The sequence below is a fragment of the Pecten maximus genome, chromosome 14 (assembly GCF_902652985.1).
Source record: "Pecten maximus chromosome 14, xPecMax1.1, whole genome shotgun sequence".
Lineage (NCBI taxonomy): Eukaryota > Metazoa > Mollusca > Bivalvia > Pectinida > Pectinidae > Pecten > Pecten maximus.
The window spans coordinates 25,805,947-25,878,035 of record NC_047028.1 but is presented as its reverse complement, the minus strand read 5'-3'; the positions used below and the strand labels follow the sequence as shown (position 1 = coordinate 25,878,035).

The 72,089-nt window shown below is 35.1% G+C and overlaps 4 protein-coding genes across 6 annotated transcripts in view; 1 reads left to right on the top strand and 3 right to left on the bottom strand.

Annotated features, from left to right (window-relative positions):
- Positions 1–2,001, bottom strand: part of LOC117343023 — a 73,376-nt gene extending 71,375 nt beyond the window's left edge. For both annotated transcript variants that reach the window (XM_033905347.1, XM_033905348.1), the window contains exon 1: positions 1,859–2,001. The gene's annotated coding sequence lies outside the window, so the exon portion shown is untranslated. The remainder of the gene's footprint in view (positions 1–1,858) is intronic.
- A 3,137-nt stretch (positions 2,002–5,138) lies between these two features.
- LOC117342983 (sodium-dependent multivitamin transporter-like) lies at positions 5,139–12,852 on the bottom strand. The gene is made up of 6 exons (XM_033905313.1): positions 12,787–12,852; positions 10,261–10,347; positions 9,413–9,642; positions 9,066–9,166; positions 7,810–7,928; positions 5,139–7,475 (listed from the first exon to the last, which is right to left on the bottom strand). Exons 1-6 carry the CDS (start codon positions 12,826–12,828, stop codon positions 7,350–7,352), a joined length of 705 nt encoding a protein of 234 aa, XP_033761204.1. The 5' UTR covers positions 12,829–12,852; the 3' UTR covers positions 5,139–7,349.
- Positions 12,853–12,880: 28 nt separating this feature from the next.
- LOC117341824 (sodium-coupled monocarboxylate transporter 2-like) lies at positions 12,881–17,265 on the bottom strand. Its single transcript, XM_033903685.1, has 9 exons — positions 17,177–17,265; positions 16,403–16,470; positions 15,938–16,018; positions 15,460–15,533; positions 15,067–15,204; positions 14,437–14,572; positions 13,802–13,890; positions 13,215–13,327; positions 12,881–12,885 (listed from the first exon to the last, which is right to left on the bottom strand). The coding sequence occupies exons 1-9, from the start codon at positions 17,232–17,234 to the stop codon at positions 12,881–12,883; spliced, it is 762 nt and encodes a 253-aa protein (XP_033759576.1). The 5' UTR covers positions 17,235–17,265.
- Positions 17,266–39,594: 22,329 nt separating this feature from the next.
- LOC117342372 lies at positions 39,595–65,395 on the top strand. Of its 2 annotated transcripts, none has more exons than XM_033904523.1 (9): positions 39,595–39,937; positions 50,603–50,808; positions 55,454–55,653; positions 56,097–56,170; positions 57,164–57,206; positions 60,412–60,477; positions 61,301–61,437; positions 61,946–62,212; positions 63,965–65,395. In XM_033904523.1, exons 1-9 carry the CDS (start codon positions 39,805–39,807, stop codon positions 64,657–64,659), a joined length of 1,821 nt encoding a protein of 606 aa, XP_033760414.1. In that variant the 5' UTR covers positions 39,595–39,804; the 3' UTR covers positions 64,660–65,395. The 2 variants fall into 2 exon arrangements, with proteins under 2 accessions (XP_033760414.1, XP_033760415.1); XM_033904524.1 differs by having other exon boundaries at positions 39,596–39,937; positions 61,946–62,125.
- The last annotated feature ends 6,694 nt before the right edge of the window (positions 65,396–72,089 follow it).

Sequence of the window (72,089 nt, the reverse complement as noted above, 5' to 3'; positions counted from 1 at the left end):
TTCAAAACTCAGAGAGTTGAATACCTATAGGTCTTCAGGTAAATTAGAATAAAAGATTTATTTGTTTTGAAAATGAAAAAAATAGTTATACAATAAAATAGTTCTGGCAAGGGACGAGAACTTTACAATGAAATTTTACCATGTATCATTTTATCATATTCATAGAATGAATAATTTTTGATATTTCACTGGTAAAAATGTAATAAATAAGAATATTTAGAAAACTTAAAATAAGACTAAAACAATATGAATTTGTAGTACCAAGAGACAAGATTAATTGTTATCATCCTCTTACAGTACTTTTGAAATGGTCTTCATGCATGGCTATATTTTTGTTTATTTTATTGCCCTTGGTTTATTGATTTTAATTCGGAATTACATTTTAATAATTATGTTATTTTTCGTTATTTCAATTTTACATTATATAACATGTACGTTTGACATAAAGCTTTTTAATGTTAAAAACTGAAAATGGAAAGTTTATATAAAATAAATAGAAGTTCCGCATTATTCAGTAAACCCATTAGCCATCATTCACAGGTGCTTAGATAATTCGTTACACATGCAGTAAAAGAATGTACGATTTATTTAGAGTCAATAGTGTAACCCCCTCTATATCTAGGGATCTTTTTGTGAATATGCCAATCATTTCTTGTCAAAATGTCTTTTGTACAGCTGTATGCGCATCATAGATTTCCACTGGTTGGAAATCTGACTTTGAATAACGTTAATGATATATCTCTAGACATACTATTATCTGGTATTCCGGATCTATCTATGCAATTCTGCGATGATATTTGTTGAATTGTACAAAAAATGATAAAGACTAGCACTAGGTATTTCAAGTAATGTATCAGATAATATATTACTTTTGTGAAACTGTTAACGGCATGCTCATTTCGTTTTTCTGTTTGTAATGTTAGAATTACATTAGTCGTCACCATTTTATGCCGTTTTGTCAATTTGATATATAAATTGTAGGAAACGGCGTTGATCTGTTGCGCCCAATCCTCACGTCTCTTGTCAAATAAGTATGTTTCAAAATGAAGAGTACACAGACGGTTTTTTATACGAAAAAAAAAAAAAAAAAAAAAAAAAAAAAAAAAACAAAAAACAAAACAAAACAAAAAACAACCGGATCGTAGCTTAGTCTACACGAACTATATATAGATGATAGAGCGCAGAACTGAGTTTCACTATCAATAATTCTTATGAAACATTAATGAATGACTATCTTAAAACTAATTATACCGTAGATGTAATTGTTCGTCTCTTGTTTTGATTTTTCAATTAATTTGATTCGCAAAAAATATACCTTTATTTCCAATGCATATATTTAAATGTCTCAAATTGATTATTCATATAGCTCATACAGAGCTTTTCTTAACGCAAGACAAGCATACGTACTTCATGAAGCCATTTAATGTAATTAAGCAAATATAAATTGATATGAAAGATGTTTGCAAAATTTAGAAAAACACCTGAGTATCACCTGCTTTTGTTAAGTAATGATATATATCCATATCATGTAGTTGATATCAACATGGACGAAAGGTTATATTTAATTTATGATACAATATAACTGTAGTGGATTATGTGCAAGTTACTCCTGAATTTCTGTATAAAAATTCATCTGAAAAATGTTTTCACAATTTATTACATAAAACATGAACATCACTTGTAATTGTTGAATATATCCATAGAGAAAGGGACACCACTTAGAAAACTATTACGTCATAGATTCCCTTCTACACCTTATATGTAACGAGTTAGTTACGCATGGCAACTTATAAACTTTTAAGCTTAACATGGTAAGTTTTGATAAATTGCAAGTGAATATAACAAATCTAGCACTTACCTCTACCGACTCTGTGTTTGGAGGACTATCCCGATAAAACTATTCATCACATAACTTGCAAAAATGTAGCACAGGATGATATTGTAGAAGGTCCACGAAGAACCCCCACCTAAACTACAATTTCTTCGAAATGAAAAAAGAGCCAACGTCACATCCGGGTAATGTATCATATCTATTTTGAGAAACATGCTGTCATTTAGAAAATCATATCAGTAAAATTGTTTACATAACTGAATCATAAGTATATTCTCAGATTAAAAATAATGAATATATGCTACAAAAGTATCGCTTAATCCTGTACATACTTTTTGTATTCAATAAAGATAGAATAATGTTTATATTCTAAGGAACAAAACATTCAGTCGAGCCCAACTATAAATAGTAAGGCATATTCAAAGGTGGATATCATTGGTTCGTGCCATGTACCAATGATACACGATTTATTTATACATTATCTATTTTTGACTTATTATGTGATTTTGGATAAACCTATTTATTTTTTAATGAATTGACATTACACATATGAATATGAGTGTTCAATAAAACGCAAAGTATGCAAACTATAATCAAACGGGCTATATGTTTCAAACAACAGTTTGTCACAATGACACACAGGTCATACTATGAAGCAACACTGTGGGTTGTAGCGATTAGGCTCAAATCAACACCACGGAGGGATTTTTATTAGATACTGTCAAGGAAAGGGCAGACTATTGAAATTAACTAGGAGCGACAATCCATCGTCACTTTCCCCAGGTGTTTGTAGTATGTCCATGCCATTATTTCATCAATCAATTATATATCTTTATTATTCATATAACAATCATTACGGATTTTAATTTTTTTTATATTGCCAATTGATGTATAAAGGATATTCATATTCATTGATAAAATTTATATACGTTTTGTTTTAACAAGTACCACATCAATATATTTGATTGTTTACAGTTTAATAATGGCAATTATTTTGATAAATTTGTTTTTTTTGCAAAATGAAATACTTGATATTTTAACTGCTAAAGTTCTTTATTTCGTATTAAGTTTTGAATCTCATGTCTTCTTATATCTAAGGAATTTCATTTTCTTTGTTACCGAATACCAGTATTGCATCCAGGATAAGTATATAAATTGCATATGCCGATATTTCCCTTGTTGTGATTTGATAAGATATGGTCATATGTAGGTATATATATGAATCCTATGTTTCTAAATTTAGATCACCTGGATCATATGAACCCCAGAGTACAACACACACTGTACTTCTTAACCCCAAAACGTCAATATACGATGCTATATTTGTCTAGGAGGTTATTTTGTTATATTCTAATTATGTTATACGGTTTCGATATATTTGTTCATGTTAAAACAATAAACACATCTATTGATTAAAAAGCATTTTATATGGATATTCAATTTTGATATAATATAAATTCCTATAAGGCAATTATGGAATATTTGGTAAATATGTAGAGATGAAGTATAAAAGAATAAGGACCTTTGATTTTGGCTTATACATTGTCATATCGACCTGGTTGAAATATAGCTTATCATTATTGACCTCGTCAATGGACCATGGTTTGATTAGTATATATCATGTTGAAGTGTCTCAGATAATCTGAAAATACTCCTCAATTGTCATGTTTATTGTCATTTCATCTGTGTTTACACTGATATTTTTTACTGTTTTTATTATTCGCTCAGTCAGTTAAATATTGACGCGAAGTAATTTACCACAATGTTTTTCTTTTTAAGTGCTCCACACAATACTTCTAAGGTGTAGATTTACCCGTTTTGTTCAAATTTTTGCGTCATTACACCAGCTTAAATAGTGAAAAAGATCAGGTCAAATATAATTGGTTACTAAAGACAGAGTTTTCTATGCTATTGTACCATGGATACGGTTATACGGAAAATCATGATATCTTAAAACAGGCTTATCTGATCAATGATAACCTTCAAACGAAGACTAGATTGACCTTCTGAACGCCGTCTTTATGCTTTGCAACAGTGCACACAACAAAATACTTGAGGGAGGAGAACACTTTTAAAGGTATTTGGTAATCTGCGTGAGTGTCCGATGTGACGGAAAAGGCCATGTGGTTTAATAATGACATATTAGTTTACATGGATCACCGCCAGTAGCACTTAGCTTGTAAGTGATTGACATCCACGCAATAACCAGTGGCAATTGACAAACAAAATAAAAGACATTATCAGAAATAAATATATAGCAGTAAAGACAAGATAAAAAAGATAAAGAATTTATCAATTCAATATCTTTGTAAAGTGGATATTAATTAACTGCCCCCCCCCAAAAAAAAAAGAAAGAAAAAACAACAACAACAACAACAACAAAACAAACAAACGAACGAACAAACAAGACCATGTTTATTCATACATATGTATATATATAACATATGTTGACTACATTATACAATTTGTGACTATGTTTTTACCTTTCATGGTTCTATTTGCTATGCTATATTAGTCTGACCATCCGAAGGGAGATAACTTGTAATGGTCTATGCTGACTTTACTAACCGCCGATAGAAAATATTCAGTCCTGACCAATGCTGACATTTTACTAGAATTCATTGGCTTACTGTGCCAAATATGCAGAGGCGAACAATTATATGACAAACCTGTGTTTTTGTACTAAACCATACACTCTAAATATTTATAATACTTAATAAATTAAACAAAACGGAAAATCAAACCCCTAAAATTCCTTGGATGCACAGCCCATAACCCCGATTACGTGTAAATGTCCAGTTGTAACATTTACTAATGCCTATTTCGATTTCAATGAATTTTCCTTTTGCGAATAGCCTGCTGAAAGGACTGCCCAAATAGTTGACCCCCTTTCAATATTCAGCTTGATGGTATATGTGTGTCGACCCTGAACTCTATAGTTATCTCTTCCCCACTTTCCAACTGTGTTACCTTCCCTCATAAGAGACTTAAAATTATAATACTTTCTGAATGAAAGCGTTTTCTTGATATATTTTCTTAAACGCCATTCAATAAGCATGTACCGTTATGAATACCTTTTCTTACTTCACCATATTACATTATGGCATTTCCCTTATACAGGAAGAACGATAATAAACAGAAATTATCAGAAATAAATATATAGCAGTAAAGACAAGATAAAAAAGATAAAGAATTTATCAATTCAATATCTTTGTAAAGTGGATATTAATTAACTGCCCCCCCCCCCCCCAAAAAAAAGAAAGAAAAAACAACAACAACAACAACAAAACAAACAAACGAACGAACAAACAAGACCATGTTTATTCATACATATGTATATATATAACATATGTTGACTACATTATACAATTTGTGACTATGTTTTTACCTTTCATGGTTCTATTTGCTATGCTATATTAGTCTGACCATCCGAAGGGAGATAACTTGTAATGGTCTATGCTGACTTTACTAACCGCCGATAGAAAATATTCAGTCCTGACCAATGCTGACATTTTACTAGAATTCATTGGCTTACTGTGCCAAATATGCAGAGGCGAACACTTATATGACAAACCTGTGTTTTTGTACTAAACCATACACTCTAAATATTTATAATACTTAATAAATTAAACAAAACGGAAAATCATGTTCAGATACTTTACATACAATACTTATATTTCGCGTTTGTCCTTGGTGAAACTGATTCCTGTGTATTCAATTTCGGTCAACACAAGATAACCTAGTCAAAAGTCACCTTGACGCCTAGATACATGGACACCCAAGATCAAACACCTTGTATGTTTTAAACCAGTACACGTTTGTTTCCATAGCAACCATGAAAACAAACAACGATATTCTATACACAACGATAGTTTCAAGTTTACAGTAAAGTGATACTTCCTTAGATGATTTATACAAGGAGCACACCTGTGCGGGTCGGGTGGTGGATAAGAGGGACATTTTTGCAATGAATGTCCAGGATTGGACAGTTTCATTAACAATTGCCATTCAAAATGAGAGCTTGACCAGACCTTAGTTGCAAATAACATTACTCCTTCACGATATATTCAAAGAAGAATTCTGTATTAGCAACTTAACCAAAACTTACTCAAATTCACATCTTATTCTAATGCTGTAATGAAAAAGTTCATATTCAAATCTAAATAGAATTTTGATGGTCAAACATTGTCTTTTTTTTTATTACAGTCACATTATTCACGAGTTATCTAACCCCTAAAATTCCTTGGATGCACAGCCCATAACCCCGATTACGTGTAAATGTCCAGTTGTAACATTTACTAATGCCTATTTCGATTTCAATGAATTTTCCTTTTGCGAATAGCCTGCTGAAAGGACTGCCCAAATAGTTGACCCCCTTTCAATATTCAGCTTGATGGTATATGTGTGTCGACCCTGAACTCTATAGTCATCTCTTCCCCACTTTCCAACTATGTTACCTCCCTCATAAGAGACTTAAAATTATAATACTTTCTGAATGAAAGCGTTTTCTTGATATATTTTCTTAAACGCCATTCAATAAGCATGTACCGTTATGAATACCTTTTCTTACTTCACCATATTACATTATGGCATTTCCTTTATACAGGAAGAACGATAATAAACAGCAAATGTAATAAGTTTAAATCAAGGAATATTGTAATCTATTGTACGCTAGGTTTCATCATTATCCTCTCCGTTGAATCTCCAGGGACATTGCCACTTTGTTTATTACGCATGAACTTACATCTGTGGCAGTTCTGATAAACTATAGACGTTATTTAGCGATCTTGAAAACAACGTCTTTGTTTCCTTTGAACTTAGATATTACAGTCTAGTATATCTTTTATTTTTTGTATTATTCACTCGATTCTAAGCCATACAAATTGTTACATAATAATGTTTTTCTCCCATACTGCTATCCATTTTGCCAGAGAACGTTCTATGGTTGATATTTCATTTTCAATTCTTTTTGTAGAAAAAGTCTTTTTTTTCTGAATTCCTGATTTGTTACGTTTAAAGATGACATCATTTGAATAGGCTTTGCCTTTGATTGTATGGCCGACATCAAGAGGTAATTCGAAAATATCCTGATTACTTGTACGATATGAAGCCAGAATCGTTCGGTGATTGTTGATATGGCAAGTCGTACCATTGTCACCACCCTAATTCTCATTTCGGATTGTGAGTAACCCGGATTTGACCTAGATCTGTATGGCGGTGTCATTGATGAAATAGAAGATGCTTACTATTCCGGAGCACCTGGTCTTTTTATTATACCTTTTTTCTGGAGTGCCCATAGACTTCCTATAGATTATGTCGGTATTTTGTGTTTTTCTTGTTTCTTTTATATGACTTGACAAGTAAAGTAAGACAAGTAACAGTAAATGCCAATTGTTCAAATTGTATAACTCAACTTGTATAACATTATTGCTTAAAAGACTTGCGGTTAAAAACAGGACGTTTTCTACAAGAATGCAAACTTGCTCGAACCTATCATTTTGCCGTTTACATGGCTTTGTTAAATTAGCTTTGTTTCCGGACTTTGAACAATGTTTTTCTCTTTATAAGCACCACCATCTTCCAATTGGAGGGCAAGCTTTTCATTTTCATTTCCAGAATCTGAGTTCACCACAATATCTTCTCTCTGAAATAATACAAATTCTTATTATACTCAAATACTTAATTCATATGCTATATACATACATGTGAGTATATCTGATTATATTTATCAATATCAAGCCGGCAATATTTGGGGAATGCTTCTTTTAGCGCATGAGAGCTTATATTCCAAAGGTATTGCGTTTTATATACTTGATACAGATTTATACTGCTGTGCCAACATTTCATTGATTCTTACCTTGTTAATCTATTTCCTTAACACATTTCTCCAAACATGATAAGCATATCTGCAACGTATATGTCACATTTACTTATCCTGAATATTTTCAGGAAATGAGATATTCAAATTGATTACACACCTTTTTGAAAACAGCTCCACAGTGTAATATTTTCCTCAATCTCTCAGGTAAACATGGAACATAATAGTCAAAGAAAGGCAGCATGTATTTCACGTCTACCTCTGATGGGTCTGGCCTGCCTAAAATGGAAAACCATATCTTAAAACTTTAATTCATCATTTTGACTACTGTAAAATTACATATCTTAGCGGTAATATTATTTTAGCGATGTTCCCGTTTGAAGTGTTCTAATTATTATTGCGCTGATTGAAGTTTCTAACACTTGTTTCTCATGGCTCTGGTATTTTCCAATGTGCGCCCCTTTTTAAATCGTGTTGTCAAACAGTTAGCAACTACCATTTCCTCGTTTAAAATCTGGTACTTTGGAATATATATAATATCATTCCTCACATTTCGCTTCAATATGTCCTACTCACTTAGACGGTCGATATTTAAGGTTAACCGAGAAATACTTGGCCTACTTAAGCCCTCTGTTTACACGTTATTTGGCACAATGACGACGTAACCCAACTATCAACCAGGTTGTTGATATGGAGAGCAGTTGTCGTCTTTTCTTTGATATCATTCAAATATCTGAACGTCAGACATCACTTTCCATTTTAATGGAAGAATCCATTATTATTACTTAGAATAACACTGGCAAAATCTGGTATTATTTTTCTTAAACACATGCTCGTTTGATTATGTTGTAAACATCCATACATATTTCTAAATAATGGAGCCTCATTTGCATGTTAAGCTGTCAGCCGGATAAGATAAGTGAAGTATTTCCAGAAATATTTGCGATTTGTTTTCTTAAATCCAGCAAAACATGAAATTTACTTCAAGATAAAGTCAATGTTTGAAATATACTATGTTAAAAAATCATCAGAATAATGACATGAGCTATTCGTAATTGTGTCCGTCTCCTCCTTAGCGAACACTAAGCATACGAAAAGTTTCAATTGATCGCGCTTCATGTTGAATTTGCCTCTGTCCAGTTGGCATTCATATTCACTATGAATGCCAACTGAAAGCCGTTCAATGCTTGTATTTACCATCTGCGATTTTTTATTTGTCGTGCGATTTTTTTTTTGAAATTTTCAAATTCAAATTTCAGTTGGCAGTTCATAAACTGGTGAACTCGCAACTGAATTGGTAGGGTTATATAGTGGCAGTGCCATACAATGGTAAATATATATATATATAAACGACAAATCAAGATTCGATAGAGATTAACGTTTCGGTATTGAGTCTATATGATCGGAGATAGTTACCTGTCAGGATCGACACTATAGATCCGACGAGGATGGTGGTCAGTATGCTTAGAGGGGTCAGCCATAAATAGGAAATCGAATATAGCTTGTCGAGTCCATGGCTATCGATAAAAATGATATCATGCTTACGGAAAGAATTATTAGAAACATTATCTCAACAATCACATCGTTAATCAACAAATAATAGCATGCTTTCCATATTTAGAACCGCTTGGTTTCAGATATTGGTATTGATGTACAATATAACAGTACGTCTTGTATTCAATGACTCACCTTACAAGTCCATATTATCGATAAAAACATGCTTTAAAACAGAATAATACATAAATATGTGACTATGTACATACTTTCCTGAATGTAGTGTTGGTGATAGTGTTGCGCCATGTGGATAATTGGTGACGTTATACGCAAATTCTAATGACGTCAAAATCGTGATGTTTGTGGATATATCATTCTGGCACATATCAGTTGGAGCTGATGGTAACGTTGGTGGTCTACTTATGGTTGTTGAGAAGTTCTGACCAAGAGCTATCCACAGCACTATAGCCATTCCTGTCATTCCGCCAGTAACAGCTCCCTATAGGATTCATCGATATTTATAATCCGTAAACTTTAATTTGTCATTTTACGCAAAAATATTTTGCTTTTGTTACTGTTTTGTTTAGTGCTGTCGAGTGCAATGTATCAACTAACCAATAAATGACTGCATCGATCAACTAATCAATACATCAATAAATCAAATGTTTCTTTTTGCTTATTGAATTACTTGTTTCGTGGTTTTGATATAATTCGCTTGACATTCTGTCTAAATCAAAATAGTCGAAATTTGGAGTCGCCATTCCATACTTATCAATGTCTTACATCATGTCATTTATGTGGGAGAAGACTGATATAGGCAAAGCCTGTTGTCAAATCCCTTTGTACTATAACATCTTGTATAATAAAATTTGTTGAAATGAAATGTCTTACATCGTAATATCATACATATATCTAACAACGTATACGTTTGATATACTATTTTAGGCATATTTCATATTTCGAAGACTTCTAACGATTTTTTGTTCCATGAACCGTTTAAGGAAAATAAGATATCTTCGACCATGATTTTATCATATTGATAACTGTATATCCGAAGGTTCATTTTCTTTATAGTAAAATCGATTATATTTCCTCATGCAAACACAATGTTACATACCTTGGAGTTAGCCCATGGGCAGAATGCGGCAAAAAAGAACATTCCAGTAGCGGCTCCACCAAAACTTGACAGCAAGCTGTATGTAATCTGTAAAAATTGTAGAACAAATGGTACTCATCCGCTGAAAACTCGATAGAAGTCTTTGTGTAGTCTGTAAAAATAGCATAACAAATTGTACTCATCGGCCGGAACTCGACAGCAAACTACATAATCTATAAAAAAAAAAAGTAGTAGAAAATGGTACTCATCCACCGAGACTCGAAATCAAGTTTTGATGTAATCTGTACAAAACGTATAACAAATATAAAATATCGGCAGAAACTTCAAAAGCAAGTTTATGTAATCTGTACAAGCAACCGAGCGAACAGTGTTTGTATACCAAATATGTACAACAGACCGTACGTATTTTGTACAAGTATTATACAAAATAGTATGTGAGACAGGGGAACTGTACGTAATCTGTAAATTTAGTATACACTTAACCAAACTTCTAAGTGGTCACTTTTATATTTGGTGTCTAAGCTATTCTACGACATTGTCTTCTCTGGGTACATTGCGTATAAAACATTGCAACAGCGTAGCAAGTTTTCGGGTGGTTGTACGGAGTTTATCCTTTCGTGTTCAGCCAACCATGACTTTCACGTCTTTTCCTGTAATCACTATGTACTGCACGTGCGCCTGTATCCAGATATCGTTTTATTACTCGTGTTGCCTCTCTGTGTATCGGTATTTAAAAAAAAAACACTTTTAACAGCTGGCAGTTCTTTGAGACAGGCACGTACATGCTATGATGAGAAATACAATTTATTTCATATTACTCACACGATCTAAAGCGATTCATGCTTAATGATTGTTTGGTTGTTGTAACAGGTTGCCTGGATGTTATCACTATGTACTGCACGTGCGCCTGTATCCAGATATCGTTTTATTACTCGTGTTGCCTCTCTGTGTATTGGTATTTAAAAAAACCCACTTAAGATGGGAAGACTGACCACCGATGAAAGAGGCAGAGCATTTGAAATGTTAACAGCTGGCAGTTCTTTGAGACAGGCAAGTACATGCTATGATGAGAGATACAATTTAATTCATATTACTCACACAATCTAAAGCGATTCATGCTTAATGATTGTTTGGTTGTTGTAACAGGTTGCCTGAATGTTAAACAAATCACTTTTTGCCATCCAGAAGCACTGGAGGAAGTACCAACACACTAGCTCAGTTATTGACCATAGACGCCAACCAAGAGGAAGAGTTACGTCCGCTCGTCAGGGTAGAAATATAAGACGGTGTCATCTCAGAGCAATATTTACCACAGCTACGGAGACAGAAAGAACTACGCATGGATCACATCGAAGACCTGTTAGTGCTCAAGCCATTAGAAATCGGTTAAAGGGGGCAAATTTGTCATGTTGGCGTCCTAGTGTAGGTCCTGTTTTTACTCAAAGACATCGTGTTGCTCGCTTAGCTTTGGCAAGGTGTCATCTGCGATTCAAAATAGCAGACTGGGTCAATGTTCTTTTTGTTGACGAGGTTAAAGTCTTCTGTAAGCTGCTGATGGCCGCAAAAGGTACAGAAGAAAAAGTGAGTGGATGATGCCAACTGCGTTATTCAGAGGGACAACGTTGGAAGCAATCAGTGATTATTTGGGGAGATATGTCCATGCATGCAAAGACGCAGGTTGTGCGGATAAGAGGAAATTTAACGACGGCTTCGTATCAAACAGATGTCTTACAACCAGTTGCAGGTCAGCATATCAGGGGCAACTGCGTTATGATTCTAGCCCAGGACAATGCACCATGCCGGGCCTCAAGGACCTCCCACCAAATGTTGACCAACAACAACATCCTTTGCCAGCTCGAAGTCTGGATTGATAATCCCATTGGACATGTTTGGGACCTCTTGAATATCAAAGTGAGGGCGAGACGCCATCAACAGAACCTTGGTCAGCCGGAGCAAAACATAGTAGATGAATTGAATAGAATTCTACAAAACACCATACAGAATTTCATTTTATCAATCAGACAACGATGCTAAGCTGTTATCAATCCATGTGGAGGCAATTCACGATACTGATTGAGACTGTGACTTTCACTTTCGGGGATGACGGTCTTGCAGCTGCTATATCGGCTTCAATCAGTTTAATACATTGAAACAATTTGATACCTTACTTCATGATATATGAATGATTAAATTTATGATTTACAAAACAAATCTATTGTTCATTATCATTTTATGAGTAAAAGAGTCAGTGACCACTTAGAACTTTGGTTAAGTGTATCTTATGATGTACATATCCATCAAAACTTTACAGAAGTATGTATGTAGTCTGTGCTAAAAACTTAAAAAGTAGCAGATATCCGTCGAAACTTGACAGAAGAATGAACAACAGTTCATCTAATGACGTAAGAACAGTTTTCTCGAAATTCGCTTTTTCACTGAACTTCAACTCCAATTAACAAAGAGACATGTATATATCCCAACGTTATATAAACGCTTTCTTTCGATAAACATTGTTGTTCACATTACCTGACTTATTGGTCCCTTGATGTTGGCAATCATGAAAGACATCGCTATCCCTATAAGTCCATAGACTACAACTGAAAACATATGAAATATTTATTCAACCTTTTGTTCATTAAAGGACATTTCATAGTTCATTAAGTTATGACCCGACACGTTTAAATTGGATAACGCAGAAGAACAGGAAATAATACAGCATGCCTACCTTTATTCGTACTTGTTCGTGAGTGATCACAATTAAAACATATTGAATTTTTATGAAAAAATACATGTAGCCGTTGTTGAAAACGTCATATTTTTATTATCATGCATTACTTTAGCTATTTTAGTTATGAACATCGTCCAGATAGCATTGCGTATCTAAACAACACCATAGATATTTATATACAATGTAGATAACATAATCAATATACATGATATGATCAAGCGTTTACCGGATATTTTAGCTACGAGTATTGCTCGTCTTTCGGAGATGTCTTTTACAAGAGGTTTTACAATATCCTCCACAGTTTGTGCTGATAGGCTACTCAGTAAAGATGAAATTGTACTGAAAATAGATAGACGTCATTCATATATCACCTTCACAGCTCAGGGAAAGCAAATTCAACTTGATAGGATACTCGATTAACAAAAAGGTTAACATAGCTTTATTCTATAAACAGGACGCCGATTAGCTTCTGTTTGTGAATAAGATAGATGGAAAGTATTTTTTATTCATTTTATTCTATTTACTTAAGCGGGACGAAAGCAATTAGTCATCAACAGTACTTTTGGTTTGCTATTATGAAGTCACTATCTAATTAAAAGACGATTTAGCCTATCAAACGCCACTGATTATCATTACTTAATTACATATTTTGATTTTCTATTTTACTGATGTTGTGTGGCAACAAAGTAGGGCAAGTTAATTCAAACATAAATCAAACATTGAAATCTACGTTCTACATGATATATTCAAATCAAAATTGTATCAAATTAAATATTTTTATTTACATGACAAACAAAACAATTTTACCGTTACCTTAGTGACGCACTAAACAAAGCTGCTACAAACACTCCTGACATTCCAGGCACATCACGGAAAATTGTTATTACCAAATATGGAAGAATCTGTAATAATGTAAAATTTATGATCATAGCTATATCATGTACGCATTCCATTGACCTTTATATCTTTACCTCGAATAACAATTGTGTCCTTTTTACCTAGCCTTCGATGAGTAGAATATTCCAATGTATACAAAAAAAATTATGTGGAGCTGTAGGTAGGAAGTGTATATAATATATCAAAGTAATAAATACTTTAGTGTACGATTGGACAAATCTACTGATGTACTAATTATTTTCAAGTATTGCAGGGTCTCGTAATGATAGTGAAAGAAGTGTTTTTTTTTTCTAAATTTAAGAATTATGTTGAAAGCATAAAGCCATAACCTTACAATACGCATTGCTGATTTCAACTGGTCGTAGTTACCCGTACATCACCAAAACCGTTTTGAGATGACCCCCAAATATTGCTCACATTCACAGCTCGGTTATATGTCCGACAGTTGATGGACATGTCTAATACGTTTTGGTAACTACAACGTACAGCGCGTGAAACAACCATAATATATAAGCTATCCATAAAAGGCAAAACTATTTCATACTTAATACCTGATTTGGGTTTTCAATTGCCTTCGACGCAATAGGATCACACCGTATTTTGTGGAAATATGCGTAAGCAAATACTCCTAGGAGACATGCCAGGACGGCATTTACAACAGTCGCTAAAGTTGAAATGATGATAACTCTGAAATAAAATAGATATTGTGTTTTTAAATTTTAGAAAGGAACTACAAGATAATTTCGATAGTTTGTTGTGATAGCCATTTTTGCCATGAACAACAATAATACAGTTGCAGTGCAAAACACAGGACAAGGGCCAATATTGAAAGTACCGATAATAAAATGGCTAGAATATTTGCAATTCTGTTTAACAACTTCTGTTTTTTAATGTAATTTAGATAATACATTTGGAAGTATTTTCTTGCTAGATACGAAAACGTGTTCGTTGCTAATTGATATGTCTGCTGGTCCTGATATGTCAAAACCACGATTCTAATTTCAAAAAAGTAAAACGACCTAAAATTCTATAAGACTTTCAAAAGTCTGTCTTAAATTGTTGCTTTGAGGCAAGCAAAAAATGGTTAACATAATATTTCAATCGTAGTTTTTGCGTATTAGTTTGAGGTCCTTGAGACGAAATTTCACATAAACATGACAATAAGGATTCATGATTCTTACCTGCGTGCATCTCTTTCAGTAGGAACTGAGCAGATTCTTTGTGTGGTCGCCTGGGAGGTATGCAGGTACGTAAGAGATATAGAGGAACCGACAATTAAAGACCAGAACGTATTGCGGACGGTGGGATCCAGATCGAAGCTGGCATGTAAAGTAAGAACAACGTAATACAAGGAATAAATGATACCATCAACAACACTAATAACATCAGATTCGTCTCAAATTCGGCATGAAAACGAGACGATTCTACTACTTTCAGAAATTCCTGTGTTTTTACAATTATTCAATTATAACACCTTTGCTAGACATACGAATATGCTTTTAGTGTGTAGATGTTTTGTAGTCAGTCCAAATTTATGGCAAGTTAGCATAGCATATCAATTCTACATATACTACCTCGGCATTTGAAGACGAAGTCCTTCACCAGCAATATCAAACACTTGCTTGATTCCTCCAACGTCAATGGTAGTCTATAAATAATAATATATTTCAGATAATTACATGAACTAAGAAGGGACTGAAATACGCAACCTGTCAATATTCATACTTTAAAAAAAAAAAAAAAAAAAAAAAAAATATATACTTCTCAAGAGCATATCTTAAATCGGCAGGAGAGTGGCCATGGAATTTTATAAATCAATCGGTGGCGACTTTAATGAAGACTTTAGAAAGGGGTGCTATCATGTTATCACAATGTTTGATAAAGAAATACTTACTTACATATACCTTTTCAACAAAATGTTATTACATTTCAATATGTCAGAAAGATTGTTTATTAGGCTAGACCTATGTTAGTCCGTAAACTGGCTGTATCCCCTAGGTATATTGAAAACTTTACTTGCAGCTGAGTTGCTAAGCTGTACATTGTAGATACCTTTATGATGATACTCAACATCCCAATGAGCATAATTGTGAGCTGGAAAACGTCTGTCCACACCACAGCTCGGAGACCGCCCTATCATAATGAAATACAAAAATCTCTAAGCTTGAGCGAGACATATTGCTCAGGCTTCAGGGAGTAGGATTTCGCTGTCGTTAAGCCAAACAAATATCAATCATCGTCAAGTTCATTAAATAGTTTAAATGCCAACATGAATATTATTCTATTGAAATCATAGAGTGTTGTGTTTTGACATTTTCAAAAAGAAATGTTGCAGTCTGTTAGCCCAATGTTCAACCGATCAAACCATCCACGGCTCTTGCACAGTAAAAGCCTTGTATTAGTTTTATAATACGCTGGATTTTTTTCGCAGTTCCACATGTTTTGTGACAAATTTTCGTTTTATCAAATAAAACATACTGTTTAAAAATAAAATATTAAACATATAAATATACGTACCACAGCCGTGTAAGCGATTCCTGAAAAAGCCACTATCAAAACAGACACCCAAAGCGGAAAATTTGTCACTACAAAAGCAGAAATGTATTCACTTAGATATAAGATAAATTCATTTCTATTTCTGGTATTTGGATTCATAATCTAGAAGAAGTAAATGCAATATATTAAAATGGCATTGTTATCTACTGAAAAATTAGTTTAGCACCAATCGTTCAAACGATTGTCTACTGGACAATGTATGAATTAGATGTTTGAACATGGGCATACTTTACAGTGCGCAATGTTTGTTTGTTTATTTTTTACATGGAAGATATACAAATACGAAACATCTGTCTTTCACTACTTTCTCGGATTTTTATAGGTTTACTTTAATCCTTTGAACAAAACATGTGTTATATACAATCATAAAACTACGTCCCACACATTGAGCTGAGTGTCATACAAATAATGCTGACACTGACAAAAAGCATCGCATTTTCCTATGAATATCTGATGGAAGATTGTATTGGTAGAGAATTATCATCATTGCATGAGACATGTTGACCATGGTGATGATGATGCATGTTGTTGATGATGATGATGATGATGATGATGCATGTTGTTGATGATGATGATGATGATTGATACAGCATGTAAGTGTGAGAGTATGTGTGTGTATGTTTTTTGCCTTTGTCATATACGTCTATTATATCGTTTAATATGTGAAAAATCGTAAAAAAAATAAAAGAATTAGAAAAATGAAGATTTATTATCATTACACGTTTATCAAGGTACCTGTTTCAATAGCGATTCCTGGTCCAAACAGCACGATCCCCATGTAAAATATCTTCATATGAGAAATATTAAAATTAATTTATCTAAGATTGAATGCTACACAAAGTACTATTTGAACTGTTCAGAAAGATTGACAAGCTGACAATGTTATTATTTTAAGCTACAAGTATATTTCCCAACAGAAGTACATTTTATGAGTTCCATAAATATCTATTTGATATAAATTTACGTATCATGAAATGATAAAAGCCATTCACCGGAAAAGATAATTACTACAGTACATTGAGTATCGACAATTAGCTTCGAAAATGATTTAGAATGATATACATATGAAAAAAAAGAAGCTATATCATACGTAGATGTAATGATAATCCATTAGGGAGGAAACAAATAGTAATGATCACGCTATGATGATATGAGGTGAATTTTATCGGCAAAAACAAATGCTTATTGTATTCATATCAGTTTGCTAATGATAATATGTGCAATTGGTAATCTGATTTTGCATAATAGAATTTGGACATTGTATACATTTTATACTTACATTATAGAAAATACCTATGACGGTGGCCATGATTCTGGTCAATTTGCTGTTAAATCTTCTTTGAAAATACTGACGAAATACGCAGACGTAAAAAAGAAATTAAGGGCTTATTATCATTAGGTATTAGCCGCCATGAAAGTGAATTTCATTTTCTACATTTAACAGCACACCAATACTTAAACCCTATCATGTCTAATGAAAAAATATTGGTCATGGATATTTTTGGAAAATTGACTTCAAATAAATAAGGAAATGGAACGCCGTTATTATTTCCTTTAAACCGCCTGTTCGTTTTTTCACATGAAATACTGAACAGATTTCCTTGAAATGTTAAGGCTATGCTTTCATTTGTTTTAACTTGTACCAGTTTCGTATAGAATATAATGAACTTCGTCAATATTTTTATCATTTTCATATCGTTTTGTTTTTCTTGTAACAACTTATTCTAGTCAATTGTTTTAATGCCGATCTCACATTTTCAAACACACCAATCGAAAATTAGGTCAATGTTAACATATACTTTTTTCTAGGTCGTGGATGCCAATAAAATCATGTATTTCAATAAAACATATACCTAAGACGATAGATGAGCTAATATCAATTAGCTAGAGAACATGTTAACATCATCTGATAGTGGAGGGAAGTTACCTCTAGGGTAACTTTTCATCACTTTTATGTCATTTGATAACGAAACATTATCACTTACCTCATAAAAACTTGTTATTTTAAGTGGATGGAGAAGCGGGATCATACACACCAGCATAAAGAGATTTGAAAACACCGTTCCAGTCACTTGCAAGGTGTAAGGGAAACCATACACGTATATTTCGGTCGGACTTCCAAGAAGCATTATTGAAGATTGGAAGGAAACTGTGAGAGATAAAGCAACCGGAAGTACTTTCAACTTCCTGTCTCCCAGTACGTACTGTTGTATGTTGTTTTGCTTCGGTCCCCAACGTGCATAGTAAACACCTATTCCGAGGGAGATTAATAATGTTGTTAGGAAGACAACGTAATCTATGACCGCTAGCTCCGCCATGTTGGATATTTCAGTACCAGCTGTAAGAGTAACAATTCATAGTCATATGAAATCATTGAACTTCTGACGTCATCGGTAACCTTTACCGTATTTCATACTACATAGAGGTATTGTAATAAAAAGTATAAAGAATACTTGCGGTCCCCAACATTACGCCTTTAAATCCTGCTCGTGCCAATACAAGATTCTTAAAACTCACTTGTGTTAAACAACTGAAATAAAATCAGGATGAAATCTGTTTTATTACCTACTATTTGTAACGACTACGTTTTAATGTTACATATCTCCTGTATATTCAAGATTTTAGCGAAGCAATAGCATCTGTTTAAATAATCGTTTGTAGCAAAGATTACAGTTCCATATGGGTGCCACCATTTTGTAAATTTTATAAATTCGTTTTACGTCGAGGTCAGCTGTGATAATGTCTGAAGTGTTTACAGAGGTGCATTAAATAGCGGAAGTAACATCTGGTAGAAACTGAAAATTAACTTTGATAAGTGATGTTAACTTTTCACCTTCACACCATCACTATTTGATGAAAGGGGTACATGTATATAACAAAGAAGATAAAAGTTGTACATAACTAAGAAGGTAAACGTTTTACCTGTATATAACAAAGAAGATGAACATTTTACCTGTATATAACAAAGAAGATGAACATTTTACCTGTATATAACAAAGAAGATGAACATTTTACCTGTATATAACAAAGAAGATGAACATTTTACCTGTATATAACAAAGAAGATAAATGTTTAACCTGTATATAACAACGAAGGTAAACGTTTTACCTGTATATAACAAAGAAGATAAACTTTTTACCTGTATATAACAAAGAAGATAAACGTTTTAACAAAGAAGGTAAAAGGGAGATATAAGGAAGAAGATAAAAAGATAACAAGGTAACAAAGAAATACAAATTCAGCACGACGTGTGTGCTTACCACGACTCGACTATACCTTACCCAAAATCAATACGGCTGCTGCCACTGCGTCAAGTCGACATCCCCATAAAGGGAACTTTCTAGGCCACAGTGAAAATTATCCAATACACTTATAAAACCATTGCAACAAATCTATCAGATGACAAGTCACGATTACTAAGGTAACAATCAGCACTACGAATCAAACATAGGTCATATACTGTACTTATCCGCCAATTAACCTAAACCATAAAATGTGTCATCAAATATGTGCAGATATAACGACTGGTGAAAAAAGTACCAACACTTTATCACTAGCCTTCCCCCTCTGGGTTGCGAGTTCGAAACAAAGGTGGGGCAGTTGTCTGGTACTGATCGTAGGCCGGTGGTTTTTCTCCGGGTACTCCGGGTAATCCTTAAATGACCCTAGCTGTTAATAGGATGTTAAAAAAAAAAAAAAAAAAGCCAATGGTGAAAAACCTACAGTCACCATCGAACCATATCCGATAAGTTCAATAATAGTTTGTGATGTGATACGTTGTGCTCCTCAAAAATTCTGCAAGAAATGATATATGTTTTAGTGTACCTACCCCGTCTCCGCGATAGTTTGCTGTCTGCCTACTTTAACAATTTGTTCTACCACTAGTAGTGATCAACTTTAATATATGTGCTATAAGACACCGCACACTTACTTGTCCAGTGACGTGTGGCTATTGTATTATAGAGGAAAGGAATGCTCTGTGGAGTATGTGTTGACAGCGTCTACTCTGTGGAGTCTGTGTTAGCAGTGTCTACTCTGTGGAGTCTGTGTTGGTAGCGTCTACTCTGTGTGGTCTGTGTTGACAGTGTCTACTCTGTGTGGTCTGTGTTGACAGTGTCTACTCTGTGGAGTCTGTGTTGACAGTGTCTACTCTGTGGAGTCTGGTTTGACAGCGTCTACTCTGTGGGGTCTGTGTTGACAGCGTCTACTCTGTGGAGTCTGTGTTGACAGCGTCTACTCTGTGGGGTCTGTGTTGACAGCGTCTACTCTGTGCGTTCTGTGTTGACAGCGTCTACTCTGTGGGGTCTGTGTTGACAGCGTCTACTCTGTGGAGTCTGTGTTGGCAGTGTCTACTCTGTGGGGTCTGTGTTGGCAGTGTCTACTCTGTTGAGTCTGGTTTGACAGCGTCTACTCTGTGGAGTCTGTGTTGGTAGCGTCTTCTCTGTGGAGTCTGGTTTGACAGCGTCTACTCTGTGGGGTCTGTGTTGACAGCGTCTACTCTGTGGAGTCTGTGTTGACAGTGTCTACTCTGTGGGGTCTGTGTTGACAGTGTCTACTCTGTGGAGTCTGTGTTGACAGTGTCTACTCTGTGGAGTCTGGTTTGACAGCGTCTACTCTGTGGGGTCTGTGTTGACAGCGTCTACTCTGTGGAGTCTGTGTTGACAGCGTCTACTCTGTGGGGTCTGTGTTGACAGCGTCTACTCTGTGCGTTCTGTGTTGACAGCGTCTACTCTGTGGGGTCTGTGTTGACAGCGTCTACTCTGTGGAGTCTGTGTTGGCAGTGTCTACTCTGTGGGGTCTGTGTTGGCAGTGTCTACTCTGTTGAGTCTGGTTTGACAGCGTCTACTCTGTGGAGTCTGTGTTGGTAGAGTCTTCTCTGTGGAGTCTGGTTTGACAGCGTCTACTCTGTGGAGTCTGTGTTGACAGTGTCTACTCTGTGGGGTCTGTGTTGACAGTGTCTACTCTGTGGAGTCTGTGTTGACAGTGTCTACTCTGTGGTGTCTGTGTTGACAGCGTCTACTCTGTGGGGTCTGTGTTGACAGCGTCTACTCTGTGGAGTCTGTGTTGACAGCGTCTACTCTGTTGGGTCTGTGTTGACAGCGTCTACTCTGTGCGTTCTGTGTTGACAGCGTCTACTGTGTGGGGTCTGTGTTGACAGCGTCTACTCTGTGGAGTCTGTGTTGGCAGTGGCTACTCTGTGGGGTCTGTGTTGGCAGTGTCTACTCTGTTGAGTCTGGTTTGACAGCGTCTACTCTGTGGAGTCTGTGTTGGTAGCGTCTTCTCTGTGGAGTCTGGTTTGACAGCGTCTACTCTGTGGGGTCTGTGTTGACAGTGTCTACTCTGTGGAGTCTGTGTTGGCAGCGTCTACTCTGTGGGGTCTGTGTTGGCAGCGTCTACTCTGTTGAGTCTGGTTTGACAGCGTCTACTCTGTGGGGTCTGTGTTGGTAGCGTCTTCTCTGTGGAGTCTGGTTTGACAGTGTCTACTCTGTGGGGTCTGTGTTGACAGTGTCTACTCTGTGGAGTCTGTGTTGGCAGCGTCTACTCTGTGGGGTCTGTGTTGGCAGCGTCTACTCTGTTGAGTCTGGTTTGACAGCGTCTACTCTGTGGGGTCTGTGTTGACAGCGTCTACTCTGTGGAGTCTGTGTTGGCAGCGTCTACTCTGTGGGGTCTGTGTTGGCAGCGTCTACTCTGTGGGGTCTGTGTTGACAGTGTCTACTCTGTGGGGTCTGTGTTGGCAGTGTCTACTCTGTGGAGTCTGTGTTGACAGCGTCTACTCTGTGGAGTCTGTGTTGGCAGTGTCTACTCTGTGGGGTCTGTATTGACAGCGTCTACTCTGTGGGGTCTGTGTTGACAGCGTCTACTCTGTGGAGTCTGTGTTGACAGCGTCTACTCTCTGGGGTCTGTGTTGACAGCGTCTACTCTCTGGGGTCTGTGTTGACAGCGTCTACTCTGTGGAGTCTGTGTTGACAGCGTCTACTCTCTGGGGTCTGTGTTGACAGCGTCTACTCTGTGGAGTCTGTGTTGGCAGTGTCTACTCTGTGGGGTGTGTGTTGACAGTGTCTACTCTGTGGAGTCTGTGTTGACAGTGTCTACTCTGTGGAGTCTGTGTTGACAGCGTCTACTCTGTGGAGTCTGTGTTGACAGTGTCTACTCTGTGGGGTCTGTGTTGACAGCGTCTACTCTGTGGGGTCTGTGTTGACAGCGTCTACTCTGTGGAGTGTGTGTTTGTAGTGTCTACTCTGTGGAGTCTGAGTTGGTAGTATCTACTCTGTGGAGTCTGTGTTGACAGTGTCTACTCTGTGGGGTCTGTGTTGACAGTGTCTACTCTGTGGGGTCTGTGTTGACAGTGTCTACTCTGTGGAGTCTGTGTTGACAGTGTCTACTCTGTGGGGTCTGTGTTGACAGTGTCTACTCTGTGGGGTCTGTGTTGACAGCGTCTACTCTGTGGGGTCTGTGTTGACAGCGTCTACTCTGTGGGGTGTGTGTTGACAGTGTCTACTCTGTGGAGTCTGTGTTGACAGTGTCTACTCTGTGGAGTCTGTGTTGACAGCGTCTACTCTGTGGAGTCTGTGTTGACAGTGTCTACTCTGTGGGGTCTGTGTTGACAGCGTCTACTCTGTGGGGTCTGTGTTGACAGCGTCTACTCTGTGGAGTGTGTGTTTGTAGTGTTTACTCTGTGGAGTCTGAGTTGGTAGTATCTACTCTGTGGAGTCTGTGTTGACAGTGTCTACTCTGTGGGGTCTGTGTTGACAGTGTCTACTCTGTGGGGTCTGTGTTGACAGTGTCTACTCTGTGGAGTCTGTGTTGACAGTGTCTACTCTGTGGGGTCTGTGTTGACATCGTCTTCTCTGTGGGGTCTGTGTTGACAGCGTCTACTCTGTGGGGTCTGTGTTGACAGCGTCTACTCTGTGGGGTCTGTGTTGACAGTGTCTACTCTGTGGAGTCTGTGTTGACATCGTCTACTCTGTGGAGTCTGTGTTGACATCGTCTACTCTGTGGGGTCTGTGTTGACAGTGTCTACTCTGTGGGGTCTGTGTTGACAGTGTCTACTCTGTGGAGTCTGTGTTGACAGTGTCTACTCTGTGGGGTCTGTGTTGACAGTGTCTACTCTGTGGGGTCTGTGTTGACAGCGTCTACTCTGTGGGGTCTGTGTTGACAGTGTCTACTCTGTGGAGTCTGTGTTGACAGTGTCTACTCTGTGGAGTCTGTGTTGACATCGTCTACTCTGTGGGGTCTGTGTTGACAGTGTCTACTCTGTGGAGTCTGTGTTGGCAGCGTCTACTCTGTGGGGTCTGCGACTGGTATTTTTGCGAATAACCTCCATTTTGTATATGAATAACTTATCACATAAACAGTGACTGATTCCTAAATCTATATAAATATTTACGGAGATGATGTCATACATACAATAGACTGTAGTATTAGCTGTGAGTACTGTAAGGGCATTCTTTGGTACTGTTTTTAAAACATTTTCTTCATGTTGAAAAGGATGTTTTTTGAAAGGTTTTTCGAATATTTACACTCATACAGGTTTTAATTTTTACTTAGTTATACTTAGAATTTCTGAAATGAATGAGTATTAGCTTAGTATGTATTTTACATATTAATGAAATATAAAAAAAAATGCAGCTATTTCAGTGACATATTAAATGTTTTGTATATTGAACTACAGTAAAACTTCGCTAATGAACTCTGGAAAGTCGAAGACCTTGCTTAATTCGAAGTAAACATTCAGTTCCAATGGTACAAATTCTATGTCGGCTACCTCGAGTATTCGGGATACCTCGGAGGTTTTCATGTTACCTCGAGTATTCGGGATAACAATAATAATAATAAAGTCTTTATTTAAAACTTGATAACAAAATGAGTCAAAGACTCGTCTCCCTTTTGGTCAAGTTCACAAGGCATAATATGTACAGTATATTACAAAATAGACATAGAAAACATGTAATATCACAGATGAGCATATAAGTAATAGCCAGAAAGGTTCTTGATAAAGTAGCTATTACTGGTATAATTTAAAATGAGTCAATAAAAAATCTTTTGGCATTTTGTTTAAATGATAATAGTGACGTAGAATTCCTGACATGTTCTGGTAAAATGTTCCATGTAGATGGACCCTGGTAAGTAAAAGATCTTTTTTGTTTTAAAAGCAGGAATGTAAAATAAATTATTTGACGATGCTCTAGTAGACCTTGACTGGACAGCAGAGGCAAATTTAAAATTATTCAAATAATTAGGAGCCAAGCCATGTAAAACTTTATACATCAGAACTGACTGGGTGTACAAAACGCGTTTGGAGAATGGCAGCCAGTTCAACTTTTTAAACATATCACGGGATGGAGTATTAAAATCACATTTTAAGATTATCCTGGCAGCCCTTTTTTTTTATAGTTTATCTAGCCTGCCAGTGTTATTTTGAGACGTATTTCCCCAGATGTTTACACAATAATTAAAATGGGGATTCACAAAACAGTTACCTTATCTCGAAGGTTTGCATGGGTCCCATTGATTTTGAGATAACGAGGTTAAACTTTATATCATTGTGTCACCCTTCACCACACTTGCACTCTCGAACTCGTCACAACTCATCAATCTGCATCTTCTTGTCACATCTCTGAGTAGTATCATATCAATCGAATCGTCTAAGGTGACAACAGGTAAACACAGGTAAAAATACAGGTAATTTTAATTGATATAGAGTATAATACCTTCAATAGAATCGCTCTACGTATGCTAATAGACTATTGCGGGTTAGGAAATGATCTCGGAGTCAATGAATCAAATGTTTATTTTCATTTATTTATCAACACAACCTGTCATGGGTTATATATTATTGTCGCGTGTTCTTATCTTGATAGTTTAAGCATTGAAGCGTAGATTTATTAAATGGGAAATTCAATATGGCTTCTCTACATATACGACACCCGACATTTCAGGCCTCGTTGACTAGTGATGATAAATAAGGTCTCCAATGCGATTGTATTTTTTGTAAACAATGTTGTCATATGGTATTGAAGTATTTTTCCCCGTATTTTGAGTAATGTAACACCAAATTCAATTCAATTTATTTCCTAATGCTACATAGCATATAGGATTCCAAGATATATCATATAACAATTCATGCATACAAAATGGCGGAGAACTAATTCTCACTATTACTGAACCACACAAAAATTATAAAATACAGGTGACATGTCTATCGTATGCTAATTACACTATGACTTTGTTGGCATCCTATACATGTCTTGCTAACTTACGAATTTCGCCAATATTATTAACACACAGTAATTGGATAAGCTTAAATATTGACGGTTTTTGCCAGTAAAATGGTTTGATGTATTTTTTCCTTAAATCATGAGAACTTTTGCATACTAGAATAAAATGATACTAATCTTCAATATCTTGTCTACATTTAGTACAAAGTCTTTATTCTCTTGGTAAGTGAACATATCGAGGTACAAGTGTGTTTGGGTGCTGGGGGCGTTTGCTATAGTTCTGTTAGAAGCGATATGCAGCGATCAATGTTTACATTATCCTGAAAAGTAGAGAAATAACAGTCTTTCCATTTTTGCAGATATTGGAAAAATGTAAAAAAAAAAAAAAAATAAAAAAAAATAAAAACATCCACACAATTGCAAGAGGTATTTGGTCGGCTTTCTCTCCGACTGAGCTTTTCCGGTCCCTTGTGTACTTGATAAAAGCTCATAGGTTTATCAATGTAAGCATACATCATTGTCCATTTATCCCTTACTGTCAGTCAGGTAAACTTTAAATTGTTTCAAATTGTGAAAAATGCCGGAATCCGCTGATATATCATGATATAAGCTCATAGTTGACATCTACTGAATAGTGTTTAAATATCTAGGTAATCAAAATAATACTTGGATAATAAGACACATATGAATATGTAAGTTGAATTTTGATAATTGTTTGAAAAATTTGAAACCCTTATATAACCATTTGCCTATATACAAACTGTAATCCGAAATTGAAAGTACTCATTAAAATGTGCATTTTAATACTGGTGATATGGATATAGAGGTATTAAATGTTTGCGTCAATTTCATATGCTATGACATTAGAGAAATACACTTAAATGTGCATATTAATATTTATGATATGGATATAGACGTATCAAGTGTTTGCGTCCATTTTATATACGATTACATTAGGGTAATGTATATGGTTATGATAATATGACCATGGTGTTTGCTTGATATACATTAATGAATTTAAGACTATTACGACTTGTGACATTGAAGTTAGTTCAAGTCATTCTTAATAACAAACTTACCTTCCTTTCATTACACGAGATAAGAGATTCGGATGAGATATGTTATGATGCAGTGCTAGTATAGAAAGTCGTGTGATCAATATGAAGAACAATAAGAAAGTTTCAGGGTAATCGTTTGTACCCACCGTAACAAGATATCTATCATACAGTTAAAAATGGAAACTTGCCTTTAGTATCACAAGACCTGTCAACTTATGATATAAATTTTGGTTCAATGAAATATTTCAGAAGAAATGAATAATAAATCATTTAATGCTCAAGGTATTGATTGACATCAATATAATCCCATAGCGTACATTGGCTCATACTTATGTCACAGCACTTCGGTGATAGATTGTTTTAATTATTCATATGTAGCAAAGGTACGACATATTGGAATGTAGTATTCTGTGGGAGTGTTATAAGGGCATTCTTTGGTTTTATAAACATTTGGAAACAAGTTGGAAAGTATGTTTTTGTAAGGTTTTTCGAGGCATAACCATTCAATGTTTACACTCATACACGTTTAACACATTTGTGTTCCCATACTGCCCTGGTCATTTGTCTGATGAAGGTGACAGTGTACATACCATACTAGTCATTGTAGCGTCATGTATAAACATCCATTGGGTGTGTAACGGAAATCCTTACATAAATTATGTGGACATTCTACCCCTTTAGAATTGGTGCATAGTTGTCAGTAGACGAGGGTAAAACAGATGTCATGTTGGCAAGATAACCGAGTAATTCTGACAAAGGCAAACGGCGACGACATTGTGCAATGATTACCGTATCAAGTGGTGACTGTTCAACTTAGCAAACTGATAGTGTTTCTGAAATGATTGAATTGTAGTTTAGTATGTATTTAACATATCAATGAAATATACAAAAAGATGCGGATATTTTAGTGAAATAAATGGTGTTTATATTGTACTACATATGCATATCATTGTGTCACCCTTCACCCCACCACACTCATAACTCTGCATCCTCTTGTCCCATCTCATAGTAGTAGCCTATCTCTCGAATCGTCTATGGCGACAACAGGTAAAACAGGTAAAGACACAGGTAATTTTCAATAGAATCGTTCTACGTATGTTAATAGACTATTGCTGGTTAGGAAATGATCTCGGAGTCAACGAATCAAATGTTTATTTTCATTTATTTATCAACACAACCTGCCATTGATTATGTATTATTGTCGCGTGTTCTTACGTTGATAACGTAAACATTGAAGCGTAGATTTATTCAATCGGATATTCAATATGGCTTCTCTACATACATGACATCCGACATTTCACGCCTCGATGGCCAGTGATTACAAATAAGGTCACCAATGCGATTGCGGTTTTTGTTAACAATGATGTCATATGGTATTGAAGTTTTTCTTTTTCATTTTTTGAGTAATGTAGCACTCTGTTTATACTGAATACTGTTTAGATTCTAGGTAATCAAAATAATACCTGGATAATAAAATATATCTGAATATGTATAATAAATTGAGATAAGTATTGGAAAACTTTGAAACTCTTATATAACCATTTAGCTACATACAGACTGTTACCCGGATTTGAAAGTACTCATTAAAACGTGCATTTTAATACTGATGATATGGATAGAGGTATTAAATATCTGCGTCCATTTCATATACGATTACATTAGAGAAATGCATACGATTATGCTAATTTGACCCTGATTTTAGATTGATATACATTAATTAATTCAAGACTTGCTTAAGTTTTTGATACATACGGCTTGTGACATTGAAGTTAGTTCAAGTCATTCTTAATAACAAACTTAACTTCCTTTCATTACACGAGATAAGAGATTCGGATGAGATATGTTATGATGCAGTGCTAGTATAGAAAGTCTTGTGATTAATATGAAGGAAAATAAGAACGTTTAAGGGTAATAGTTAGTACCCACCACAATAAGATATCACACAGTTAAAAGGGGTAATTTGCGTTTTGTATCGCAAGACTTGTCAACTTATGATGTAAATTTTGGTTTAATCAAATATTTCAGAATAAATGGATAACAAATCATTTAATGTTCAAGGTATTGATTGACATCAATATAATCCCATAGCGTACATTGGCTCATACTTATGTCACAGCACTTCGGTGATGGATTGTTTTAATTATTCATATGTAGCAAAAGTACGACATATTGGAATGTAGTATTCTGTGTGAGTGTTATAAGGACATTCTGTGGTTTTATAAACATTTTCTTAAGTTGAAAAGTATGTTTTTGTAAGGTTTTTCGAGGCACAACCATTGAATTTTTACACTCATACACGTTTAACACATTTGTGTTCCCATACTGCCCCGGTCATTTGTGTGATGAAGGTGACAGTGTACATACCGTACTAGTCATTGTAGCGTCATGTATAAACATCCATTGGGTGTGTAACGAAAATCCTTACATAAATTATGTGGACATTCTACCCCATTAGAATTGATGCATAGTTGCCAGTAGACGAGGGTAAAAAAGACGTCATGTTGGCAGGATAACCGAGGAATTCTGACAAAGGCAAACGTCGACGACATTGTGCAATGATTAATGTATCAAGTAGTGACTGTTCAACTTAGCAAACTGACAGATAGTGTTTCTGGAATGACTGAATTGTAGTTTAGTATGTATTTAACATATCAATGAAATATAAAAAAGATGCGGAAATTTTAGTGAAATAAATGGTGTTTGTATTGTACTACATTTGCATATCATTGGGTCACCCTTCACCACACCATACTCATAACTGTGCATCCTCTTGTCCCATCTCATAGTAGTAGCCTATCTCTCGAATCGTCTATGGTGACAACAGGTAAAACAGGTAAAGATACAGGTACATATAAATCGTTCTACGTATGCTAATAGACTATTGCGGGTTAGGAAATGATCTCGGAGTCAACGAATCAAACGTTTATTTTCATTTATTTATCAACACAACCTGTCATGGGTTATATATTATTGTCGCGTGTTCTTACGTTTATTATTTAAACATTGAAGTGTAAATTTATTCAATGGGAAATTCAATATGGCTTTTCTGCATATATGACACCCGACATCTAACGCCTCGTTGACTAGTGATGATAAATAAGGTCACCAACGCGATTGTATTTTTGTTTTTTGTAAACAATGTTGTCATATGGTATTGAAGTTTTTTCTTTTTCATTTTTTGAGTAATGTAACACTTAGACTGCGATATACTGAATGTTTAAATATCTAGGTAATCAAAATAATACTTGGATAATAAAATACATATGAATATGTATAATGAACTTAGATAAGTGATGGAGAACTTTGAAACTCTTATATAAACATTTAGCTATATGCAAACTGTTACTCGGAAGTGAAAGTACTCATTGAAATGTGCATTTTAATACTGATGATATTGATATATTAAATAATAAAATCCTCGCGATGGCCTCATCTGGGTATACCTTCTTCGTCGCTGTTAGGAGGACTATCTTATTACAGAACAGCTGGCAACAATAGGAAACACTGCATGGATATGCAAATTGTTAAAATGATATATTTACGCTGTCAGATAGTATCGAAAATATAATGTGGAAATTTGAGTATGTATATATTGTGTTTATTATATAATATATCTAAATGGCTTGAAATTAGCATGTTTCGAGTCAGTAACTAAATGTAACATTTCTTTAATGTACCATAAATTGCCAAAACATTCATTCGATTCGTGCACATAGGTACATGTATACAGCGTTTTATTACATGCTTTTCTAGCGTAACTCTTCCTGATCTGGTTCATTATACTTACTGGAGTCACGTCTCATGTGCTGTAAATCATGTAATGAAAACATACAAAGATTTCATTTTTTATGTTTCCCTACTGTGATGAGGTAAAATTTTAAAATGCATGTACATGTACTCTTTATTCAAATTTTGCAATTGTGCTGATATCTTAAAGAGCATCGAGACGTTGAATTGATCTTATAATATACAAATAAAAGTAAAAGTCTTCTGTTTTCGGAACGAGTAAAAGTTATCTACTTTACTTTAATACGATACACAAAATACAAAGTTCTTCAAAATTAACCCATTTGATAATGCAACTTCGGCCCGAAGTATGAAAACTAACTACGCTGCTAATGACTATCAATACGATCATGCGCAGACGAGTTTCTATAGTAGAGTGATTAGCTGATCGGTCACTGAAAATGGAATTAGCGAGGAAATGGAGAAAAAAACAAACTGGATGCTATAAAAATTCCAACGAGATATAAAGATCCATTGGAGTTTTAACATCAAAACAAATTCGAAACACCTACATGTCTTCAACAAAGTGAAGCGGAGGAGTAACGGAATACACGGCGAAAGCATTTCACAGATTTTCCGTATGATATCTCTTCCATCGAAGTTAGACAGAAAGATGACTGTTAGCTCCTTTTATTTGATGCTTCGCAACTCATATCTTTCTCATAAACGCCATTCAAACGAAGGAATGTCCTTTAATAAAGGTGTGCAGATGTCTGTTTGTGCTTAAACAGGTTCATTCTGATCTTAATTATACTGCGTATACGGTAGTTACCTTAACATGATGTATTGAGACTGGGTATACTTACATTAATCCTGAATGTTTATACTCATGAATGTTTATACTGTCTATATTTGAATTAACTTTATACTTGGTTTGCTAAAATTACCGTTTTATGTTAATACTGGGTATACTAACCTTAACCTTGTGTATTTATACTGGGTATACTAACCTTAACCTTGTGTGTTTATACTGGGTATACTAACTTTCATCTTGCGTGTTTATACTGGGTATACTAACCTTAACCGTGTGTGTTTATACTGGGTATACTAACCTTAACCTTGTGTGTTTATACTGGGTATACTAACCTTAACCGTGTGTGTTTATACTGGGTATACTAACCTTAACCTTGTGTGTTTATACTGGGTATACTAAGCTTAACCGTGTGTGTTTATATTGGGTATACTAACCTTAACCTTGTGTATTTATACTGGGTATACTAACCTTAACGTTGTGTGTTTATACTGGGTATACTAATCTTAACCTTGTGTGTTTATACTGGGTATACTAACCTTAACCTTGTGTGTTTATACTGGGTATACTAACCTTAACCTTGTGTGTTTATACTGAGTTTACTAACCTTAACGCTGTGTGTTTATACTGGGTATACTAACCTTAACGCTGTGTGTTTATACTGGGTATACTAACCTTAACGTTGTGTTTATACTAGGTATACTTACCTTAATCTTGTGTGTTTATACTAGGTTTACTAACCTTAACCTTGTGTGTTTATACTGGGTATACTAACTTTAACCTTGTGTGTTTATACTGGGTATACTAACCTTAACCTTGTGTGTTTATACTGGGTATACTAACCTTAACCGTGTGTGTTTATACTGGGTATACTAACCTTAACCTTGTGTGTTTATACTGGGTATACTAACCTTAACCTTGTGTGTTTATATTGGGTATACTAAAGTTAACCTTGTGTGTTTATACTGGGTATACTAACCTTAACCTTGTGTGTTTATACTGGGTATACTAACCTTAACGCTGTGTGTTTATACTGGGTATACTAACCTTAACGTTGTGTTTATACTTGGTATACTAACCTTAACCTTGTGTGTTTATACTGGGTATACTAACCTTAACCTTGTGTCTTTATACTGGGTATACTAACCTTAACCTTGTGTGTTTATATTGGGTATACTTACCTTCATCTTGTGTGTTTATACTGGGTATACTAACCTTAACCTTGTATATTTATACTGGGTATACTGATCTTAACCTTGTGTGTTTATACTGAGTATACTAACCTTAACTGTGAGTGTTTATACTAGGTATACGCACCTTAACGTTGTGTATGTATACTTGGTATACTAACCTTAACCTTGAACTTATACTGGGTATACCTGCATGCATTTCGGGTGTATATGATTAATATATGAAACCTGAATAGTTTTAACCAAATGAAGTTGATATCTGTCTTATCATTATTTTTCGAGCTTTATAAATGGATCATTGTCCATGCTTTGGGAAGGCATGTATATTTGTTCCTCTCGGCCTGTCATGTCCGCCTCGGCCTTCCATGTCCGCCTCGGCCTGTCATGTCCGCCTCGGCCTGTCATATCCGCCTCGGCCTGTCATGTCCGCCCTGGCCTGTCATGTCCGCCTCGGCCTGTCATGTCCGCCTCGGCCTGTCATATCCGCCTCGGCCTGTCATGTCCGCCTCGGCCTTCCATGTCCACCTCGGCCTGTCATGTCCGCCTCGGCCTGTCATGTCCACCTCGGCCTTCCATGTCCGCCTCGGCCTGTCATGTCCGCCTCGGCCTGTCATGTCCGCCTCGGCCTTCCATGTCCGCCTCGGCCTTCCATGTCCGCCTCGGCCTTCCGAGTCCGCCTCGGCCTTCCATGTCCGCCTCGGCCTTCCATGTCCGCCTCGGCCTTCCATGTCCACCTCGGCCTGTCATGTCCGCCTCGGCCTGTCATGTCCACCTCGGCCTGTCATGTCCGCCTCGGCCTGTCATGTTCGCCTCGGCCTTCCATGTCCGCCTCGGCCTTCCATGTCCGCCTCGGCCTTCCATGTCCCCCTCGTCAATGATTAGTTATATGTAGGTAAGGATGAGACACGCGAGTAAATGTAGCATTGTACTTAACATGGTTATGCTAATTAATGTTAAAAAGATGGCACAACTTTATATCAAATCATGACTGTGAAAAATAATACCTGTCGGGTTTTTAAAGAACATCCAACTATATACATCTTAGGGACATTATTGGAGATTGCCTTCTACTAACTTTCGTATTTTTAAATTCATTGACTCTTCCATTTCCTGTCGAAAGTTAACTGACTCTAAACTATCTATACCATTCCTATCCATATATACGGGCATTTTGATCGAATTGTTGATATACGTGTAACCAGTAACAAATGATTTGTCACTGATGCCATTGGACATTGGAGTATCACTGTATTGGTAACAGCTGGCTAGGCAATTTGATAATGTAGGTCTTGATTTGAGGCCCAGAGAGGATACTAATACATTGTTTATGTATCTAATTATAAAAACAATGTGTCATTTGCTTAATTGGAAATGTTTATCAAAGTTAAAGTCTGATGTTAGCAATCATGAAAGACATCGCTATTCCTATATATCCGTAGACAAAGACTGCAAGCATGTGGAAATATGTTATAATTTTTTCACAAATAATTATTTTCTCACAACATGTCAATCAGCCCTCGTACACATGCAGTAGAGCTAGTTTACCATATATGGCGGTTATTCTTACATGCTGGTATGTTTTGATATCATCTGTACCATGACAGCTTACCAAAGCTACGATCACAAATACACCGCCAATGTGAAAAGTAGAGTCCGATGCGAAACGTACTGTTCCTCGTAAAACTAGGCTCATGTCCAATATTTCTTGACTTTATTTCGCACCAATTAAGACATAACAAATCAATCATAACATAAAATACAAAGTATTTTTTGTGTCAGTCGGTAAAGACACGGGTTATGTAAGCAATGAGTAGTGAAGAGAGCGGACAATACCTGTTTCTCAATCGTTTTGTTATATCTAATAAGTACCGAAAAGTCATATCGGAATGTTTAGATACCAGATATAAATATTTCATATGAATATATTGATAAGTAACAGATGCTTTATTAACCAACATTTTGATTTATTTTTGTTTAATTAAAACGTTACTACATCCATATTAAAATATGTTGCCCACTTCAGTATCCTTTGTACAACTCTGTAGTTAAAATCCGTATCTCGTGAAAATAAAGAAAAATCTGCATTTCTATATATAGTCTGATATGTATATTCACGGAAACTTACCTGTGTCACGCTTGGCTGACTCTGACTTTGACACTTCGTATTATGTGGGTTTAAAACAACACAAACAGTGGTCCAGGGACCCCGACATGTCTGTGTATTACCCGGGTTTTCGTCCTAACCGATTCGTATTAAGTTGGTAAACAATATAATCACATTGTACACGGTTTGCAGGGGATTTGATTTTCATTCGTATAAAGCGAGTTTTTGTATTATCAGAGTTCGTATTAAGTGGGTTGGACTGTATATATTTAATTTATATTGTTTGGAAATACCACTATAATAGAAGGGCGGTTGGGTGTCACTGTGGTAACGCACTTGCATTTCCACTACGCGACCAGGGTTCGATTCCCCGATGGGACGTAAACAAGTATAGGGTCACCTCCCCGACCACGTGGGTTTTCCCCGGATGCCCCGGTAAACTCCCACAGTAAGACCTCTCGTGCGTTTCCATCCTGGCCAACAGGCGTGGTTGATATAAGTTGTTACACTTTGTTTCGCAATTGTTGTAAAATTAATAAATTTTACATTTATCTGCACATAATGATTTTATTGAAGTCGCATTCACATAAAGAGTACTGGCAAAACTAACGAAACAAGCAACTACAGAATCAAAAAGCATACATTTTGTTGTATCGAAATCCGTGGACTTAAACGTAAATGTTCTTTGTGTTAAATCTTTAATAAATCTCTCTGTATTTTTCTCAGGACAAAGTTCTAATCACATCAAATACATCTCGTAATAGTGAGATCCTGCATACTAGCATGGTTCTTCGTTTGTACATTTAGGTAGAATCCGAAATATTATTTTAGATATCCAGTAACTTAAAATACCTGGAGTAGAGGGAATATTTACATATGGGCGGTATAAAATGATATCAATCACCTTGTACAAACAGCAGTACTAACGCCATGCATTTATGTATAAGGAATTATCCTCCGCCATCTTGGGACATTCTATTATTATGATTCTTGTATTATGTATTGATATATACCTATATGTTATATGACATTTGGTAAATAAAAAACTTGAACTTGAAAAAAAAAAACCAAAAAAACAAACTAGAACTTGAACACGCTAGACCAATACACGGTAAGCAGAGATGATACTGCTGAATGATTATCATTATCATAAACAGCAATACACGAGGCAACGACGATGGCTATGTATAACTATTTATAGAATGAAATTCAAAATTCAAACAAAATTTTCTGTTAAGTTAGTGTACGTTTTTTTTAATTAAAATTAATTAAATGCAGAGATAAAATGCTATGTTCGTTTGACAGCCGAGTATAAATCCATTAATGTATTTATATCAAAGAAAAAACATGCCAATATCGATATTTATTACATTTTTACCAGTGAAATATCAAAAATTATTCATTCTATAAAAGTGATATTTTTATCATATTGAAAAATATCACTTTTGCTGATTTGACCAATCAAATAAATGATTAGAAAATGGAATTCAGAAAAAAAATCCATTGGAAATTAACAGTTGACCTCTTGGTATGAGAAGGTATTAAAAAGGAAAAAGTTGACGTCGATCGGACGCCTTGCTGGGGCATTAGTACACAATTGTGACAATAACCTATTATTATTATACCTACCTAATCTTCCATGGCAGTATAATTTTGCTGGAAATAAGGGAGATTACTCGCGGTAGCTTTATTCTCAGGTATCGAATCCGATAACCCTAAAAGTTACAAACCAATATCCACTTAGAATGAATTGTCTGTCTTACATGTGTGAAAACACACCTCTTCGTTTGAGTATTCAGCGTTACCGCTGTCATTTTTAGCCTGGTTCTCGGTTTCCCATGATGCTTCACACAGGATTCGGATCATCATTGGAGACTGGGAACCATGCTAAATACGGTACTTAGGTAGAAAGAAGGGAGGCAACTATACCACAGTTAAAGATTATAACAATAATTAAACATAAAATTGTAGTCTATTGATGGAGATTCATCCAAGAAAAGATGGTGAGATCCTTTGTAAAGCATGTGGGATGGGAAATGTTTCGAAGTACGTCCTCGGACGAATATATTCTGCAACAGCATCGTGTCCGGAAGTTTACCCATTTTAGTATTAACAATTCTCGATTTGGATAAAAATATGTATTACAATCTCTTAAAGTGTAGAAAATGAAGGCCCTATGTGGACATTGCGATCATGCTCGGATAAGCCGCAATCATAAAACTGGTAGCATCGGCATCATCGTCGAATAACCATTTGTTACATTGATTGCGAAATCAACTTAATCACCACACTAATTAGCCCAGATGGAAGCGCTCAAGGACCTTACTATGAAGGAATCCGGATATGGTACCGGAGAAAACAAACGAGGCTGGGCATGTAATCACATACCATTTCACTTCCTATCGAAGGAGGGGTGGAGGGTGGGGGCGGGGGGCGGGGGGCGGGGGCTGCTTCTATGTCGTTTTGTCGGTGTCATAAAGCAACACGCCAGATTCTGGCAGAGTATTCCATATTTTAATTGTGCTACCCTTATATCCTTGTACACATAGTTCACAGGGATTTGGCATGAATACCAAAACCACGGTGTATATATACATTGCATAGGTATTATGTTACCAATGATAGTACTTTTTAACTCCCTAGTAGAGAAAACTAGAGAAAAATGTATTGGCCAAGTATTGAGTAAGATTCGAAAAAGTAGGTAGATGGCTAGTAATATATCTCCTTGTCCGCTTGAGTTTGAGCCCGGTCGATTATTGGTAGCTAATTATCAAGGGCAAATGTTTGTAGTGCTGTTAAAGAGGCTTGCCCGCAGAGAGATCAGAAAAATTGGCTAATAGAAAAAGATTTTTTACACATGACAGATTGTTGGAATTGTTGAGTTTTTCATCTTATTTTCCTTATAAAACGCTGAAAAGTGATATTAAACCTCATTTTTTAAATATTATTTATTTAATCGCAACCCGCAAATAAGTCCCCGCTATAAAGTGGAGTCTAATTTGATTGACACATCAAAGAAACAAGCACGTGCACAGTGCCGCACAGTGATAACTTAAAGGCAGCGGCGATTTACAAAGAAGATTTGCCGTTATATTCCATACATTTCCCTCTCAGGTTGAGTTTTAAAACGTCTTTTAAATACATTTTCTGTAATTGTTTTCAAGAAATAAAGTCGGAAAGCCTCTAATTTTGTCACATAGAAACGTGTACTGAAGTTTATTTAGTGATCGGAGATGTGCCGTTTACCGGTCCGTCTACGGGTAAGCCTCTTTAAATATACAAAGAGCTCACCTACCTTTACTGAGAGGTTGGTGTGGCCCGTCTGTGGTGCGGAAATCGCTTTAAACTCACCAAGCCAAGTATCTTTTAGGGCTACATCACCTTGTTTTTCTTTTCCAATGAGTTCGTTTAGTACATATATTTTGTAAAAACGTAAAATGTCTGTTAATGAAATTTGAGCACTGGCTTATTTTCTACTATAAGATTGTTGTAACGCTAGAAGACCAGTCCATATTGTTTGAAAATGAGGAAAAATATTTGTCTAATTGGACAGGTCTGACCGCGTAATTGGAAGTGATGTCAATATAGCAGTGTTCAGTACTCCCATTTAAAAAAAACCCAAAGCACCCGATTTTCGTATCATGTCCCTGTGATATGGTTTACTATGCTGAGGAAATAACTCGTTTGGATGACTTTTTGTCTTCGAACCTCCAGCTTTGAAAAAATCTGTTATCGTTTTATCGCAGCTATAGATCGTTATTTCATAAAAGGAGGTAAGTTAAAAAAACAATTTCCTAATTTAAGTATAATACTTCTTTTAGTGTTAGGTGTTACATACATCTAGGTAAAATTTACTTTTTAAGTCGCTCTAAATCATATTTATGGTCAAACTTATATATTCTGCACCACTCTGATATTTTACAAATCGACTGTATGTCTGTTTTATGGGCTAACTAACGTTAAAAAGAAAATGATCCACCATATTTAGGACCTTCAAGTCCCTGAATCCGCTGCCATCTTTAAAGGGGCATTTCTTCGTTTGAATAAAGTTTAGGTCGTCAAAATTTAACTAACTGGAAAATGTGTATTTTTTTCCAAATAATAAAAGTTATAATCATTACATAATAAGGCAGTTTTATTCTCAAGATAACCAAAGATCTTCGAGTATTACGTCCTGCAAATTCTTAATTCGACCCGAAGTATCATTTATTACCGTAAAGACATACGGTATTTGTATACGATATGCCTTTTTCTTGTATATTTCAGTACACGTAGGCACAGATACTCATATAATCATCGTTCGGACATAGATTTCATCAATAGAAATTGTGCATTTTTCATATGTCCGAACGAAGGAATGCCCCTTTTAAATGACAAATTAAACATTTTTTTGTCATATTGGCTACAGTACGTTGTGAATAGCAGCTTGAATTTATACATACATGTATATTGAATCATATCGCATCAATCTATAACAGTCTGAACGCAAAAGGGTGAAACATTTAAAGGTAAAGCATTTAAAACGAATCAATTTGCGTTTTTATTTTAAAAGCCAGAGAAAAATTCAACGTGATATGTACCATGCTTACGCGAGCAACGCTTTAATTACAGATGAAATATCGAATTCATTTAAAATCAATGGCTATGAAAAGACATATCAAATGATCGGCCTTTTAATTTTTCAAATGAAAGGAAGATTAGGGCAATTTGTAAATACCTGCACTTTAATTACTAAGTATGTATTTTTTAATACGTGAAAAAAGTAAGAAATACTATGAAAGAAAATCTTACTTAATATATTATCGTTAACTTTTATTCTCTCGCGACAAACCATTTTAATTATTATATAAATTATAATATTTCTTTCGTGAAACACCATCGGCATAGCTTCGTAAAATAAACCTTAGTAAAGACATATCTAAAAATATGAATAAAAGAAAATAGTCTTTGGGTTATTGAAACATAAGATCTGCAGTACGTACCGGTATATACACCTATATAGTCGTACCCGTCACTCTTAGCAACCAGGTAAACAACATGGCCGCCGGATCGATAATTCTGTATTAACGATCTCGCTCTACCTGAGCTGGCAGAACAGGGATCTACCTGTATCGACTGCGATGTGTTAAAGGATTATTGTACCGGTATGAATTAGCAGCTACAGATGACTGGTCCCAGCGTACGAGGGGGGAAATGGTCACTCAGACCGGACATGTAGTTAGTGTCAAAATACGAAAAAAATAATAACTTTAAAAAATGACGAACAGATCAACGCGTGTCCGAAGCGGAAAGAAACGAGGGATTCGACTTGTGGACTTAGAATTCCAGAGTGGCGTTCAAGAAAAGGAGAATATTGAAAATGGCAGACGTCCTCATGGAGGATATAACGGTATGCATAATTTATATTTAAGTCTATTTGCAAAGTTATTGGATTTAATACCTAATATGAGTACTAATATAGCCAGTTTCTATCTGTTAAATAAAATAGCTCGATGTTGTGTGAAGGATATACTCGCCATTTAATTTTGGCAGACGGATATTTGAAGTATTCAAAGGACATCAATACACACAACTTGTGTGTACCTACAGTATATATATATAGTATTGTATACCTGTCCCGGCCATTAGTACTCAGTCTGTATTACAAACACCTATAAGTAACAACACACGACTGACTTATCAAACTTCCTCGGTAACACACGACCGGTCGTGTTATAATGATCCTCCATTTAAATACCAACATTTAAAACCAAATATCTTCTTTATTTCGTTATTGGGAACCCCGAGTTTTAAACGCGAATTGATTACATATTATACAGAAGCTAATCCGTCATTAGTTTGATTTTGAATGACTGGCGCTATCTCCTAATTATCAATATTATGTACATGAAGAAACGAGCTATCGATAATTTTTAGGCTTTAGTGTACAGTAGATGTCTTTAGCACCAACCACGAATATCTTTCAAATGTGACAAAAGATTCACGAATTTATTTCAAATGTAACAAAAGATTCCGTGAAATTAAAAATAAAAAAAAAAAAAGAAACATTTAATACACATTTTGATATGACTGTATCAATGATATCTTTGATAACCTATACGTGTGCCCACATTAATCAAATGAGTCATGCTACTCATATCACAGTTAAGATATAACAAATTGTTTCACTTCAGAATACATGTATATTGATTTTACATTTGAAATATTGACAAATTTTTCTTTTACTAAACATGTCCTTTGACAGGATGCCTCTTCTAAAATTCTTGGTAACTCGGAGTGGAGGTCGACATTACATTGTATGCTATCAACAAAATGTGTACGTACCCACGTAACGTTGAAGGTTTTATCACAGATAAATAATGAGTGTAACATTCATACATCATGCATAGGGCAATGCTCTGCTGTTTAAGGGTTATATACTTAAGGCTGTATGCTGTAAGGCTATACGATAAAACTTTTGCTTGATTTAGAGTTAAGGATATATGCTACCTTAAATGATAAAAATCTGGATGGATTTAGAGTTAAGGATATATGCTATCTTATATGATAAAAATCTGGCTGGATTTAGAGTTAAGGATATATTCTACCTTATATGATAAAAATCTGGCTGGATTTAGAGTTAAGGATATATTCTACCTTATATGAAAATAATCTGGCTGGATTTAGAGTTAAGGATATATGCTACCTTATATGATAAAAATCTGGCTGGATTTAGAGTTAAGGATATATTCTACCTTATATGATAAAAATCTGGCTGGATTTAGAGTTAAGGATATATGCTACCTTATATGATAAAACTCTGGATGGATTTAGAGTTAAGGATATATGCTACCTTATATGATAAAAATCTAGCTGGATTTAGAGTTAAGGATATATGCTACTTTATATGATAAAACTCTGGATGGATTTAGAGTTAAGGATATATGCTACCTTATATGATAAAACTCTGGATGGATTTAGAGTTAAGGATATATGCTACCTTATATGATAAAACTCTAGATGGATTTAGAGTTAAGGATATATGCTACCTTATATGATAAAAATCTGGCTCGATTTAGAGTAAAGGATATATGCTACCTTATATGATAAAACTCTAGATGGATTTAGAGTTAAGGATATATGCTACCTTATATGATAAAAATCTAGCTGGATTTAGAGTTAAGGATATAGGCTACCTTATATGATAAAACTCTGGATGGATTTAGAGTTAAGGATATATGTTACCTTGCACAATGTAACCTTTAAGACTGAAATAAGATTGTACTTATTAGCTCAGTAGTTCATGATATATGCAATATACATACACGTATAGTAGTAACCCTGTGATTTGTGTTAGAGGGAAGATTTTTTACAACCCTCTCAACTCTTATTTCCAAATATATTATACACGTGATTTGAGGTATAAGTTAAGATCATATCGTACCCTATATTAATTACAGGTTATACCTGTGATTTGAGTGACACTTTAGTTAATGTACTACCGTAAACATCATAACTATGAACAGTGTTAGAGTTAAGGTTATATGCTACCTTGCACATTATACCTGTAATTTGTGTTAGTGTTAAGGTTATATGCTACCTTGCACATTATACCTGTTATTTGTGTTAGAGTTAAGGTTATATGCTACCTTACACATTATACCTGTAATTTGTGTTAGAGTTAAGGTTATATGCTACCTTAAACAGTATACCTGTAATTTGTGTTAGAGTTAAGGTTATATGCTACCTTACACATTATACCTGTAATTTGTGTTAGAGTTAAGGTTATATGCTACCTTACATATTATACCTGTAATTTGCGTTAGAGTTAAGGCTATATGCTACATTGCACACGATAGTTTTTCTCCGGGTATTCCGGCTTTCCTCCACCTCCAAAACCTGGCACGTCCTTACATGACCCTGACTGTTAATAGGACGTTAAACAAAAACAAACAAACCGCTTTAAGGAGCAAGAAATTTTATTGTTCCAAAAATTTACAGAGAAGGACTACTGCCAGGGTTGAGATCCTGAGTTCAGAATCCATACAACATGTATACGTTCAGGTTTTAAGTTAAGTGTGTATATGCTTATTTTATACACTTCAGTGACTGACTTAACTTTGTGATTTGGAATTTATATAAACAAGATATAGCAGAAAGTTTTATTTCTACCATTCGATAAATTTGATTCAGAAAGGAACCCCTGCAGGTCTGGAATCATTTTTAAAGAATGTTTTTTTTATTCCTGTACGAAGTAAAGAAATGTTTTAACTTGTCCTATATGTGTGTCAGTGTTTTTGGGGTCACAGCGGGAGCGAGCTGTCGCCTAGAGTTGTGAACGAGGTAAGGTTACTGGTGTATTAAACCACAAAATGAAGATCATTGTGAATGGAAAGAATATGTCGCTGTGCCTTTAAAAACAAAATGAAAGAAAACGAGTTACGTCAAATCGCATTCAATCATTTCACCAAAAATAGAAACAACTGATTCACTCTTTTAAACAGTTAGCATACTAACGGCGGTGCTGGTGTTTTCTTTCAACCAAGTTTTCTTCAGATAACGAAACCACTTAAAACCTGTCAAATTCCATATACAGAATCATTAACCATCTTGTTCTATAGCCGACTCGCTCTGTAAGGTAAACTCGGGGATATTGAGGAGTCAAAGTTTGGCATAACTGGTCAATTATTTAATACTTATGATATCAATAACTCTCTTTGCCACGTATATGTTTCCAACACGAAATCTCTAAAATTAAAAACCATTCAAGTCAGCTATGGCCGTTCTACATGTATATAATATCCTATCGTCTCTGTTTTGAGTCAGTCTTTATAACTCTGTCCATTAAGGTCCATCCACGTGCTTGGTCCATCCCCTCTCCTGCAACATCAGAACCTCTTATTTTTAGCTCCCCGATAATGCACACGAATTTCATGTTACCTTGATCGTTTGTAATTTACTTGTGTCTTGATAAAGGGGCAGATTGCCTAGAAAATTCGACAATTTTCTTGTCTGTACTGTCATTGTTTCGATTTCTAGTAATACGCATCCGGGCATCCAGCGAACATCTGTTTGCTAAGATCCAGTACCTATATTGGACCATACCGTCGTTATTACATACTAGACCCTAAATATGATAAAAGATATATAAATGAAAAGTAATAAAAAAAAAAAAAAAATAAATAAAAAATAGATCAATAGATAAAATAAGTTAATAAATCAATAGAAATACAAATACAAAATTGATTAAATTCAAATTGACCCCACTTCTTTATTTTTACGTTTGTATCGGCCGCCCAATCTGATTTTCTGTACTTTCTTGGTTTCCTCGTCTTTGGTTGCTGTAGTCAATGACGCGTGAAGGATGGACCATATGTACCGGAGTATGATGCGTCTTTATATTTAATTTTCGGTGGTTTACATCGTTGTGTCCTGACTCCAATTGTAATGTATTAAGTCTGATGCTTAATAGTAGTCTTTTGAATGAATGGTCATTCCGTTAAAAATATGTAAGAAATTCGCGTTCTTGTGATTATTACGATTTGAAGCGAGTTTATCGAAAACTTATTTATAAGTCGAGAGAAAAAAACAACGCAAAACAAAACGGAATATTGTGTGTAATAAATAGATTCCAGGAGAGTAATTTCGAGATGTACACTCAGCTGTATAACATATGAGAGTACGGCTTATTGACTTTTTCCCACCCATCCCCTCACCTTTTACGCTTTAAAAAATCAGTTTCTTGCTGCTGTTTATCAAATATTTCACACTTAACCTATAGGTTTCGCCGTAAGCAACCTCATATGCGATTTTCTTAACTGACTAGCGTTGTAATTGAGATGTTTTGTTGAAAAAGTCCTGGTTGAACCTATGGACTCTTTATAGAGTAGATGAGAAGGGTCATTTGTATAATTGATACATGTAATACTCTCTCACCTGAACAGGTAAATTATCACGACAAAGTACGTACTGACTGACTCCTCTCGTTACACTGCCCCGGACTGTGTACGATCAGTTAATCCATACTTCTGTTTTCTTCACGATCGTCGGATTTAGGTCACAGACCTATTCACACATACTCGTTTTGGTGTATCGGCAAACATCAGTGAATATTCACAATTAAAGCCGTAACTATTTACATAATCTATGTCAGATTTGTTTGAATAATTTGAAATATCAATATACATATAACTTAACAGAACACTAAATAGAAACGCCAAGAGAATAGAAAGCTTCGAATTGAAAATTTCAATTATTGAATATACATGTATATGACAGTTAAAGGATTATTTAAACAAATAACAGAAACGACCATCAATCGGGTCGCTGTCTTTCTATTTGTCTGTCTTTCTATTTGTCTGCCTGTCTCTGTGTCTGTTCTGTTGTGTGTATGTCTGTTTTGTCTGTTCGTCCTGTTTATTTTCTGTTTCTCTGTTTTATCAGTTTTGTCTGTCTGATATTTGTCTGTCTGTGCGTTTGCTCTGTCTGTGTGTCTGTTTTATCTTCTCTGTCTGATATTTGTCTGTCTGTTCTGTCTGTCTGATATTTGTCTGTCTGTGTGTTTGTTCTGTCTCTGTGTTTTGTTCTGTCTATGTGTCTGTTCTGTCTGTGTGTCTGCTGTCTGTGTGTTTGTTCTGTCTGTGTGTTTTGTTCTGTCTATGTATCTGTTCTGTCTGTGTGTCTGCTCTGTCTGTGTGTTTTGTTCTGTCTGTGTATTTTTTTGTTCTGTCTGTGTGTCTGTTCTGTCTGTGTGTTTTGTTCTGTCTGTGTGTCTGTTCTGTCTGTGTGTCTTTATAATTATCTGCCTGTTTTCTCTGTTATTCTGATTGTGTTTTTCCCCGTTTCTCTCTTTTTCTGTTTTATCTGGTCTGTCTGCTTCGTTCTCTTTCTCTTAGCCATCTGTCTGTCACACATCCTTGTGTTGTTCGCCCTGTTATCATGTCATCATATCTATATGTTTTTTCCCTTTCTCTATCATTTATCCTTTCCTCTATGAAAAATGACAACATTCTAAATATAACCAGGCTGTTACAAAGGGACTTGGCAGGAACCCCCAACTCACAGCCGTGGTGGCCGGTTTCGAAACCTACGCGGGGCAGTTGCCAGGTACTGACCGTAGGCCGGTGGTTTTTCTCCGGGTACTCCGGCTTTCCTCCACCTCCAAAACCTGGCACGTCCTTAAATGACCTAGCTGTTAATAGGACGTTACACAAAATAGACCAGACTAAACCAAGGTACATTATGTATATATATTTGTAAGCGTATGCTATTAATTAGTCATATTATTATGATGTATCATAAGTTACAATACAGAGTACATGTACAAGACCGAAAAGATATATTAACGAATGAAATCCATCTTGCTTGAGGAAATGTTTATTGAGGATAATGAACCCAAGGTGTCAAACCTGGCAGTCAAGTGGGAGCAGGCATGATACGCCGGTCACTGGAAAAGCTACCATAGGAAAACGTAGCGATAAGCAATAAGGTAGATATGTTGGAAGTTTAAGTTCCCAGTTTGGAATTATTCTCGACTTTACGTGTACTTAAATGTACCGCTATTCATAGTATGGTCCCTTTGTATAACCTCTTATTTTTTTTCTTTTATGCTCTCTCTTTAAAATTAAAGGGGCATAACTCTGGTAAAAATAATTACAAAATTCCGTAGCACGAACTCGTTCGAGCTAGTGTGGTATAGAATATTTGTAGTTTCATATAAATCTGTTGATAAATAAAGGCTGGAGCGCTGACAATTGTTAATGAATGAGCTTTACATTTTAAACTATGCCGTTATGCCAATAGTTGAAACACGAGCCAAAAACCCGTAATATATGTTAAACATAACTGCTTCTAGCGGTATTGATCAAAATCTTAGAGAAATTGAATAAATAATTCATATTGCATTTTCTACACAATGCCCATTTGGCAAAAAAGGGCCATAACTCTGCTAAAAATAATCGCGAAATTCTGTAACACGTACTCGCTTGAACTATTGTGCCATAGAATATTTGTAGCAAGTTTCAGAAAAATCCGTTGATAAATAAAGGTGAGAAAGCGCGAACAAGGAAAAATTAACGGACGGACGTACGGACAGCACAGGGTACCCTAATACTATCTGTCGTTGACGGGCGTATAAAAAGCTCTTGAACATGGAAAAATCTCAAACCTTAGAAGCAAATACAAAAATATGTTTATGCAGGAAGGCAATTATGCTATTTTAGTAACTTATAAACAAATGCAGACAATAGGACGCTTTTGTAGTATTCTGTAACAGACAACAGGAAATAAATTATCTTTGTTGTTTAAAAGGTTTCGCTGACCGAATAACCCAACCGACCAGAGTACACAATAACTTAAATAAACAAACCTTATTGTTAACACGAAAAAACACATAAGCAAATGAAGTACTTACTCAACAAGATGTTAGCTACATTTAACAATGGACTCAGATTGAAATCTATTTGCCGATTTCCTAAATCATATCTCTGAAAATCTTTGATGTTATCAAATATTTCGTCTTTTTAAATCCGCCATTGCTTTTGTGTTTACATTTTATACAACTGTGACAGAGCGATATTATTTCAGCTTCAGTGCATCTGAGTAATGCGATCCTCTTTGAACCCCTAACTTTATAACCTGATCTAGGTAGTCTACATACAACCACTTAACGTTATCCCGCTGTTCAATACACAAGCGACACAGTCACACGAACTCTTCGAGAAGCAACGTGTTTGGCAGTCATGACCACTTGACTTATATATAGAACAATCAACTGTCATTATTTTCATTCATGATTATCAGTGACATTTTCTCATATCGAAACTCATCTTCGTATTAAACGAATACAACGTATGGAAGTTTTGTAACTTATCATATTTGTTTTAGTTATCGTATGCAATCATCATCTGAAAACTGGAATATTGGCCGCTTTGATTAGCCTTCCGGCTATTGCCGGATGAAGGGATATAGTTTGTAATAGCTATACACGTTGACGAGATGTGTAGTCTTTGATGTTTTGTGTCCCACAAAAGGGACATACTGTACGATCAAGCTGGTCTTTGCTATAATTTCTGTTTAAAGTCAATATATATATTGCCTTAATAAAGGGGCGTATGCCTCAAAAATGCTTTGTCAGCACTGTCGCTATTACTTTATCAACCATATTTATTTAAAATAAGAAAACGAATAACAACGCTGGGTTTATCGCCCCAAGGACAGCCATAGTCATTTTGAGGCAGGGTCTCCTTGTATTAGTTGGTGACTGCCTCACTGAATGACATACGGGATTTAGTTTGGTTTATTTTGTTTAACGTCCTATTAACAGCCAGGGTAATTTAAGGACGTGCCTGGTTTTGGAGGTGGCGGAAAGCCGGAGTACCCGGAGAAAAACCACCGACCTACGGCCAGTACCAGGCAACTGCCCCACGTGGGTTTCGAACTCGTGACCCAGAGGTTGAGGGCTAGTGAGAAAGTAAACAAGGCTGTGGTTAGAAATAACAACAGACCAAATGATCCGGAAGGGAAAACCTCGTCATTACGAATCCAAATAAGGAACTGAAACCCCGTCAGTGTAGTTGTTTCATTTACCTCACGCGGTACCTTGTTCGTTTATATAACATGCCTGATAAATCAGTTTCTCCGTTATTTATTTAAGGATTAGATGTATCGTTATGTTGTAAAGATATAACACAAAAAAAAAAAAAAAAAAAAACAACAAACAATTAAACCCCAAAACCGGAGGGTATTCTAAATAAACCGCTTTTGAATGAGACTATACTCTATAACATAAAACTTATATTCAAGTTAATCCTAATAAGTTAATCTACTGTACACAATATACGTAGAATTCCACTTTTTTTGATGAATTCTTTTCTCTTAGAAATTATTACGCTACTGAATCAGCCAATAAAAAGCGCCTTTACAAACTATTACGTCATTTCTACGTTTTCTGCTAATAACATGATTTTTAAGCCAATAAAAATGCTTGTTACAAACAAGATTAATTTTAGATATCAAAATATATTTTTGTTACATATACTCGAATTAAGACTTACACTAGGAAATTATTAATGAAGGGGTACAGAACATGCACGCACCAACACCAGAGATTCAATTCTACATAAATAACATTTATCGATAGGAGCTTAGTATAGTAAATTTTATCATAAGGAATGCCTTGTCACATCATGTAAGGTGCCAGTACCACAATAGCTTGGCATGAACATATTCACATCGCCATGTTTACTGATAAAGGTAATGGGTCCGTGTGTCGAAGTCTATTTATTGTCCGCGAAACAAGAATAACACTTGGTGTTAAGGTATTGAACACTTTTCTGTAAGCCAGCCCCTAAATTTAAATGTCAGTAAACTGTTATGTTTCACAATAGATATGGGGAGACGCTTACATACTTAACTTAAGATATCCTTTTAAAGGAGAGTCATCACCATTCCATGAGTGATATATCCTTCTAGTTGTCGATCTTAACAAACTCGTGAAACTAATGGATTCTGATAAATCATGTAAAATCAGGCTGGGATATAGAATAGAGGCATAACATATCCATACCCGAACTGATAATTCTCAACGGAGTCCTTTAATTGGAGGAACATTCTGTGCACGAAAGAGGAAGAACAGTCTACCATCGACCTATCGCCACTCGAATCTACCGCCACCCTCTTATACCGCCAACTAAAACTCTCGAACGGATTTCCCTTCAATAGATATACTGCTGTATTTCACCGTATTTCGTGAGGGCGACAAATGACACAATCATGTCTCCCGCCTGCGTAGTCGGATATAGCTTATCTATTGTCTACTTAAGAAACCTGGAATATACCAAGACTAGGATCTGTATTTCACTGCATGTTTATAGCATTAGCCGACTAAACATGTACCCAGGTCCGCCTTACAGGTTCAGCGATTTACTCTAATTTAAGGGATATTGAAGAGACCAAAATAGATCTGCAATTCGAGTTTTGTAAAATGTGCTTTCCATATATGTTTCTTTCTTTTCAGTCTTTTCTTTGCTTTTAACTGTTCTTTGTCCATTTCTGATATCTCAATTACTTCAGTCCTCGTACAATCCCGGTTGATATGAGGAAATCAGTTATTATGAAAAATAAACAAACAAACAAAAAGAAGATTAAGAATTCTGTAAATCAGGCAATACCGACTTTAAGGCAAACAAATGAATGACATTCTTTAAGTATAAAAACAATAGAGAATGCCGACATAATAGCAAATCCTTAAATCTAACTAAAAATCGATAAAACGGTGGTACACTATTAACAAAGTAAATTTAGTAATAGATTCAGTATATTTCAAAAATACACACAAAACCACATCAGAGAGATTTTCTCATTCTAGGACTCATGAGTGATAAAAGGAGGCAAACGTGTGAAAATCCAGAAGAAAAAGTTCCCAACAAAGAGAAAAATAAAAAAAAAAGAGATTATTAGCCCCCTGATGTAAGCAATTAGGTAGATATCGTATATTTGATCACTGAAGGCAACATGTGCTTATTCTGAATCTTTGGCACAATTAATAAGAATGTAGACAACGGCGTATTGACCAGGAAAGGAAACAATGAAGGTTAACATGCGAGGCCATTTACGTCAGATACTCAAACAAAATAAGTGTCATGAACTGTAGGTGAACTTTCTAGATAGAACAGCATTCATCACTTGTAAAGAAAAAATCAAAATGTAGACTTATTAAATTGTCTAATATTTCGCCGATGTCCCGATCGGAACATGTTGGCCTCTATCAAATTCGCGCAAAACTGCCGTGTCAAGATTCTGCAGTAAAAAGGTAGAATGTCTAGATATTTGTGTTTACATACACGTGACGGTGCAAATAGGATTGAAAATAAACCACCGGAAATATCAACAGCTATACTGAAATGAAAATAATTACCAAAATGCTTATCGTGAACGAGACCGCTGGTATTACATTGCCTAATCGGAAATGAAGGGTACGTCACCTGGCTCATCAAGATTGGCTTCCCTTGTTTATTTACTGACAGGATCATAAGCAACATATTTACCAAACGTGTTTTCCCTTTGTCTTTTGTAGGCAGCAAGAAACACCCTCTTAGCCCGTACACTTACAACAGAGATCCGGAATACATACGACAAATACGGGACGAAGTGGATCGTAGTCACAAAGAAAAGATTATTGAAGGTCATAGGTCACCGAATTGGGCAATAGATACTAGTAGGGAGTCGAACCACAGCGGAGAATCCCCTTTATTTGTCCATGGTCTTCTCAGCTCAAGTAAGGTGAGTGATCTAATAAATTCAAAGTTGAAATTAATAGTCGACTATCCGTGCCTTCCTTTATTGAATTCGCGCCTGTTGTACCGGTACGGATATGCTGAACTCGTAATGGAACGCGGCGTACTAACAGAGCCGAACCTGTTCACGTGGTTCGTTTCCTGAAACGTACCACTTCGATCCAAAATGGCGGCATTGTGATGCTTCATTTGTCATACTAATTTGTGTTTGGTTAAAAACGAGACGAGGAATCTTCATTTGCGGTGAAATTAGATAAATTATACATGTTAATATACGACGGAACTATTTAGGTATTGATTCTACATCCATTACACTGTAAAAACAAAACAATCGATTTTTATGTTTGAAGCCTATAGTTTGTAGAGACGGCCGCCATGTTGGGAACACTTGAGATTCATTTGCGTTCCATTATATGGTATCGTACCAATTCAGTACAACTGGTACGAACCCGATAAAGGCACACAGGGTATGTGTCTATTGTACAATCCTTTCCTAGTTTATTGTTATCTTTAAGCCCCTCCCCTAACCCATTTAATGTTCGGGTGTATATAGTGCTATCCCTGGTCAACCATTCCGTTATATTTTCTGTAGAACTTTATGTAGTTATATATCTATAATATTCTTGTAAACTGCTAATTCGGTTGTGACCAATCTAATTTTCAATAATTGTGTCCATTTAACTTTAAAACATAATTTCAAAAACCACAAAACTTTTTGACTTTGATTGAAGAGCCTTGACTAACTCCTGTGTGTATTCAAAAAATCAGAGGAAAAATGTATCAAAATTGTATATTCTCCTCATCGAGGGAAGTTTGTATCAGTCATTTGCAACAGGCCACATGATAATTTTCTTCGTAAACCAATGGTAATGAACGGATCTACTACAGAATCACCGGCTTTGATATATAATGTATATACTTCATATAAAATTGGCTGTTGAAAAAAAAGACTGTTGATGTCAGACTAAGTTTGTATTAGACCAATTAGGCCATATTGAACTTTGATTATTGTTTATACTAGACCGAGGACACTTAAACTCAAACATAATGAAAAGTCCTATTGTTAATGTTGACAAAATCAATAAGAAAATCTATTAATTCAACATCCATGCTCTGTACCTGAACTTTGTGCGATTCTGTAAGGACCTGTAAATATAGCCACACCTGTTTCAAGAGGTTTGGATGCCACCATTTACATCAAATATGTATTTGCCTGATATCTTTTCAAATGTAGATTTTTAAAATGTGAAGTAAACTTTGGGGAGGTAAATGTATGCGTCGACATGATCTCAAACACTTCAATAAATCAATACGTTATATTCAAAAGAATGATTCTCCAGATGAAATATATTCAGCTTATATCACATATGTGTGATGTTTGTGTAGTAACGTTGCAATACTATAATGCTATAATAATAATATTTATCACTCTTTTACATTACCCGGAACAACATGTGAGACCTGTTAACAGGCTCACAGCCGAGAAAGGTGGGGAAACTTGAACTCCATTAATTATAGGTTTTTTTCTTCTTCTAAATCTCAAGTGGTAAATATAAGCACTGAAATGCTTTCATTTGGCAGTTACGGGCTGATAAATACCAGCTGAACAAAGGCAAATTTAACATGAAGCGTTAACCTTTGTCCAGTTGATATTAACAGTCTATAACTGCCAACTGAAAGCAATTCAATGTTTATATTTACCACTTGCGATTAAGAAAAAAAAAAAAAACAAAAAAAAACATTGATATTGAAGGATAAGGTATATAAGACAAGTTATTATTAAGCTTGATTAAGAATTAAGTAAATGATGCCACATTGAACCTGTCGCAAGATGTTCCTATTTGTAAAGTGTGTGTAAACAATCCATAAAGATAAGAGCCATTATCCGGGAACAACCGTAGAGTAATTTTTCTTAGTTGGTAACTTGTTTTAAGTGACCAAGCCCCATTTTCACTAATGTTCTACTAGATAAAATTCCGTGACTTAAACTTATCGTAGAAAAAAAAGAGTAATTGTATTGAAGGATTATAGTTAAGGAACTTTCCTATGGGAACTTTTAACGAAAGTGAAAGGATTTCCGTAAGTTAAGGAATGTTGATGAAACCGGGGCGAAAACTTCATATGCATTATTACCATTCTGTCACATTAAAAATATGTTCGTTAAGAATACATGTGTATCACCTCTGTTAAGAATGTTTTTGTTCTTGAGTTTTGGTTACTCTCTAAAGACCATGCGGTGAGACTACGACATGTATGGTCCTCACTTAAAAACCTCCAATATCACCACAAGCTCCCTACCCGTGTCGGTTTGTGTTTCTCGGGAAGCTGAAAACGGGCCGGTATGTGTTTTCATGGTTGTGTTCTTGTTTAAGACACTTTACCCCATCTGCCCTGCAGGTAGGGCGTAAGAATTGTACCTGCTGCCCCCATTGCATGATCGTAAGAGGCGACTAAATTTGGGATCTTGTCTTTTCTCTTCTTTCTTACTAACTTTCTTCTTCCTAATGTCTCCCTTGACAATGCCTCCCTTTTGGCCTTAAGTTGAGCGTTCGCCCCTGTGAGGAAGGCTTTGGGTTCTGTCCCCTGGCCGAGACATACCAGAGTCTAAGAAAATGGTAGTTGCTACTCCTGCTTAGCGCTCAGCATATTGGGAGTGTGACGACTGGTTTGCCCGTTGTCAGTATAATGTGACCGGGTGGGGTGTGCTGCTGGGTGTCTTCGGCAGTATGCTTCAGTGAGGTAGCACTATAAATCGGCAAACGTTCCGGCCTATTACAAGAAGACTTAACACGAACATACCACAGCCTCCCAAAACACACATACGCACTCACCATACGCATGCATGTTGCACGCACGGGAGGCCGTCCTTAAATGACCTTAGCTGTTAATAGGACGTTAAACAAAAATAAACCAAACCAAACTTTACCCCATTTGCTCTGGATGGCATGCGACGGCCCTCACGTAAGTTGTTCAGTGAGTTAGTCACCAACTACTACAAGGAAACCCCGCCCCAAAATGACCCTGTTTTTTACGAGATAAACACAGAGCAACAAAACAAATCCAGGATAACATATTTTTCAATCGTATGTGATTCATTCATCATATTCTCATATAGACGAATGCCTGTGATGTCTTTCAGTCATAAGAAGAGGTTAGAGAATTATAACTGTTATGGAGAGCGTTCTCATTTTCTACAGTGCTATTGTATGTATGGCCTTGCTAGCAGCTACTAGCTAGTGTACATTTTTGTATTGATAGTACACCTATATCTTATAATATATTTGTCTCATGGTATTCCATAACCCTACAGATTATATACACGGTTCTCGGGTTTTATTTTTTAGAATTTCCTTCTTAATTTTCCCTAATTCTAGCCCCTGACATTGCTGACTAGTGCTAGAAGTACAAAACTGCTGTATCATGCCATTCTATTTAAGTTTTCAGCAAGTACTTTTGCTGAATGCATGCGCGAATGTGCTTCTCTCTTGTACAATCCTTCGCAGCTGCACTATACACCACATATAAATGATCACGTGCCACCTGAGGTATTTATTTCCACCTGTTGACGGGTTTGACGTAATGCACATGCCCCTGAGTTAAAATGTCACTGACCTCTGATTTCTCGTTACGTCACCATAAATCTCCCACCAGCAGCGATCTTGCCAGTACGCCAGATTAAACATGCATTAACAAGTAAACACTTAATTTCAATCAATCTAAATGAAAACTAGTGGGATTAAAAGATTAACATAATCTGTTTAGACGTCAGAAGTTACTGTGGTGTTACGCTAATTGGTTTAGCCGACTGTTAATTAAATCATACATATATTTCAGTAAACTTTACTGCTGTGCTATGCACATTTTCTTAATTCTGATAATAGGGATTGAATATATATCATTAAGTCGCTTACAATGGAGGTGTATGTTGTACATACATGTCTTAATGGTAAATTTTGCATTATAACGAGTTGCGTTATTGAGATAAGCTTTAGCATATCAATGCATTGATACATACTTTTCTGTTATTCAATCCTTTTTACCATTATATTTTGTGATTAAGATATGAATTAAATATGCTGAAATGAAAGTTCTTCATTGTATTTGGTTTAGTTATTGCCCGGGAATATTGTGTACTTTCACTTTATATGATGTACACTTGACCTAACGTGTGCGTTCGGCGTCGTGGTGACGTCAAGCTACCGTCCTCATGATGTTCAATCTATGTTGATAAGCGCCATCACAAACCATATGTCTTGGTTTATTTCTTCAGAATTTCTTTGATCAGTTAAAAACTATTTATCTCCTCTCTAATATCCTGAGGTTTGTTTTTAAGGGGTTGTCTTAATTGTATCTTTCGAAAGTGCAATTCTTCGAAATCGGCTTTGTCTATAAGGGATCTTGGAAAAAAGTGCTGTTGAAAAAAGTCATAATGCTAAACAAATTTCGCGCATATTTTGCATTTATCTGTCAATTAATGGCATGAAATGGTGATTAAGGGTAATGTTTTGCGTTTCTAAAAATAAACTTGGATCGGACGTTTGTCGGAAACATCTTAATCTTTTTATTGACCAATGTCCTATCATTTTACGAAACCATTGCATATTTCGACTTACAACTTTTTTCATTTTTAGTATGACCAACATGGACATCATCTACAAGAACCTCGACCCGGATCTCTCGTTAGAGGGCGCTCTGCTCCACCAAAGAGAAGTGGAACTCTCTATTACCGACCAAACACTACGCACCAGTACCTCTCAGCAACTGAGCTTCACCAAACCTCGCAGTCTTCCGATGCAACGAACATTAAATACGGACGACCCACTCGTACAACGTATGTTATGATTCATGAATGCATATCGGAAAGGAAATATTTTGTTGCTAATGATGACTTAATTTCGATATTTGTAGCCAGCCAAAGTATGACAAAATTGTATAATTTTACTTCCTATCTGTTTATGCTGATTATTCCACGTACTATGGCATTAATGTTTTCTTCAAAACTGCAAATTTCAAATTCGTATAGCAGTAATATCGATAACATGAAATTTGTCTTATAGGATCATTTATTGAATCTAGATTTGATTTTATCTTAATGGATGACGTAATTTGGCCGACATGTAGCGAATTTATCAGCTGTCACAATTTGCCGTTAGTACAAATGTAATTTCAGTAGCTATTCAATTTCAAACACGTTACACGAATTAAAAATCCATTTGACAAACATTTGCATCAATATATTTCTCGACATGCTGTGTATTATTTAACTTTTGACAGGTTACTACGAGCGCGACAAAGAAGCAACTCTGCACCTGTAAATGCATACACACAACGACGGGAAAGTGCCAAAAGTAAGACTCAATAGGAAGTGAAATGAAGGTAGTCAGAGTATTAAATGTACAAATATAAGATGCCAGAACCTTCCGTATGATAGTTGGTAATAATGCCAGGGCATAATTCCTGTCGTAAATATTAAAGGTATCATCGGAAGCTAAAACAAGCTTACAAGATGATATGATTCAGCCAATTTTAAACAATTTATTCAGATATCATGCACATATTTAGTTTATTATCTATATAAACTTATGATGTCCATTCGCTTAATGTAACCAGCTGATTATTTTATACCAATGCCAAATGCATTATATCAATTAAGTATTATCTGGAATAGTTTGATGCGTCTTGGAGTTGCCTAATTTAGAGCACTTTCCAGGTTTGGTGTCATGGCTTCGTAATGCTTATGTAGGGAACAACCAACCAATTGAAAAAAATATATTTTTGAAACAGCCCCTGTGTATAGAACGTTGAGCCAAGGATAAAATGTCTGGCAGCCACTGATTGGCCAGTATGTTATGAAGTGAGAAAATAGATATGTAGCCTGATAGGTAACTATCAATAAGAAATGTTGATATAAATTTCGTAAGTCCGATTGATTTTTTTCCCAAAAGTTCACGTAATAATAGTAAACAGGTAAACATTTACGATTTTTGAAAATTTTTACTGCGAAATTCACCTATTTTCAAAATGGCTACCCTGGAGAAAATTTGAGCTGAAGGACCCAACTTTTTTTTTTGATTAGGTGTTATATCAGACCCTAAACTTTTGTTATAAACCATAATCGTCATATTCAATTAAAGAATTTGAATGAAATAATCCAAAACGTTAACACTAAAGCCTATGGGAAAACAATGGGTTGGTTGGTCTCTGTACCCAATCCTATGCAGTGAAAATCAGTTTACTTAATACCTAATGTCTATTTTCAATTTAATACTATGCGTAGAAAATGAAAGTGTTTGCCTATGGTATCTATATCAATGTTATGTCACAAACTATTTAAATTGTAGAGATGGAAAGTACTCAATATTCCGCGATACCAACATCGAGGGAGTAAGTATTTACTTATTTTCATTCTTTCTTTTCTTCCTTCTCTTCAATGTTTAGAGAAAAAGAAATATTACCTCTTTGAAACGTACAAACAAGAACAATACGCAGACAGAACATCTGATTAGTGATGTTTAAAAGGCGATAATATTTTTTGTCCTTTTTATTTCTCGACGAGTATTAACTTCATTTCATTTTTTCAAGCGCTTATCAGACACTGATAATTTTCATTTCAGATTATTGTAGCCACTGTACGTCTCATATTGTGATAAATTCAAACTTCTTCACTTGACAAGACTACTGCTGGTATCATTGAATAGGCAAATGAAGAAGAAATTTTAGTGTCTGCTATTTTCAAAAATATATTTTCTAGGATCATTAAAACAAATAAGAGAAAAAATAAGAAATGTCATTTTATGAACAGATGAACAGCATATAAGCCATATCTATTTTACAAATGTAACACAACATTGTTGCCAACGAAAAAGAAGGAAAACGCTTATTTCACGTCTTTGCTTCTGCAATGTATAAAGCGCAACATGGAATTGACAAATTGATGACTAAGTTTTGCTTTTGGGTAAATATAGAAGTAAAAACCGGCTGTTGTACCATTTTGATGAAATAACGGTGTCAATAACTATATTTTGAAGTCCTGTTTGGTTTTCCCTATCTTCACTTCTGAATTTCCACAGTTTTGTATCTCAGTATCACAGGAGAGCTCTAGGCGATCATATCAACTGCACCATGCAGTTTCATTTGTTAATTAATGCAAATCAAATAGTGCTTTTCATTCATGGCCATTTTGTTCTGTCTTACGTGAAATTCAATGGTACTGATTTTGATTATTTTTATGACTTTACACTGAATATTGATATTATTTGATACCCATTTGTTCTCTTAAAACAGCAAGTTAATCTTCTTTCATGGTAAGATTTTACCCCAAGACAATATATCTAAATTTCATAACATACCACATCACAAGCCTCATATTCAAACTTGCATGGTCGATGACAGAATTTTTGAATTCTTGTCCAGAACACGTAAAATGTATAGCATGTGCCTGCATGTCTCTGTTTTGTTTCTTTAAATGTTTACTTCAAGGTCTAGGACGCATTGCTTGGATAATGAATGTTAAATTCATGATAAGATATTAGAAAAATTGAAATATTTTGTAATTCATCAATTCCAGGAGGTAAAAGAGAAATGAAAGATTATGTTTTTCAAATGTGCTCAACTAATGAAAATAGCTTAAGATAGTACAATAATTTGATTGGTGTTCGAATGACAATACTATAAATTAAATCAGCATTATTCCGCTTATGGACACTTATGTAGACTAGATCGTTGTATGATGAATATGTATGTTATCTGTGATTCAAACAACCTGATACGATGTGTGTCACCTGTTTGTTTCTCATTGTCACTATATAATCGGAACTTCATTTATTGTATATATATATTTATATCTATATCTGCGATGTAACCTTTCTGAATGTAAATCTCCATGGTAATATTAGTTATCATTTGTTAGCGCGCATGTGTATTATGATATGTGACGAGTATATAATACAATACTGTCGGTATTATCAAGTCAAACGCTATAGAGTGTGACCGTGGGTACGATTTTGATGATTGTGTTGATGACGTAATGATCGTTAACATGAATCTATTGATGACGTAATGATAGTAAACATAATGTATTGACCTAATGATAACACAAATGTATTGATGACGTAATGATAGCAAGTAGACATGTATTGATGACGAAATGATAGTTAACATAGTTGTAATGATGACGTTATGAAAGTAAACAAATTTATTGATGACGTAATGATATTAAAGATAAATGTATTGACGACTTAATGAAAGTAGACATGAATCTATTGATGACCTAATGATGACATAAATGTATTGATGACGTAATGATAGTTAACATATTTGTATTGATGACGTCATGATAGTTCACATAAATGTATTGATGACGTAATGATAGTAAGCATAAATGTATTGATGACGTAATGATAGTAAGCATAAATGTATTGATGATGTAATGATAGTAAGCATAAATGTATTGATGATGTAATGATAGTAAACATAAATGTATTGATGACGTAATGATAGTAAACATAAATGTATTGGTGACTTAATGATAGTCAATATAAATGTGTCAATGACTTGGTTTCCAGTGGTGATGATTATTCCTCTGACGAGGATAATGATTACCAGACTATAATGTATCTCATAGCAGAAAGGTGAGGTTAAGGATTCCATTATTTTATTTTTTATTGGTTAATTTCCTTCAAACATAATGTTACCGTATATAGGGGATTTTTTTTATATATAACAGACAATGTTCATTACTTGGAGAAATGGACCATATTGAAATGATGATAATAAAAATGATTGAAAAATAAAACAACAAAATATAAAAGGAAAAAAAATACAAATGCTAATGCGATTTATGAATCACAGTTGGAAAAGAAACACTAAAACTATTTATTTTAACCCCCTGATAAATGGAATATTATGTGTTTTGAAGGATGAGATATAAATCTTGACTGGGTATTTTACTTTTCATTTCATTTTTTTTTTAACCATTTTACATATCCATACAGGTATCTTTAAATTATGGTAATGGTTATATTATTTTTCATCAATCGTGTACATATATTTCCAATTTTCGGACATCGTGGACATTTTGATTTCTTTTTTTTTTCATGATAATGGGTTATGGTTGAGGTACACCTTCCTAATATCGAAAAAAAAACTTATCTGATAACAATATGATTTGTTTTATTTGAGTAATATTTGTAGATCTTGGAATGGTCAACAGGATTAATTTATAGGAAATGTCATTTGTTTTTAAAAGTCTGGTCGAAACCAGAAAGACAATACTCCATTAAATTGATTCTATATAGTTAATGATACATGTATAGTATAATCTATACCATTATACATAGCAAACGCAATAAACAATTTCAATGAGTTAAGTCCTATCACTTATAATTCAATAATACATGATCTGTTGATGTTTATATCATTAATACGATCAGTCACGTATCAGCTCTGATATATTCACTAAAACTACATTATCAACGTCAACATTCATTTAACATATTGAGTAACATCAATACCATAATATCATTGCATGATTAATACTGTGACAATTAATATCATATATATAAAACCCCTATATTACTTCAATGTTTAGATATATACCTGCCCGCAAAAGGGAAGAGTCTACGCATGCGTTTCTGACAGGTGCTCGCTATAACAGGTTTGTATCAAACAGCATTTTTGTATTGACCTATGTGTAAGAAATATGTTACTTTTGAGTCCTAGGGAAGGAAGAAGAAACACTGAATGATGCAACTTTCTCTTCATTATCTTCCAAACACTGTTATTCATTTAAGCATTGATGTCATTTTTTTAGTTTCATCGGGGTATGAAACAAATTTGTTTCATACCCCGATGAAACTAAAAAAGAATTGACATCAACGCTTATAATTAATTTTTGAAAATGATTTTCTAATTTAAAACATGTTTTATGTACAATTTTACTGGTTTTAAATGGGATTTTTTTTTCTCAAATCAATACGCAACGTCAATTGTCGTATTGTGACGTCACAGTTTTCGGGCCATTCTCGGAATTTCTTTCATAGAAGAATGAAAAGAATTTTTCGACCAATCACATTTGAGTATTTGCCATGAAAACAAAGAAAAATTAATTATATACTGCACAATGCTGTAGTCGCTCAACCTTAAGTCAATTTGTAATATAAATGAAAACAATATTTGCATGTCGAACAAGAAAAAGAAGAAAATATGACGAGGCATTTTAGACTAATATAAGTATTTTACTTAATAATAAACAACGACGTCCCTTATGCTAGCTGTTGAGCTTATTTATTGGAAATTTTGTCCCCACCCTGTTTCCCAGTTTGAGGATATGACATTACATAGATTGTTACTTATCCATGTACTTTGTAAGCCTCTGGGTATGTTGCGCTACAATACTATACAACATAACGATGACAATTTTGCAAGACCCACCGATTTGTTCACTGCAATGCTCTAACGTAACGTTGAATATTTTCTAGGGCCCACCTTTTAGACTCTAAAGGCCTGTCTGTGTATGGCGTGTATATGCCAAGGAAGAACCCATTGGCCTGCTTCATGACTGGGGCTGCTTCCTCCCGTCTGAAAGAAAAGGCTGAAGAGGTTCCGGCACCCCCCGGTAAGTTAAATAGTAGATTGTTTGTTTAATTTCTTATTGTATTTTTCCTCTCATGTCATGTCTTGATATTTAGTTAAAACGATTAAAGGGGCATAACTTCATATTCAACTCCATATTTTAATAATGTTTATAATTTTCAACATGAATATCACAGAATAACACATACGTAGTAAATGGACCTTTTATTTGTTTAAAGAATATTTTAGTACATTATTATAGCTATAAGTACATATACATGTATACCTATATTTATATAATTTCCATTGCTAGGAAATAAAATATTTGTATATAAAAATCGTACATTATTCCATTGAAAACATTTAAATTCCCTTTGGCTTCATTCTGAATTGCTATTTGTTCCCTTTATGACTAAACAATAATGAGAACGGGACGAGTTGGGAAGCTTCCATGCATAAGACAAATTCTGACTTTCCGTCCACTTCCTTTGAAATATGATAACTTATAACACACATGTAAACTTAATTTGTGAATTTAACTTTTCCAACAGATACACCACGATCCGAAGTTTCCGATACCCACGATCAAAGCAGTAAACCGGAATACCACACAAGACCCTCAACAGCTCCAGGCAAAAGGTTACTATCAGGCAAAATGGTGACGCCTAGAGATCGCCCCAAAAGCGCGTGGGGTGACGCAGCAACCTCGTGTGATATCATACAGAACGAAAGTGAGAACTTAGCCAATGACGAGACGTCTTACAAACAACTGTTCTTAGATGATTTAATACTTACTCCTAACGGTTTGAATGTTCAAGGTGACTATGGTGGGTTTTGGTAATGGTAGTTAGACGTCCCGATCTCTTTACTGTTCTTTTTAGCGCTATACCCTTCTGGCTGCCATGACTTTGGCTTATTTGCTTTGCTGCTTTTTTGCTGTTATGAACCGCTTATATGCGACCGCTATTTTCTTTTTCGAGTGAGCATTTATCTTCAACCGAAGATCGTTAATACAGTATAATTTTGTGATTGTGAAGTCAAAACCTGAACGTCATATTTTAACAACCATACATTCAAATTCTGATCCGTGTTACCTACACGGTTCGTTAGGAAGCAGGAATTTGCTAATGATAAATGAATGTAAGACGGCTGTGTGAATTCTATGTTCCATTACGAATGATCCGCCGCGTTTTCCCGCGAGTAATAAGACAATTTCGTGTACGCGAATGCATACCGACAATAATAAACATGTTGCTTTATTTATGAAATTAGTTATAAATATTTTTACATGAAAATCTATGGTGTTAATCTTCGTTGAAGATCCCTGGTGATCAGAGAACATCTGAAACAACCACATTGTATTGAGTATGAGCATTGTTTTCTATAGTAATATATTTGGTAAAATCTTAATAACATGCATGCAATTGACAACATATGAACTACGCAAGCATATCAATTGCAGTAAAACCTTAATTTTTACATTTCATTTACTGTAATAAACTAAATTGTACTAAACGATACAGCTGCTGTGGGAACTAAAAAAATATGAGTGTTATATATTAAAAAGTTCAGCTTTATTGAAAAAAAAACCCCAACCTAATCATGCAAATATTGTAAGTATAACGTTTGGAAATCAAGATATGGCAACATTCAGTGAACAACTGGATTCGGTAGCTGTAACATTTTACTGTAGTATCTAGCTTAACACATTTGTAAACATTTTCATCAAAGTATTAAATCGGTGAACGTGATATAAAGATCTGTTTTGAAATGTTTGTCCAGAATTCATGAAAGTGTCGTTATTTAACCGAAATCCGCATGTCTTTCGAGTTATTCTATTTTATGAAAGTGTATGCTCTGACATGAAAGAAGTTTGCTTTTCATTTGGACATTATATTATTTCACATTGACATATACTATTTAACACAGAAATAATATAAGTTTGTCAAATTTCCTACCCTTGAAACATATTTCAGGTTCCTTATTCTTTGAATAACACAATCGCCACTTAACTGACAATGTTAGTTTTTAAACGTAAAAAATCTTTTTATGTAGATTTCGGATTGTTGTGCTTTATTAACATATTTTAGTGTTCTTACATATAATCACATATACTCATATTCATCGTATAATATGCATGCTTTAGTAGCTACAATTTCATCAACATATAATCCATTTCATACTCGTTTAAAATCTGAATATATTTGAAGATAAGCATGTTATACTTTGCATTAAGTAAAAATAACCATTGTTGAATGGCTTTAAAATCAAACGCTTTCATTGAAAAATTGATATAAAAGTGATAACTAGTTAACATTGTCAAACGAATTAAAAACAAAAATGAAACACGATATAATTGCATGTAATTGACATAGTTCAGAAAGCTGGATATGTAATAATTAATTTAGTAAAATATTTAGAAAGTATAATAAATACTTATTCTAATAAATAACAGATAAATATGGAACGCAAAGAATTGATGAAGTGTTTCAATTATGTAAATGTTATATTTCATATGTAAATCAACTAAAACAAATACTAATTTAATATCGCTGTTTTTCGTTCCACAGGCAGTCGAGTCTTGGTTACTTTACGGTCCAGCAGACAATCTTTGAGGGCGTCCGAGTCGACACTCCCCAGCGTCACCGGAATATCCGTCCCCAAAGTCATATCTAAGCGACCACGTGACCCTGTTGAAGAAACCTCATTCGTTAATCAGCCTCCGCCAACTCCCGTTGGTGGATTATCTGTAGTTGAAAGTGAACGAGTACGAAAAGCATCCTTGTCCGTTAAAGACTCGTCAATAGGTAGAATGGAAGATTGTAATGGACCTGTGATTAAAAAACAAATTAATGTAGAACTTATCGATCAGTCTTTACAACTACAACAAGAGGACGTAGATGTTGATGGTCAACCTGAGGAAAATGATAACATTGAGGAAAGTAAACCAAATGATCCGAAAATAATCAACCCAGAGGAGGAAAACGACAATAATGATAACGTTTCAAACAATGATGACGGCGATGAAAGTGCGATCAAAGTATTTATGACAGAAAATAACAGTAAAAATGAAATTGAAGATAAACATGAAAGCCCCGAAAGGAGTGAAACTACAACAAATGCAGAAATTGTTCCATCTACCAATACTATTGGAAATGAGAACAAAAAACACGAACTTAAAAGGAGTGAAAAAGAAATCTCAAATGATTGTGTGAATGCAGAAAAGGAAATCGATCTTAACCAGAACGATTCGGCTGTAGAGTAGAGAGTTAATTGGTACAATTTTAAAATGTGATATATAAATACAAGAATATTTATTTCCCATAAATGAGTATCTACCGACTTAACGTTAAAATTCGGTATATGTACTTTTTGGACGGGAAAATCAAAAGCCATTTTCGATTTGTGTACAATAGCTTACTAAAAAGTTAATAAAATGTACAATTTAGGGAAATCAAATTTTGATTGATTCTAATATAGGGAGAGGTTAACTAATTTCCATTTTATTTCATTAATTACTAATTCAAACAAAATTCTAATGTATAGCATAAATCATCATAGTTTGCGTCACTTTAACATTTCTTTAAAAGTATAACATTCAAAAAGCAACATAAAAATTTCAAAAAGGGAGACTACTGTCTTATTACTGGAACATATTGTCGCCCTTCTATCACTTGATGCTAGCCGTTCCGTAGAATTATCGCCAGGATAGGAATGTTCTGAACTCTGTTACCTTACCAGCATGTTTAGTGAAGGCAAGATAATGGGTCTTAGAAATAAGTGAAAGGCAAGCAATGTCTAGTTAACTTTCGTAAAGACATCGTTATTGTCGATATTTATTCTTTGATATGATTTGTTGATAGTTTGTTGCCTAAGAAAGAGATGTGAGTAACGTTTTCCTATTTGTTTACCGATATATATATTAGAAAAAGAAGTTGTTGATGTAAGGTCATGAATAAATGTCATGACCCAATTAAATATATCACGAGAATAATTTATTGTTTTGTGTTAGCAATCTTTTTTACTCCTTTGAGCTCTTGCCAAAGTCATATGAGAGAGAGAGAGAGAGAGAGAGAGAGAGAGAGAGAGAGAGAGAAACTGCCCCCCCCCCCCCCAACAAACAAAAAATTGAAGAGTTTGACGTTAACCCCTTTATTTACAAAAACACATGGTATACATGCTCTAGTTTAAATGCTATGGTATGATAGCATTTCTCCCGATAGATGTGACAACGTACAAGCAAGGCATTACCTTATTTCTATTGATGACTGAACGTCAAGAAGATGAAACAAACGAATATACTAACATACTAATGATTCTTCTGGCTCCAGCGATTTTGGTTTACATACAAATAATACATTACAGAATACAACATATAACCGATATGATACAAACTTTTGCAATAATTGTAGCAGGACTGGTTTTGTTTCTTCCGTGTCATAGGCAGTGGCGGAGGGATTTCCAAATAATCTCGCCGCTACCAAACTAGTCACTCTTAATACTGTGATAAATTTTCCGACTAATGGAAAAAAAGAAATCAGGAAGGAAATTCATGGCATTATATATGAAGCAAAGTAGTAAAATAAACGTGTATGCCCTCTTCAAATCTGTAACTTGTTTTTAGAAAGTGCTAGTTCGCTTACAACGTATACAATGTACCTCAGACTAATGCATAAAATGAGACACCCCACATAGGAATATTTGAATTTGCTGAAAATAAAAATAAAATAAAAAATATAAATCAATAAATAAAAAAAATAAAATAAAATAAATAAATAAATAAATAAATAAATAAAAAAATAAATAAATAAATAATAATAAAAAGAAGCAGCTACAAAAGCGATTGCTTATCAGACCGAAAGTAATATATAATCCACTAAGAACAAATAGAATAACTCAAACTAATCAATCGCTTTATTACTCCTTATCTTAGATATAGCTATTTACATAATTGACATGCATTACAAATGACAGAATACACATAAGTAATCTCGGTGTTTTTTGAAAGTACAGGTAGGTTTCCATGTTGAATCAAACGTTTTCAGCGACATCTAATTAACTATTGTCACCATGTCTTTCTGTTGACCTAACGGAGATTTAAATCACGCAGGGATAATGCTGGGTTAGTGATAAATACATTTGATTTTGTATGTCACGCCTATCTGTCTTAACAAAAGCGAGGTAATGAAAAATAACCCAATATCATCAGCGATCTTGTTACTGTTCTCTGCATAATAACTATTGGTTTTGACAGGAATGCATGTCATTTGAATGTCACCATGGTCGTAAAAGAAAAATCCTTCCTGATATGGTTCTACGCTTAATTTGAGTTAAACATACAATGCAGCGTCATTGTGTTATTGAACAGACTTCGTTGTATCTTCCTGTCGTATCTTAAAGGTTGTCAGAGAAATCACAACCTCAGGTCTGACAGGAATCCTGAACATGTAAAAGACATGGAAAACACATAAGTAAATGATGGATAGATCAATTTTCTATTCCCCCATTTCCCTTTGTCAAGGGACTTTGTCAAAGCCGTCCCCGTTCTTGTACCGAGTTTGGCCGAGTAACGAAGGTGACGATATAACGGGCTATATATATATATATTATTCAGTTCAGTGAATCATAATGTTCCTCGACGTATCCATAGAAATGAAAATGTCGATTCTATGTTGGTACTGGTGTTCAGCATACACGGTTGGGCTTTAAATCCCCGGGGCTTGCAATAATGCTGTATCTCCTGTTTTGATTCTGAAATATTGGCAATGGGTGAGGATGTTCACAGGTACTTCTTTTTCTTTGGGGGAAAAAACCCCAAACAAAACCGGTTAATAACGGTTTTGATATGATCTCCTTCGATACATGAGCTTTTAGTCACACAATTTAAACCAAGAACTTTGACATTAGATAAAAAAAATATTATTGAAATTGTAATTTTATTATTTTCTCTGATAGAATAAATTTTCAAAGAGTATATGTGAAAGAAACAAACTAAGCATTTGGATTTGACGTGGATGAAAACGCAAAATAACATGTTTAGCAACGGTCACAAAATCAACTTGTAAAGTTAGAATGTTGATATCATATTTGTTCGAAACACTTTGTTAAGGGCAAGACTAAGTAAGAAACAAATGTTTCAAAATTATAGGTAATTCAAGTTTATTCAGATTATCAGAACCCAGAAAGAGTACTGGCACCCAATCAAACTGGGCAATGCCAGCATGCCCAAGTGGTACCACAGAAGATCGGAATTCCCTAGGTGCCCTTACTGAGGCGATATAGCAAGTTTAGTTAGAACCTTTGACAAAAGAATAATCTTTACCTTAAACGCCAGTCCATTATAAAGATGGACATAATCTCCTATACACCTAAAGGGCATGTAGGTTATATGGTAACACAAAGTAGCCGGATGACCTCATCCTGTCCGCCTCTGACTTTTTCTGAGACCCGAGGGACAATTTCACCCCTCACCTCACTACTGCACAGTCTTTACCGCCACCAGTGCCTCTAGTTGCCTCCCTTGTTTCATAGTGTTCTCTCAAGGTTTAAATATGACTGGTAGATACAGAAAATACAAAGAAATAAATTCCAGAGAAATTGAGAATAAAACCTCATTTCAGTCTTAAATGCATCTTTTGATACATGATCTCAGACATAAATATAATACAGAGTTTCTTTACAAACCGTAGAACAGAATATGGAAGAACTTTGTTATCAAGGAAAATTTTAATTATTATCCACAAAATTAAGAAGTCAAAATGTTTGAGTGAACTAATCTTATTTTGTCATGTAGTTAATTGCATTCTCTAACATCTTTACTTATTGATATTTATATTTCAAAATGTTTAACATTACAAAAATGTACGTATATCTGATTGCATGTGCTTCTCTCTGATGGGCCTGTGGCTAAGGAAATAAAAGAACTTGAGGAAAATTAAACAAAGCTCTGAGATCATTAAAGGCCTTGTAGCAGTATTGAATGTGGTAGATTTTCCAAACATGGGCAGGGACTGGAGTTTGCGCCATTGCAGCTGCTGGAGCTAATCTCCTGAACTTGGACCACAGTTGTTGGGAAATGGCACAAGTAGTGACATTTTATTTACCTGGAATATTGATTGAGAACATCACTAATTTGGATTTTGAGGTTTTCATATTGGTAATAGTAACCACTGACTCGTCTACATGAAATAAGTTTTTTGTCACAATGCTTACCGAGAGTAGAAAGGCTATACAAGCATAGGGTCAGGTCCATAACCATAAAAAATGTGGCGCGAATCCCCTACGGTGACCCCCTATAACACACTTTCTGAAAACGTTTTAGTGAGGATTGTAACTATGAAAACCTCCCTGAGAATATCAAGTTATTTCTGTTGCATTGATGATGTCAACCATTGTTTTACCTAGAAAATATATTTTAGCAACAGTTATTGTTTTAGGAAATAAAGTAGGATTACAATATATCATATATATCAGTAATAACAAACAAAGAACAATCTTGTGTCAAATTTAATATCATTTATTTCACCTAAGAATCTTTGTAAAGAAATGAGTTAGTTGTCATTGTGGTAAACTACGTTACAGCCAAGCATGTTTGTTTCCTAATGTTGGAACCGATATTCCGTCACAGAAACTGGAAATTATCATTTAATTTGTTCATTTTTCCATCATTTTCTTGTATGTAATTATGTTTGGATCTATTATTGATTCAAAGGTTTGCTTTTAAGGTAGAAAACGGATGAAAATTATTCTTTCGAGACTTCGTTAAAAAACTTACTTTTTTTTTTAACTTATCCATTATGACTTAGAAATGTCATTTATGTTCTCATTATTGAAAAGTAATATACCTTAACAAAATAATCTAGAGATAACATTCCAGACAAAGGATTTTTATTTTCTAATTTTTAATTTTTGTTTTTTGTTTTCTGATGTCCTTCTAGATACCTCTATTGATATGACCTTGGATGCGAGGGTTCGGTAAACAAGCGCTTTGAAACGCACTATTGTTTATTCTGTCGTGTTATGATATCACATTACGAAATCAATAAAGAAGAAATGAGTTGAGCTATATCAGGAATTACCGGCGAAGTCTTATGCCAATACAACCAGGAAGTGCCTGTACATACACAATATTGAGACAAATTACAGAGCATTTTGAAAGACGTCCTTTGCATATACTGGATTCAATACGTCAGTCAAAAATCTCTGTTCTCAGTACATAATCTTGATTTTTTAAATATCCATTCTGTTGACTTTAGTCAATGCTTGTTGTCATATTGGGAATATAGCTCTTCTATATGAAGATTCAGTAGTTTTTAAAAGCGATAAATTCTTTTCAAAATCAAGTTTGTATATGTTTAGATGGAATTTATGAGTACGTTATTTTATTTCCTTTGGTAAAAAAAATTAAACACGACAAGCTATATAAAACATGTTGAAAACTGTAATTTCGGAGAAATAATAACATTTTTGTATTTTTCGTTTTTTTTTTTTTTGCATCACTTGTAATTTATGAACTTTTCATGTAACTTTTAGAGTGTACGAGGATACATGGAACGAAAGGTCTTGACCATCAAATAAGGCTTTCTTTTTATTCCTCTTTCTATGTATTCATTATATTTTTATTCATATTTCATGCACGTTCCGTAACCTCTACGGCCTTTGAATTAGACACATGTAACCTTTCCCCTGTGTTACCATTATCTATCTCTAATGAAGTAAAACCGCAGGACATTTGTGAATTTGATTTCAAGCCCCTATATAGAGAATCGCTTAGCTTGTGTGCATTATAACACAACATCAATCCCCGACTAGATAACGTTATGTCGGCGTTACTATTTTAGCATACTTTGATAAAGCAATGGTTGTTTGTTAATTCTCCCAAGAAATGTCTTCAATTTAATTGAATGTTTTTTCCATGAATATTTCCAGTCAAAACATTTTCAATACCTTAATATATAGAGGATTTCGAATGGTCTCCCGTTGAATAGAACAAATATTTCACGAGTATGACAGAATATCCATATTTTTTTACGAGTGCGAATGCTTAAAAACAAAATTAAAGATATAGAAAAATTAAAAGTGTAAAAAAGTGCGGGAATCAGTAACGTCATAACTTTCTAACATTTCTCCACATCAACTTAATGGCGCCATTTTGAAAGGACTGATCAACGCAATTTAAGCGTGTTCTGTTGTTATCAGAGAATCTGTACTTTAAAAGGTAATGTCAAGTGAGTATTTTGTCAAAAAACTAGCCGAATAATTAAAAACACCAGCCAAATAACCCATTTATCTAACTTCACTTCGAATGATTTACTATATGCTAAGAGGGATGATTGATATGTTATGTGTCTCATATTGAAGGATTTGAATTTTGCCGGACATATTGTATTATTTATCAACATAACCCATTTCATTATCTATACACTTTTGCCAGCGGTATCGAAGGACCTCAAAGCCACTTTCATAGAATTTCTTTTCCTGGTAGGTTGGGAAAAACCCTCGAAAAGTCTGATGGAGCGTGATCAGATAAATAAGGCGTTTGCTCAATCAATTTTTATCCACAATAGTGAATAGCAGCCATGGCAATGACAAGTTTGTGAACAGGAGCATTGTCCTGATTGAATAACACCTTTGTTGAGCTTTCCGCCGCGCTTAAATTTAATATTTTCCCGTAACTGCTTCAGACGTGAAACATAGTATGCATCCCAGAAAACAGAGGCCATAACCTTCCCAGCTGATGGAACAATCTTTGCCTTCTTTGGCGTGGGAGAGCCAGGGTGCTTCCACTGTTTCGATGGTTGTTTGGCCTCTTGGGTAAAATGATGGACCCATGTTTCATACATAGTGAAAAATATGTTGGCAGGATCTTCCTCAAAACGGTTAAGATTAGCATGCAGAAATGTGCGCCTGGTGTGCTTCTGTGTAACTGTCAGAAGTCTTATACCATCGGGCTGAAAGCTTTCTCATTGCAAGAACCCAGGTCAGAATGTTATGTACTCTTTCCTGTGAAATGCCAACTTTACTGACTGTCAGTCACAACAGTATAATGATCTTTATTAACCATTTCTGGGATTGCAACATTGACAGGCCTTCCAGGACGGGGGTCATCCTCAAGGCTCTGTCGGCCGTGTTTAAACTCCGCCACCCACATTTTCACTGTAGCATATGACGGGGCGTCTTTCCCTAGTGTTGCTACCATATCATTATGGATATCCTTAGTTATTAAATCTTTTTATGCAAATATTGGATCACTGTTCTTTTCACCGATTTTGTCCATTTTGCAAAAGCCACTTGTCTTGTTTACTTTAGAGTGCTACCTCGTGGATATAAACTAACCAAATGAGACCAGTCCTTGTGTACACGGCCCTATATAGTCAGAAAATAGTAGGACTAAAAACATCCTTTAGTACCTCCTTCAATACGGGGCTCACAACATATCAATCATTTCTTGTATTATACTTTCTCCTTTGAAATTATCTGGGTGAATAGCGTTGTCAGATAGAAGCTAAAACTCTCTTTATTTCCTTTTTGTTCTTTAATATCAACCTTACACAAGAGACAGAACGAAAACCTTGAAATATATATATGTTATAAAAGCTGTATGATATAAGTTTACATCCAAATAAAGAATTCTTTTGACGTCTGCTAGCAAACTCTTGACTACCAGGAAGTTGGCGCGTCGCATTATTTCACAAA

Excerpts from the sequence above, each read along its gene's own strand:
- LOC117342983 (XM_033905313.1), bottom strand. The coding sequence starts at position 12,828 with ATGTCTTTCATGATTGCCAACATCAAGGGACCAATAAGTCAG. Across the intron at positions 10,348-12,786 it reads TCAAGGGACCAATAAGTCAG|ATTACATACAGCTTGCTGTC; the intron begins GTAATGTGAACA and ends CAATTTTTACAG. Across the intron at positions 9,167-9,412 it reads CCAACACTACATTCAGGAAA|CCATGGACTCGACAAGCTAT; the intron begins GTATGTACATAG and ends TTTTATCGATAG.
- LOC117342372 (XM_033904523.1), top strand. The coding sequence starts at position 39,805 with ATGACGAACAGATCAACGCGTGTCCGAAGCGGAAAGAAACGAGGGATT. Across the intron at positions 57,207-60,411 it reads GCGATACCAACATCGAGGGA|ATATATACCTGCCCGCAAAA; the intron begins GTAAGTATTTAC and ends TTCAATGTTTAG. Across the intron at positions 60,478-61,300 it reads ACAGGTGCTCGCTATAACAG|GGCCCACCTTTTAGACTCTA; the intron begins GTTTGTATCAAA and ends AATATTTTCTAG.
- LOC117341824 (XM_033903685.1), bottom strand. The coding sequence starts at position 17,234 with ATGAAGATATTTTACATGGGGATCGTGCTGTTTGGACCAGGAATCGCT. Across the intron at positions 13,891-14,436 it reads CAATTGAAAACCCAAATCAG|ATTCTTCCATATTTGGTAAT; the intron begins GTATTAAGTATG and ends ACATTATTACAG. Across the intron at positions 13,328-13,801 it reads TTGTTTAGTGCGTCACTAAG|TACAATTTCATCTTTACTGA; the intron begins GTAACGGTAAAA and ends ATCTATTTTCAG.